Raw genomic sequence first — 59,052 nt, forward strand, 5'->3', positions numbered from 1 at the left:
AGCCTCCTGAGATTACATCTGGGCACAGGCACAGATTCTCGGGCTGAAATCTTCAATTTTGTTCTTCTAAATCAACTGTTCCTTTGAAGAAGCGGTTGTGTACATGTCAGGGTCTGTGACCTGACAATATGGAGAGGTTAAAATAATTCAATGTTCGGGGTGGATATTTGTAAGCTTAAAAGTGAATGAAATTTTTAAAAAAACAAACTTCTTTTGCCCATTTTTGAAACTTATCTCTGTTTTTACCTTGGTGTTTTGTCACAGAAGTTGCTGGGAAGTTTAACATTTATCCTGCTTCAGCTCACCGGCTACATAGAGTGTACAGCCCAGAAACAGGCCGTTTGGCCCAACTGGTCAAGGCCAGTCTTTATGCTCCACACGAGCCTCCTCCCATCCTACTTCATCTCACCCTATCAGCATATCCTTCTATTCTTTTCTCCTTCATGTGTTTATCTAGCTTCCCCTTAAATGCATCTATGCTATTTGCCTCAACCACTGCATGTGGTAACGAGTTCCATATTCTCACCACTCTCTAGGTAAAGAAGTTTCTCCTGAGTTTCCTATTGGATTTATTGGTGACTATCTTATATTTATGGCCCCCTAGATTTGGTCTCCCCCACAAATGGAAGCATCCTCTGTACCCTATCAAACCCTTTCATAATTTTAAAGACCTCTATCAGGTCACTCCTCAGCCTTCTCTTTTCTAGAGACAAGAACCCCAGCCTGTTCAATCTTGCTAGATGCAGTGCCACCACCGTGAGGGTCGAATTTAGCCTGACATGATTCTTAAACTCCTTTTCTGGCCTACCTGTGGCCGAGAGAGTAGGTGACCCTCTCCCAGGCCTGTGCCAGTGTTGCTCAGCTGTTAGCACTCTCGCCTCTGAGTCAGCTTCAAGCTCCACCCTTGGATTTGTGCACATAATCTAGGCTGGCACTCTAATGCAGTACTGAGGGTGTGCTGCATTATCAGGAGAGCTGTCCTTCTTATGAAATATCAAACCCAAGGTCCATGTCCTTCTTTAGATGGACATTAAGATCCATGCCACTGTTCGAAGAATAGCAAGGTGTTCTCCCAGTGTCCTGGCCAACATTCCTCCCTCACCCAACACCAGAATAAACAGATGACTTGTCACTTATCTCATTGATGTTTCTGTGCACAAAATAACTGCCTACTTGCCCCCTCCTATTTCTCGTCTACACGCTGCTCCTCGGCAACATCATCTGAAGACATGACGTCAGGTTCCACATGTACGCTGATGACATCCAGCTCTGCCTCACCACCACCTCTCTCTACCCCTCCACTGTGTCTGTGTTGTCAGACTGCTTGTCCGACATCCAGTCCTGGATGAGTTGCAATTTCCCCCTAATTAAACATTGGGAAGACTGAAGCCATTGCCTTTGGCTCCCACCACAAACTCCATTCCCTCACCACCGATTCCATCCCCCTCCCTGGCCACTGTCTCAGACTGTTGGCAACATCAGCCCCATTTGACCCTGAGCTGAGCTTCTGACCCCATTTCCGCTCCAATGCAAAGACCTACCTTCATAGCATCGCCCCTGCCTCAGCCCCATCTGCTGCTGAAACCCTCATCCATGTTTTTGTTACCTCCAGACTCGACTATTCCAATGCTCTCCTGGCCAGCCTTCCATATTCCACACTCCACTACGAAGCAATTTGCCAATGCAGCACAGCTGATATCACCGGTGCAGCAGGGCAGGAGTTAATGGGTGCAGGTCCCTGCCTCACCCACAGTGTGTTGGCATTCCAACATGTCAGCCACCCCGACACAAATCCTGCAATATTTTCAAACCCCCTTTACTACATTCTTCTGTAATCACTGTTACTGCCCCTTTCCCCAATCTTCAAATCTCAACAAATGGTCCATCAAGACTGGGCTTCAACAGTCCTTACGTGACAGGCACATGTACACACGCACTGAATCACAATCAGTGACCAAGGAATCCAGTGCCCATGATATGTAGTGACATTGTAACTGCATTTGTGACGGTTTTCTCTGTCCAGAGCTCCTAGCGAAATTGTTTAGAATTTTTCTGTAAGTCACAAACCTCAACATCCTTAGGGCTGCCTCCAGACTTCTCTCTTATGCTCAGTACCAGGGCCACACCTGTAAAACAGGGCTCAGTCTCTATAAATTGTAGTGTGAGCTGACACACAAGTATCTGGTCACGTAGTAATGCCCAGGGTTCTAACATTTTAGAGTCATTACCAGCAGATCTCTTGTGGGATTGTTCACAACAGGGGTCTGTTTTATAACAGGGGCGCTACCAACAAAGTGTTGGCAGGGAATGAGTTACAGGAAATAACTATAACAACAATAACTTGCATTTATACAGCACCTTTAACAAAGTAAAATGTCCCAAGACGCTTCACAGGAGCACAATCAAACAAAATTTGACACCGTGCCACATAAAGCAATATTATGACAGGTGACCAAAAGTTTGGTCAAAGAGGTAGGTTTTAAGGAGCGTCTTAAAGGAGGCAGAGAAGTTTAGGGAGGGAATTCCAGTACTTAGGACCGAGGCAGCTGAAGGCACGGCCGCCAATGGTGGGGCGATGGAAATCGGAGATGCGCAAGAAGCCAGCATCGGAGGAGTGTAGAAACTCGAGGAGCTGGAGAACGTTACAGAGATAGGGTGGGACGAGGCTATACAGGGATTTGAACAGAAGGATGAGAATTTTAAATTTAAGGCGTTGCCGGACCGGGAGCCAGTGTAGGTCAGTGAGCACAGGGGGTGATGGGTGAACGGGACTTGGTGCGAGTTAAGATACGGGCAGCAGAGTTTTGGATGAGCTGAAGTTTATGGAGGATGTGTGTACTGGGCACAAGATATTTAATATAGACACTGACTACACTTCATTGGCTGTAAAGTCCTTTGGGGTGTCCCGAGGTTGTGAAAGGTGCTATATGAATGCAAGTGTTTCTTCCTTTTAGATGGGCAACTGTATAATAAACTGTCTCCTTCCATTTATCATAGAATCTTACAAAAGGAGGCCATTTGGCCCATTGTGTGCCAGCTCTTGGAAAGTAGACCCTCTCCTGCTCTTTCCCCTTAAGCCCAAAAAATCCTTAGACTCTATACAGAAAATGACATTTATTAATTGCCCTGCCGTGAATTTCCCCACCGCCTTGAACTTATCTGAGTTGAACTTTCTCCAACTAATTTCCCAATGTTGTGGATGTATTTGAGAATTTAAAGCCCACCGCCTTTAAGAATATTTGTCGCCGTCGAAATTTTTGCCTTCGCCTTTAAGAGGCAGCGCTTCGCGGAGCGGGCTGGGCCGAGCGGGGAGGTCGCGGATGGCGGTGTCCGCCCGCCTGTTGGGCCGCGTCTGTGTGAGTCCCCGGCCCCAAATACTGAGACTCAACCGGGGCCGCGGGGCGGGAGATGCGGGCCGCCTGCGGTTTGGTCTCCCGGTCACTGGGGGGAAGGGACAGGGACTCTCATATTTGGAGAGGGAGAGGGACCCTCATATTGGCGGTGGGACAGGGGGCCTCATACTGGGGGGAGGGGACAGGGGGCCTCATACTGGGGGGAGGGGACAGGGGGCCTCATACTGGGGGGAGGGGACAGGGGGCCTCATACTGGGGGGAGGGGACAGGGGGCCTCATACTGGGGGGAGGGGACAGGGACCCCCATACTGGGGCAGGGGACAGGGACCCCCATAGTGAGGGGAGGGGACAGGGACCCTCATTCGGGGGAAGGGGACAGGGGCCCTTGCACTGGGGAGGGGGCAGGTTCAGGGGGTCTTGTACTGGGGGGAGGGGCAGGGACAGGGGCTCTTGTACTGGGGGGAGGGGCAGGGACAGGGGCTCTTGTACTGGGGGGAGGGGCAGGGACAGGGGCTCTTGTACTGGGGGGAGGGGCAGGGACAGGGGCTCTTGTACTGGGGGGAGGGGCAGGGACAGGGGCTCTTGTACTGGGGGGAGGGGCAGGGACAGGGGCTCTTGTACTGGGGGGAGGGGCAGGGACAGGGGCTCTTGTACTGGGGGGAGGGGCAGGGACAGGGGCTCTTGTACTGGGGGGAGGGGCAGGGACAGGGGCTCTTGTACTGGGGGGAGGGGCAGGGACAGGGGCTCTTGTACTGGGGGGAGGGGCAGGGACAGGGGCCCTTGTACTGGGGAAGAGGCAGGGACTGCGACCACATGTTCTGAGGGAAGCAGAGGTGACAATGACTCCCTTGAATGGGAGGAAGGAAATGGACCCCTTTACAGGAGCAGGGGAGCCAGAGACAGGGGCGAAGGGTCAGGGGCCACCTTTCACTAAGGGGTCAGGGACCAAGACCCTGGGAGAAGGGACAGGAACTCCTATACTAGGGAGAGGAACCCTCCCTGTACTGGGGTGGAATGGGTTGGCCAAGAACAGACCTCTGCTGAAGGCAGGGCACGAAAGCCCTCCCTCTGCAACGGGGCAGAGCCCCTCCCACAGCTTTGCACCAGGAAGTGGTATAGGAGCTTCCCACCCAAAACTCCCCACAGGAGCAGTAACTACTGTGCCCATTCCTAGTCTCAATCATAGCAATGGTACTGACCCACTGGTGAAACCGGAGCCTTGACTGACAACTAACCTTAGACAAGGATTGGCATCCAACACAACTTGCATTTATATAGTGCCTTTAACGTAGGATAATGTGACACACCAATATATCTCACACTGTGCTAATACAGCCCTGGGTCTCACAGTTTGTTAAAATACAAATGGGGCTCCTTTGCATTAGCTGCTCAAACAACCTTCGGAGGAATACTTTTCTGCTGTTGAGTTACTCTCTATAAACACTCCTTTCAGATCGATCTTATCAACCGAGAACAAGCACCATGAAAATCTGCCTGAGCAGGTGGCATTGGGAACCGAAAAATACATACCTGGGGCTATGACTTGAAATGGAGGTGTTTCTTTTAATATAGTGTTTTGGAGTGGGGATTGAAGCAGTTGAGAGTGTTCACACCCACCTCCCCTGAGGTGGGGGATGTTTGATTTTTCCTGTTTTGTCACTGTAAGCAGCTGTATGGACTTCTACTTCTTCTGGGTCCCGACTGAAACCATTGCAACTAGGATTGCTGCATTGTTAGCAGTTTGGCAGTGTGCTCCTCTGGCCATTAGGCACTCAACTGAGATTACTACATTTTATCGCACAGAGGTACATTAGTGCACCGTGAGACCCATTGGTGCATTAGTGCACCGTGAGACCCATTGGTGCATTAGTGCAGCGTGAGACCCATTGGTGCATTAGTGCAGCGTGAGACCCATTGGTGCATTAGTGCACTGTGAGACCCATTGGTTCACTGTGGGACCCATTGGTGCATTAGTGCAGCGTGAGACCCATTGGTGCATTAGTGCAGCGTGAGACCCATTGGTGCATTAGTGCAGCGTGAGACCCATTGGTGCATTAGTGCAGCGTGAGACCCATTGGTGCATTAGTGCAGCGTGAGACCCATTGGTGTATTGGTGCACCGTGAGACGTATTGGTGCACCGTGAGACCCATTGGTGTATTGGTGCACCGTGAGACCCATTGGTATATTGGTGCACCGTGAGACCCATTGGTGTATTGGTGCACCGTGAGACCCATTGGTGTATTGGTGCACCGTGAGACCCATTGGTATATTGGTGCACCGTGAGACCCATTGGTGCATTGGTGCACCGTGAGACCCATTGGTGCATTGGTGCACCGTGAGACCCATTGGTGCATTGGTGCACCGTGAGACCCATTGGTGCATTGGTGCACCGTGAGACCCATTGGTGCATTGGTGCACCGTGAGACCCATTGGTATATTGGTGCACCGTGAGACCCATTGGTGCATTAGTGCACCGTGAGACCCATTGGTGTATTGGTGCACTGTGAGACCCATTGGTGCATTGGTGCACCGTGAGACCCATTGGTGCATTAGTGCACCGTGAGACCCATTGGTATATTGGTGCACTGTGTGACCCATTGGTGTATTGGTGCACTGTGTGACCCATTGGTGTATTGGTGCACTGTGTGACCCATTGGTGCACAGCTGCACTGTGATACCCACTCGTGTATTAGTGCCGCAGAGTGGCTGGCGCAAGTTTGCAAGGTGAGATTTTGATCTCTATCATGCACAACAAGCTTGTGTCTGGCCATCTGAGCACCGATCAGGATCCTTCACTGTTCTGGATGCAAATGCCAGCTGTAAAGTTCAGTATCAGTCAAGCCTCCAGTCCCTCCTGCGGGTAAGCACTTGGCCTCCACCCATCTCCCCCCGCCCCAATGATCCTATGGCTCAGTCTGGGATCTTGTTGTGAGGGAAACTGCATCGTAAATCCAAGCACAAGCCCGTCCTGGTGTGTGAGGACCCCAGAGTGCTGCCCTACTTTGACTAGGAACCCTTTACATCGGAGTTGCATTGTCCCCTATTGCTGGATTCTGCCTGTTTGTTACTGCAGTGATCTGTCCTAATTATTCCTGTCATGTTTTCAGAGGCGATATTATTCAGCACACACCACTCCTCCCTCGCATTCCCTTAAAGGTGTAAAGAGTCCAGCAGCTTCCAGAAAACTTCAGCCTCAAAATGTTCAGGTACAGTGTGACACATTTGTATAGGGCTCGATGTGTAAAAGAAATACAGGACACTGTGCTCTACGGGCTGTTCCCCGGGACACACACCAAGACAGATATCAACTCCGGCTGGAAGACAATCAACTCGGTGAAGGAGGCCCTTTGGTCCGCCCGAAACCTGCTGGTCTTCCAGCTGACGGAGCTGTCCACAACCGTGTGTTGCCGACTGGCACACCCGTAGGTCCAGGAGTACGTGCTGCGGGACGCACTGAAGCGAGGTGCGGCCTATGCAAAGGCTCTATGGGGAAAGGCCACCCCACTTTGTATTGTACACCATGAATCATAAGAAATGTGCTGAGCTTGAATTGTAATATTGGGATCATATTGTGTATGATCTGTATTGTATTGGTTTGAACTGTATTGGTTTGGAATTGTGATGTTTACATTGAACTGTGTGTATCTTTAAATTCTATGAAATAAAGTATATTTTGAAATTTAAAAAAAGTAAAAGCAACACCTCTGAGCACTTAACAAGGCTACAAGGGAATACTGAGCAGGATAAAGGAGTATACGTAGGAGAAGGAGACTGAAGGCTGGGTCCAAGATCAGGGCTTTTGAAGTCAGGAGGGGAAGCAGTGAGGTTTTGGGAGAGCATTCCTGAGGGAGTATAGTGATTAAAAGAATGGCCTCAGATGGGGCGGAGGGAGGGGAGCAATGAGCAGTTATTGCAAGTCAGAGCGCGGAGATTTTGGGTAAGTGTCTGATTGGAGAGGGTAGCTCAGGTAGGGTGAGGTAAGACTACAGAGGGATTGGAAGACTTCCTGGTGTGTATGGATCTGCTCACTGAATAACCCCCTGAGCCATCAGAGGATTGTATGTGCAAGGATTTTAAAAACCCACCATGTGCATGAAACTAATTTGCCATAAAATACTGAATCATAGCGTCATACAGTGCAGAAGGAGGCCATTCGGCCCATCACGCCTGTGCTGGCTCTTTCAAAGAGCTATCCAATTAGTCCCACTCCCCTGCTCTTTTCCCCATAGCCCTGCACACTTTTCCTTTTCAAGTATATATCCAATTCCCTTTTGAAAGTCACTAGTGAATCTGCTTCCACCACTGCATCTCACAGGTAAGTGAAACATTATACCACTGTGAGGGGTATAATCATAGAAAGTTACGGCACAGAAGGAGGCCATTCGGCCCATCATGTCCATGCCGGCTGCAAAAGAGCTATCCAGCTTAATCCCGACTTCCAGCACTTGGTCTGTAGCCCTGTAGGTCACGGCACTTCAAGTGCACATCCAAGTACTTTTTAAATGAGTTGAGGGTTTCTGCCTCTACCACCCTTTCAGGCAGTGAGTTCCAGACCCCCACCACCCTCTGGGTGAAAAATTTTCTCCTCAGCTCCCCTCTAATCCTTCTACCAATTACTTTAAATGTTTCACTTACCTGTGTGTCTAAATACTCGTGACGCTTACGTTAGTACTGCTGGTCAGAGGTGCTTATGTATGTTTATTGTAAAGTAATTTTGTCCCTAGGTTCATGTTCCTTTTTCATTAAGTTGCAGTGTGAGGCCATAATTGCAAATCAGATGCTCAGGGTTCTGCCTGTGTGTTGTACCATTCCCATGGAGTCAGAGAGGAGCTGAGCTGAACAGAAACGGTGCAAGTGAGGTTAAACTGCCACCTTATTCTAACAATGCTGAGTGCTTTTTTCCCTTCCCAGACCAGTAAGCTTCGCAATGGACTGGTGATCGCCGCACTGGAGAATTACAGTCCAGTGTCCAAAGTGGGCATCTTTGTGAATGCCGGGAGTAGATATGAAGATGCTGGCAACCTGGGCATCACACATTGCCTCAGGGTGGCATCCAACCTGGTGAGTATCGTCTTTACAATAATAATAGGTGGGTGTGAGAAATTTCAGGCTACGTCCACTTGGACTGTAAAAAGCTCCCAGTACAGTTGGAGATGTTGCCTTTCCCAAGTTGAGATGTGGCAGGAATTAGCACCGCGTGCTTGTATAACAGCAGCGCCAAGTGCCAGTGCTGGGAGCGAATTGAGGTGATGAGTTAAGAGTATCACACACGTAAGCTCGTGTGGAGCAAAAACACCAGCATGAACCAGTTGGGCCGAATGGCCTGTTCCTGTGCTGTAGGTTCTATGTAGTGTTATTAGCACAACAAAGTGGCTTGTGTGACTTACTTTGCTGTAGTGTACTGGTACTGATGCTTTAAATAAGGCTGGTCACAGCCCCAGAGGTGAATGGGGCACCCTGCTATCCTGCAGGTTGTAACACTTTTTTTCCCTAATGGTACTCACAGAATAAAGCTGCCCTTCACTCCATAGTTTTGCCATTTCTTGACTGGTCCTGAGTGGGATATCTCGTGATTATTTATCATCATCCACCTCACCTCCTTAAAGCTGTCATTCTAGGGAGCAGGATGGCGCACTGAGCTAGCACACAACACCAAGTTGAAGGGTGTCGTTAATACAAAGGAAGAATGCGACAAAATACAAGAACACATTAATAAACTTGCAGAATGGGCATATAATTGGAAAATGAATTTCAATATAGGTAAGAGTGAGGTGGGTGCATTTTGGTAGGAAGAATAAGGAGGCCACGTACTGCTTGGGACAATAAGAGTCTAAATGGGATAGAGAAGCAAAAGGATCTGGGGGGACAGATACACAAATCACTAAAAGTAGCGACACAGGTTAATAAGGCTATAAAAAAAGCAAACCAAGCACTGGGGTTCATTTCTGGAGGAATAAAATTGAAAGGCAGAGAAGTTATGTTAAACTTGTACAGAACCTTGGTTAGACCACACTTGGAGTACTATGAACAGTTCTGGTCTCCACATTATAAAAAGGATATAGAGGCATTGGAGAAGGTGCAAAAAAGGTTCACAAGGATGATTCCAGAACTGTGAGAATACACTTAACAGGAAAGACTGAACAAACTGGTGCTCTTTTCTCTAGAAAAGAGAAAGCTGAGGGGTGACTTAATAGAGGCCTTTATGATAATGAAATGGTTTGATAGGTTGATGTAGAGAAAATGTTTCCACTTGCGGGGGAGTCCTAATCTAGAGGTCATAAATATAAAATATATAATAAATCCAATAGGGAATTCAGGAGAAATTATTTACCCAAAGAGTGGTAAGGATGTGGAACTCACTGCCACAAGGAGTAGTTGAGGCAAATAGCATAGATGCATTTAAGGGGAAGCTAGATAAACTCATGAGGGAGAAAGGAATTGCAGGATATGCTGATAGGATGAGATGAAGTGAAGTAGGAGGAGGCTGGTGTGGAGCATAAACACTGGCATATACCAGTTGGGCCGAATGGCCTGTTTCTGTGCTTTAGACTCAATGTAACTGCCCTTAAAGATGTCATTCTAGGGCACAGGATGGTGCACTGAGGAACACAAATTTTTTAAAAGGCAGTAAAAACCAACAGATGTTTTTTAGAAAAAAAGTCCATGTGTAAATAATCCAAGTTTACCGAGTCTTGTATCACACCTCAGTCCTGTCATCCCATCTACACCCTGGAGAATTATCACTGGGCTTCACTCCAAGGCCTGTACATCCTTCCTATGGTGGGGCGCCCAGAACTGAACACAATACTCCAAATGAGGTGCAATAGTACTTCTGTGACCTGTAGGGTGCATATGTAATCCGTGAACTTTAACCCCCCCAAGTACATCATCAGATACCAAGGCAACCGGATACAAACCTCACTGGGGGCGATCACTTTTCATGCTTGTTGTTAGACTGTGCCGTTGACTGAAGAATTATATCCTTTTACAGACCTCCAGGGGAGCCAGTTCATTCAAGTTGACTCGTGCTGTCGAAGCTGTTGGTGGAAACTTACGGTAATCATTTCTCTTTTCTAAGCTGTGCTTTGATGCATATTGAAATGAACCATTGGGCTCACCCCATAGCTCAGTTGGTAGATGCGCTGTGTGCTGTGTTGTTAAGCCATACAGACCAGAAAGTCTCTGGGTTGAGCCCTGGCCTGTGCTGATTTCGCTGATCTCGAGCGCGGGAGCTCCAGTGGAGGTGCTGCAATGACCTCAGTGTCCCTTGGCTCGGGCAGGGACGAGAAATCAACCAGGGTCCTTATTCCTAATTCCCACCCAGCGACGTCGGGCGAAGCCTCTCACTGCCAAATAGCCTGCCAACACTTACAGTCTACGTGAAGAATGGGCCACTTGTGCTACCAGAGGGCTGCTGCCTCCAGTGGATTCATGACCTAGAATTAGGAGAAAAAAGAAATGAGCAGTTAGTGACTGGTGCTATGAAAATCCAGGAGTTCCAAAGGCACGGTGATGGGGGAATGATTGAACAGGCTAATATTTGGGGCACTTTTCAGATTTTTTACACTAGCATAATTAGAGTCTCTGTTGTGTGTTTTTTCAGCGTGACTTCAACAAGGGACTGTATGATGTACAGCGTGGAATGCCTGCGTGATTATATGTGAGTACAGTTTCCTAGCCAGAAAAAAATACAAAAGAATTGTGCCGGAATGTTGCAGAGAGCAGGTAGCACACCGGCCTACGGTGACATGTTGCCACTTCCTCCGTCCCAGTAAAGGCCAGGGTTTAAATTCGGATCAGACAGAGGTGCAGGAGTGTCCCGTCTCCTGAAGAGGCGTCCGTTTGAGGTCTGTGGGTTGCAACATCATTCTTTCAGTCAGTGACCTGGTATTATTGGGCTGCTTGTAGACAACAACAACAACTTGCATTTATATAGCGCCTTTAACTTGGTAAAACGTCCCAAGGCGCCTCACAGGAGCGATTATCAAACAAAATTTGACACCAAGCCACGTAAAGAGATACCAGGACAGGTGAGGTCAAAGAGGTAGGTTTTAAGGAGCAACTTAAAGGAGGAGAGAGGGGGAGAGATTTAGGGGGGGAATTCCAGAGCTTAGGGCCTAGGCAGCTGAAGGCACGGCCGCCAATGGTGGATCGATTAAAATCGAGGATGCGGAAGAGGAGGAGCGCAGAGATCTTGGAGGGTTGTAGGACTGGAGGAGGTTACAGAGATAGGGAGTGGCCAGGCCATGGAAGGATTTGAACACAAGGATGAGAGGGACCACAGGGATGATGGGTGAACGGGACTTGGTGCGAGTTAGGACACGGGCAGCAGAGTTTTAGATGAGCACAAGCTTTAGAGGGTGGGAGGCCAGCCAGGAGAGGATTAGAATAGTCGAGTCTAGGGGCCAGTTTAGGATTTCAGGCCCCAGCTCTCCCGTATACAGCTGCAACACCCCAGCTCTGGCTTTCCGTAAAGAACCATCGCGGTCCGAGGGCATTTATCCTTGCAGCGCTCACACTACCTCTAAGCTGCAAACTTCAGAATCAGGGACATTTACTTTACTGTATGTAGTGTCATGAAATGAATTTCAATTTTTTGGACTTCATTTTTTTGTGCCTTTAATAAGTTTAATGCCTTGTAATGCAGTTCTATATAAAGTGTAGCTTATAAAAATAAGCAAGCCTTTATTTATCAATATAGGAACATTAGGTCACTTAGCCCCTCGAGCCTGTTGCATCATTCAATTAGGTCATGGCTGATCTGTACTTCAACTCCATTTGCCCACCATTAGCTCCATAATCCCTTGATACCCTTACCTAACAAAAATCTATCGATCTCAATCTTGAAAATTTCAATTGTCCCCCAGCATCCAGAGCCTTTTGGAGGAGAGAGTTCCAGATTTCCACTACCCTTTGTGTGACAAAGAGCTTCCTGATTCCACTCCTAAATGGCCCAGCTCTAATTTAAAATTATGCCCCCTTGTTCTGGATTCCCCCACCGGAGGAAATAGTTTCTCTCTCTCTACCCGGCCTAATTTACACCTCAATTAGATCACCTCACCTTTTTAAACTCAAAGAAATACAAGCCAAATTTATGCAAACTGTCCTCATAATTTAACCCTTTAAGCCATGGTATTATTCTGGTGAATCAGCGCTGTACCACTTACAAGGCCAGTATATCATTCCTGAGGTGCGGTGCCCAGAACTGAACCCGGTTCTCCAGATGGGGTCTGACCAAGGCTCTGGACAACTGAAGCATCACTTCCTCTCCTTTGTATTCCCACCCCCTTGAGATAAAGGCCAACATTCCATTAGCCTTTTTGATTACTTTTTGTACCTGTGCAGTAGCTTTTAATGATTTGTGTACGTAAACACCCAAATCCTTTTGGTCTAAAGTTCCTAGTCTCTCACCATTAAGGAAATATTCCAGTTTGTCTTTGTGTCTGTTAATCTTGATTTCCCCCTCACTGAGCATCTCTCTATTGCCCGTGTATCTCACAAGCTCTTAGTATTGCCTCTTTCAGTAGTTTCCCTCGCAGAACGTCTTAATTCCTCCTCACACTCTGGATCCCCCATTCCGTGTATATTTGTCATTCTTGGGCTATTCTTCACATGTGAGCCGAGACAATGAGTGTCGAAGGTATTTGGCTATGGAAGGCATCACAGCTAAGCCCCATCTCGTTCATACCCAATATCCACATACACCCGTGGCTCAGTGGGTAGCACTCTCTCCTCTGAATCAGAAGGTTTTGAGTTCAAGTCCCACTCCAGAGACTTGAGCACATAAACTAGACTAACAGTCCAGTGCAGTGTTGAGGGAGTGCTGCACTGTCAGAGGTGCCATCTTTTAAATGAGACGTATCAGGTAGATGTAGAAGATCCCATGGCACTATTCAAAGAAGAGCAGAGGAGTTCTCCCCGGTGTCCTGGCCAATTATCATCCCTCAACCAACATCACTAAAAACAGATTATCTGGTCATGATCACATGGCTGTTTGTGGGATCTTGCTGTGTGCAAATTGGCTGCCGCGTTTCCTACATTACAACAGTGACTACACTTCAAAAGTACTTCATTGGCTGTAAAACTCTTTGGAATGTCCTGATGTTGTGAACGGCATGCAGGTTCTTTCTTTACTAGCAATTTCCAGTAGAGGTCACTGGATAGCAATCAATAGTTGGAAATCTGGCTAATCCCTTCTTTATCCTGAGGTGCTACGGCCAATAGTAGCACATCTACAGGCACTGCACATAGACCTCTAGTCTGTGCGGCTTAGTGCTGCATTAGGCAGTGCCTTTATCCACTAGACCTTGGGGGATCGTGGCAGTGCTGTCTAGGGAACCATGCTGTGTTATTTTGTGAAGGCCAGAACTTGCATTGATTAAAAACCTCCAGCCTTCACAGCCCCGCAGAACTAATGTTGCGTTTCTACTTTCATCTTTCAGTGACGATATGCTGGAGTACCTCGCCAGTGTAGTGATAGCACCAGAGTTCAGGCCCTGGGAGATAGCCAGCACCAGCGATCGACTAAAAGTAGAGAAAGAAATAGCGTACCATCAACCACAGATAAGTGAGTCAAAGTGGTTGGGGAGGGAGCCGCACCATTTTTATTTGTAAAGATGTCGGTAGTGAAAATGGGTGGGGGGGAAAGTGGGTTAGACACCAACCTTTCACCTTTAGATGCTGGGCTCAAGGTTAGCGGTTGTGGGAAATAGAAAAATATCACAGTAATGTAGTACAGGGTGCTCTTGAGATTGGGAATGAGGCATGTTATTGGGGCAGAGTAGTGGAAGCTTTACTCTGCATCTAACCGCACTGCACTTGATCTTGGAGTGCTTGGTGCCGATGCCAGGTGCCTGAAATGGAAACCACTCCATTCCCCATCAGCAACATCCCTCACCTTGCTAAAGATTCACAGTGAACAGAAGTGGGTGCGTTCAGAGCTCACGGACTATCACGGTGAGGTGGACTATCATGACTGCAGTTTCTCACATACTGATCTCAGCTAGACTGCCTGGGCAGATTGCCTGAGCTGATCTCGACAGCTTCTCGTGCCGCTGGGACTGAGTGAGAGAAGGGCTGACCAACATCACACCACTCCTTGGCTCCACACTTCAAATGCTTTAAAGCCTTACACCGTACACCACCCTAATGCAGCAGATTTTACGTGTAAGTAGGATGTCTGTAATAGCTCACCCAAAGGGTACGTGGACTGCGTGGTGTGCTGCTGGACTGTACAGACAAGCAGGTCCCAGGTTTGTGGTGAGTCTCTGCATTCCTCCAATTCTGGCCTCTTGGGCTTCATCGCTCCACCATTGGCGGCCATGCCTTCAGCTGTCTAGGCCCTAAGGTCTGGAATTCCCTCCCTAAACCCCTCCGCCTCTCTCTCCTCCTTTAAGACGCTCCTTAAAACCTACCTCTTTGGCCAAGTTTTTGGTCACCTGTCCTAATATCTCCTTATGTGGCTCGGTGTCAAATTTTGTTTAATAATCGCTCCTTTGAAGCGCCTTGGGCGTTTTACTGTTAGAGGCGCTATATAAATGCAAGTTGTTGTTGAGACGGCTGATCTGAACCAGGGCAGCAGCTGGGACATTGCCATGGCCTCAGTGTCCCTTGGACTAGGGAGGAGGAAAACTGGGCCAGGATCCCCACTGCTGATTCCTATCTAGTGACACGTGCTGGAAGGCGTGCATGTGTAGACCTCGAGCTCGTCTGTGATACCCTCCCCAGTCGAATATCCTGCCAAAACTCACCTGTAGGTTCACAGAGAAAGAATGGCTACGTGAGCAAGACATGAGACCCTCGTGGAGCTGTACTGGCAGCAAGTCAGTGCCTTGAGGCAGAGGCGAAAATAAAAGCGGACACCTTAGATAGAATGATACAGCACAGATGGAGGCCATTCAGCCCATCGTGCCTGTACTGGCTCTTCGAAAGAGCTATGCAATTCGTCCCACTCCCCTGCTCTGTCCCCGTAGCCCTGCAATTTTTTTTCTCTTCAAGTATATTTCCAATTCCCTAGTTAGCTGTGGGTTTCTAGTGGGAGGAGTTGGGGGTTAGGCCCCGCTCTGTAAAGCTGATGTGAGCTTTGCTTGTTTGAGTTTGCCGATTGCGATGGTTTGTTTTTAAAAATCGTGTGAATTCTCTTGGCAGGAGTAATGGAAAACCTGCACGCGGTCGCTTATCGCAATACACTCTGCAACCGGCTCTACTGCCCCGACTTCATGCTGGGTCAGTTCACCTGTGAACAGGTGAGCCCAAGAAAGCAATCCTCTGCTGCAGCTCGAAGCTGGAACTCTCCACTCCCTCCAGCCTTTGTCAGTCCTTGAAATAACGTTACTTCATATTATGGGACGGTATGGATGGACCAGCTGGTGTTTTCCTGCCCGTCAATTTCGTATGTTCATCCCATGTGTTTCTCTCAGATTTTATTTATGGATTTCACAAGGAATTCAGTCATTGTTTTATGCCTGTTCTTTGTTGCCCAATTTTTGTCATATTGGAGTTTTAGTCTGAAAGGGAAATGTTAAATTTATCCCCATATTTTCATTCCTTTTCAGGAATTATTTTTTAAATTTATGGTTGAAAACATGTCATTGTTTCCTTTCTCATACACAAGAAAGGACAACAGAAATGTTGAGGAATGATAAACGGGCTTGAATTGCAGGAGAGGCTTTATTCCAGCGGTTTTATCCTCCGACCTTTGTTCCAGAAGTTACACCATTGACCATTGCTGTTTTGGTTTTAGAAATTATTAAAATTTTCCTCTTGTCTCTTTATATTTGTAGCGAAATTTAGTCCGAGCTGTAGTCATGATAATTTTCGTCAATTATTTCCCTCTTTGTTTGTACCCTCCTCCTACAATCTGTATGTGGACAAATGTAAGGAGTCGTACAACACCAGGTTATAGTCCAACAGCTTTATTTGAAATCACGAGCTTTCGGAGCTTTCCTCCTTCGTCAGGTGAGACTCACCTGACGAAGGAGCAAAGCTCCGAAAGCTTGTGATTTCAAATAAAGCTGTTGGACTATAACCTGGCGTTGTACGACTCCTTACATTTCTACAATCTGTAGGCTTCTGAAACACCTACTCACTATTTCCTGTTTTGTTTCCTCTCTCTTACTGTTTTCAACCCTGCACTGTGCAGCTACCGCGTCTCAGTATTTAACAAATGTCGATTGTATCCGTCTGTGTCCCGTGCTTTTGGAATCCCATCCTCCCCGCCGCTACCATCGGTACATTTCCGATGCTGGAGTGGGCAGCCTAAGCCTCCTGAATGGCAGGGTACAAGGGACGAGCGTTCCGACTTTGGGTCTGAATTCAGCTCGCCTGAAAGTGGCTTTTTAAGGATTCCTGGATTGGTTCCGCTCTCCAAAGTCAAAGTTCAGTCGATCAGAAAAATTGCACTTAAACTGCTGACTGATGGGGATTCAGTCTAACTACTCACCTGCCCAGTCTGACTGGTCTACAATTACACTGGGATTAATTGCTGCTGTTTGGTTAGATCTGTGACATTTATAAATGTGTGTGAATTTAATGTTTGTATATTTTACATCCTTTCTGTAGCTTCATGAATACGTCAAGAAGCGTTTCTGTGTCGGAGGGATGGCATTGGTAGGAATAGGTAAGAGTTAGTTTAGAAGAATGAGAGGTGATCTCATTGAAACATATAAGATTCTGAGGGGGCTTCACAGGGTAGACGCTAAGAGGTTGTTTCCCCTGGCTGGAGAATCTATAACTAGGGGGCTTAGTCTCAGGATAAGAGGCCGGCCATTTAAGACCGAGATGAGGAGAAAATTCTTCACTTAGAGTGTTGTGAATCTTTGGAATTCTCTACCCCAGAGCGCTGTGGATGCTCAGTCATTGAGTATATTCAAGGCTGAGATCGATAGATTTTTGGACTCTAAGGGAAAGTGGAGTTGAGGTCGAAGATCAGCCATGATCTTATTGAATGGTGGAGCAGGCTCGAGGGGCCGTATGGCCTACTCCTGCTCCTATTTCTTATGTTCTGAAGTAAGTGTACACAGCAAAAGCAAAATGGAGGGATTGCTTTTAGCATAGTGGTGTAGACGCAAGCCTTTCCACCATCTACAAGGCACAAGTCAGGAGTGTGATGGAATACTCTCCACTTGCCTGGATGAGTGCAGCTCCAACAACACTCAAGAAGCTCGACACCATCCAGGACAAAGCAGCCCGCTTGATTGACACCCCATCCACCACCCTAAACATTCACTCCCTTCACCACCGGCGCACCGTGGCTGCAGTGAGTACCATCCACAGGATGCACTGCAGCAACTCGCCAAAGCTTCTTCGACAGCACCTCCCAAACCCGCGGCCTCTACCACCTAGAAGGACAAGAGCAGCAGGCAAATGGGAACAACACCACCTGCACGTTCCCCTCCAAGTCACACACCATCCCGACTTGGAAATGTATCATCATTCCTTCATCATTGCTGGGTCAAAATCCTGGAACTCCTTTCCTAACAGCACTATGGGAGAACATTCACCACATGGACTGCAGCGGTTCCAGAAGGCGGCTCACCACCACCTTCTCAAGGGCAATTAGGGATGGGCAATAAATGCCGGCCTCGCCAGCGACGCCCACATCCCATGAATGAATAAAAAAAGAACATGGTGCTACTAGGTTACCGAGTGCTGCAGATATTTAGGGACTGAATTTCCAAGGGGATTCTCCAATTGTCCTGCGTAACTTTAGCGGAATGTCCATGGTAACCCTGGGTAACCACCAAAGTTACAGAGGACAATCAGGAGAATCCACATGGAAATTCAACCCCTTAGAGTTAATAGGTGTGAGGGACTCGGGAAGATTTAGCAAGAGAGCACTAGATTCCTAATCTGAAGAACCAGGCTTGCTGGCTGGTTTTACCTGGCGTTTAGACACGCTGACCCTATTAATGAGTTCCACTAGACAGACCACCTCATTGCCTAACAGGAGCGTTCCATCATAGAATGCTACAGCACAGAAGAAGGCGATTTGGCCCATCGTGCCTATGCCGGCTCTTTGAAAGAGCTATCCAATTAGTCCCACTCCCCTGCTCTTTCCCCAAAGCCCTGCAAATTTTTTCCTTTTTAAGTATTTATCCAATTCCCTTTTGAAAGTTATTATTGAATCTGCTTCCACCGCCCTTTCAGGCAGCGCATTCCAGATCATAGCAACTCGCTGCGTAAAAAAAATTCTCCTCATCTCCCCTCTGGTTCCTTTGCCAATTACTTAAATCTGTGTCCTCTGGTTACCGAACTTTCTGCCAGTGGAAACCGTTTCTCTTTATTTACTCTATCATGCTTGGGGAACGCCGCTATTAAATTTCCCCTTAACCTTCTCTGCTCTAAGGAGAACAACCCCAGCTTCTCCAGTCTCTCTGCGTAACTTTCATTGAAGGGGAATTAGCAGTGAGGTCTCTTCCACCCTAAAGGTGTTGAGTGATGGCCAGTGACACTGACCAAAGCACTTCCATCCCTCGCCTCGATGAGAACAAAACCATTTGTCAAAACAAAATCTATAAGCGTTCTACAGGAAGTACCACTTCAGCACAGCCTCTGTCCTTCAAAAGCAGTTCCTCCTGTGAAGTGCTGCGATGTGATACGGTGCTGTATAAATGCAAGTGCAGTAAAGCCCCGATCATCTGCCAGAATTTTCTTGGGAGTCAGCGGAAACTGGGGCCATCATTTTGCACAATCAAGCGACCGAGGGTTTTCATTGGTTTTTGCAGATTCTGGATCCTCCGGAGGTTTAATTGTTGCCTGACTATCCCAATCACTCGGTAGAATTGACTGCCCCCGCAGCCCAGATATTTAGCGTTGGGTTGGAGACCAACGGGAGTCGGGGAACCTGCTGATAAATACATTGGTTTTCAAATGGAGAAAGTGGGACTTAGTTGCATCTATCGGTGACCTAAATAGGCCAGTTTGAAGCGGTAAAACTCACCCTGTTCATCCATTGATGTGCCCGTTTCCATTATGCCATGAGAGGTCCATTTGTTACAGTGAACAATTGTGGTTCCACTAGTTGTTTTTTTTAAATCGCTGTTCACTGTGGTTTTTCAGGTGTGACTCTCGACCACCTGACGAAGGCAGCCCAGGAACTATTTGGCAGTAAGAGTGGGTACGGCCATGCAGGGGCCAAAGCCCAATACTGTGGAGGTAAGCAGGGTGGAACTGGCGGAGGAGAATTGGTTTATAGTTTGTTTGCTGGTCATCGGTCAGTGTGACTTGGAAAGATCCATGTCCATGAGCCCTGGCACCATCACCTGGTATTTGGGTCATCCCAGCGCAGGGGAGGGTGGGGGCTGTTGGGACCATGACCCCCTCGTGCTTTTAAAAGCCCCTTTCTTCGGATTTTCAGAGGGGCCGGGATCAGAAATGTGATGAGCAGACGTGCCCCTGCCTCAGCCCACCTGCTGCTCAAACCCTCCTCCATGCCTTTGTTAGCTGCAGACTCGACTATTCCGATGCTCTCCTGGCCGGCCTCCCACCTTGCACCCTCTGTAAACTTGAGCTCATCCAAAACTCTGCTGCTCGTATCCTAACCCGCGCCAAGTCCCGTTCACCCATCACCCCTGTGCTCGTTGACCCTCATTGGCTCCCGGTCTGGGAACACCTCGATTTTAAAATTCTCATCCTTGTTTTCAAATCCCTCCATGGCCTCGTCCCTCCTTATCTCTGTAACCTCCTCCAGCCCTACAACCCCCTGAGATCTCTGCGCTCCTCCAATTCTTGCCTCTTGCGCATCCCCGATTTTAATCGCTCCACCATTGACAGCCGTGCCTTCAGCTGCCTCGGCCCTAAGCTCTAAGCTCTGGAGTTCTCTCCTTAAACCTTCCACCTCTCTACCTCCCTCTCCTCCTTTAAAACGCTCATTGAAACCTACCTCTTTGACCTGCCCTAATATCTCCTTATGTGGCTCGGTGTCAAATTTTGTTTGATAATCGCTCCAGTGAAGCGCCTTGGGACGTTTTACTACATTAAAGGCGCTATATAAATGCAAGCTGTCGTTGATGGTTATATATATATGATCTGTGACTTGCACGTAGGCTGAAGGGACAGACATTCAGTTTAATAGTGTGAGGTTTTCAGCTTATGCAGATTGGGTTTTTAAGTTCAAAGGCTGACCCTTTGATTAGGGCCCATGCGGGTGCAACAAGTCGGGAGCTACACTGTGGAGCAGCGGGATGTGGCTGACAGCCTGTCATCTTCCACACTCTCCTATCTGAGGTGCTGGGGAGGGAGAAGGAACCTCACTGAGGGGAGGCCTGAGAAAGACGCATTCCGACCACTGCAGGCCGCCTCCTAACCGCTGACTTCGCCGTGTCGTTGGAGGAGACCTCGGAATAGGTTGCGTGCCCGAGCTGCCGGTCTGGAATTGTACAGGGCGCTGATGGAAAAAGGAACAACAAAAACTGGCTTAAACTAAATTAAAATCAGTGCTTTTCATTGTCCCCGCCCTACCTCCTGTCATAGTTACCGTCTACAGCCCCAGTATTAACAGTAGGTGGAATTAAAAAGAAAAATGCTTGATTTGAAACTTAGTAACTTTGACTTTAAAGTGATGTGGTTGGGGAGGAATCTGCCAGCGTTCCCTGGTGATCCGGATCCCTGCTGGTTTTGCAGTGGGTACTTTCCTACTGGTGTGGAGCTGAGCCACAAGGGCCAGAAGTTCACCAGTCTCTGCTAATCTTAGCCTTGGCAAGGGTTGGGGTGCTACAATCGAGCTCAGAACTCCTGAGCTAGGGTGCAAAAGCAAGTCAACCCTAGCCCCCACTCCGGATCACTATCCACTGACCCTGCTTGGCAGTGCTGAGTGTGGGCACTGGGGTCAGGATAGGATCTGACTCAACTGTGATGCTGCTGCAGTTGAATAGCCAGCCAATACTGGCTGTCTAGACTCACATGTGAATCAAGGTGCAGGAACCAAGCCTCCTGTAAACCCCCCCCACCACCACCACCACCGCCGCTACGTACAACTAAAACGCCAGTCGTCCAGCGTCAGCGGCCCGTTCACGCTGCGCAGGAAATTGTGCCGACCGTTCACTTTCATTTCTCTTAAAGGTGAACACCGTGATCCAAATGGCGAGAGTCTGGTTCACGCGGCTATCGTCTCCGAGGGCGCGGCCCTGGCCTCGCCGGAAGCGCTGGCGTTCGCCGTGTTGCAGCAGGTGCTGGGTACGGGACCGTACGTCAAGAGAGGAAAACACGTCACCAGCACGCTGACCCAGGCCATCAACAACTCAACAAACCAGCCCTTCTCTGTAAGTAAAATGAATGGCACTGGCACCATCGTTAGTGGCGCAGTGGGCCCTTCCTATAACGTGCTGTTTAGCATTCAGCAATGGACCCTGCCATAGCAAGGGAGACTGCATCATCATCCCTTTTGTCATTTAAACTTCCACCCTCTGTAAACGGGAGCTCATCCAAAACTCTGCTGCCCTTATCCTAACTCGCACCAAGTCCCGCTCACCCATCACCCCTGTGCTTGCTGACCTACATTGGCTCCCGGTCCGGGAACGCCTCAGTTTTTAAAATTCTCACCCTTATGTTCAAATCCCTCCATGGCCTCGCCCCTCCCTATCTCTGTAACCTCCTCCAGCCCTACAACCCTCCGAGATCTCTGCGCTCCTCCAATTCTGGCCTCTTGCGCATCCCCGATTTCAATCGCTCCGCCATTGGCGGTCGTGCCTTCAGCTGCCTAGGCCCTAAGCTCTGGAATTCCTTCTCTAAATCTCTCAGCCCCTCTCTATCCTCCTTTGAGACGCTCCTTAAAACCTACCTCTTTGACAAAGCTTTTGGTCACCTGTCCTAATATCTCCTTATGAGGCTCGGTGTCAAATTTTGTTTGATAATCGCTCCTGTGAAGTGCCTTGGGACGTTTTACTATGTTGAAGGCGCGATATAAATGCAAGTTGTTGCTGCTGTTATAATTAATCCTGCCTTCCACCCTCTTACAGACCTCTCCCTTTTTTTTCCTCCTGCCACCCCCCCCACCTTTTCCCCCCTGCTCTGCACTCGCTTAAAAAGCTGTTCATCTCTAACATCTTCCAGTCCTGATGGAAGGTCATTGACCTGAAACATTAACTCTTGTTTCTCTCCCTACAGGTGCTGCCTGACCTGCTGAGTGTTTCCAGCCTTTTCTGATTTTATTTTAGCTTTGAGAGTGTCTCAGCTTTCCCCAATAGCTTATTTGGTAAAACCACCCCCCCAGTGCTGAACTGAGCATGTAAGCCAGGTTCAACCCTGTTCTGTGCTGGCAACGAACCTCAGTGGAGGTGGGAATTGGGGCAAAAATATATATCACCCCTGTAAACAGCTATCCAAGTGAGCTGTGTTAAAATTGAATAGCTGTGTGGTGAACGATAGAATACCAGAGCCTGGTCTTTAGTTGTTTCCAAGCCTTTATTCATAGAGATTCCCCTTACACACACTCCACACCTTCGATAAGCTCTCCTATATAACGGATGCAAGAGAGTCCCCAATTGATACCCACCACCTGAATACAGTTAACATTCATTGATAGAAATCATACAATCAATTTTGCTGTAAGGTGGGTGTGTCGGGGTGTGGGTGGGCAGGCGGGTGGGTATCGGGTGAGACGGTATCGAGCTCCATTTTGTTAAATAACCAGCCACATTTTGCTTTTTGAGCCCATGATACAGAACTCCAGCCTGAGCGGAGGGAAGGAATTCGGGAAGAACAAAAATGTGTCTCTTCAATTTTAATAAGCCAGAGCTGCGTATTGTGGTTTGATAACCAAAATTATTGCTGCTTTCTCCCCATTTTAACCCGTGTATTTCTAACATAGTTAAAAGGACTGTTAATTCATTGGAACATTAATACCGCGGCCCTGTCTGCCTGCTCAGGTGGACGTAAAAGATCCCATGGCACTATTTCGAAGAAATGCAGGGGGGTTCTCCCCGGTGTCCTGGCCAACATTTCTCCCTCAACCAACATCACTGAAAAACAGATTGTCTGGTCGTGGTCACCTTGCTGTTTGTGGGATCTTGCTGTGCGCGAATTGGCTGCCTCATTTTCTACATTGCAACAGCAACCACACTTCAAAAGTACTTTGGGATGTCCTGAGGTCATGAAAGATGCTATTATAAATGCAAGTTCTTTCTTTTCTTTCTCTCTCTCCCTCTCTCTCTTTCTTTCTCTCTCTCCCTCTTTCTCTCTCTCTCTCTCTCTCTCTCTCTCTCAGTATTGAGTGGTAGGACATAAGCTTATGCTTCCTGTTACCCACATGGAATGGCTGGCTCCCTACTCTCAGGCTAAAGACAGGCTGATACTCTGTAGCAGTGTAGGACAATCGATGGGTAGACCAACCTGCAGTAATGTCATGCATGTCCTAAGAGTTGGGCACGGGGCAGCAAGTCAGAGGGAGGCCTGGGAGAGGATGGACAATCCACCGCCCCTGTCAGGGATTTGAACACAGAGCGAGAAGATCAAACAAAAACTCCTTGGAAAAGAGCAGATATTCCCCCAGTTTGCTTCTGAGTGGGGTACATTTCCATGGGCTCTGCTACTTTGCCCAAGTGGCCATTATTCATGGGTGAGGCTCGACAGTGTGTGGCAGCTGGATATTTGACAGTGATGGGCATCGCAGCCAAGCCCAGTCCAGTCCTCACCTGACATGCACACTTCAAGCAGGCTTCACATAACAGCGATCAGGGGCAGGAGTCCTGGCTGATTATATATTTCTTGCCACCCCTCCTAATCTAGAGGTGCTGAGGCCAGTTGTGATGCCTCTGTCACTGCCTGCTAAGATTAAGTAAGTCACTGTGAACTGGTGATGAAACCTGAGGTCTTCTTGGCGTTAGCTCTGGCTTAGTGGGTCGCACTCTTACTTCTGTGTCACAAGGTTGTGGGTTCAAGTCCCACTCCAAAATCTGAGCTCATAATGTAAACTGACACCTCAATGCCGTACTGAGGGAGCGTTACGCTGTCGGAGGTGCCGCCTTTCGGCTGAGATATTAAAACCTAGGCCCCCGACTATTCAAGTGGACATAAAAAATCTAATGGCATTATCAGAAGAGCAGGGAATTCTCCTGGTGTCCTGGCCAATATTCATTTCTCAGCCAACATGACCAAAAGCTCAATTGTTGTTTGTGGGACCTTGTTGTGCGCAAACTTAGCTGCCGCGTTCACCAGCAAAACAACAGTGACCGCACTTCAAAAATAATTCATTGGCTGTGAAGCACTTTGGTCGTGAAAGGCGCTAGATAAATGCAAGTGCCAGCGACACCCACATCCCATGAACAAACAAAAAAAAAGTTTGTTCTTTTTTCTTTGTTCCTAGCCTGGTGACAAGGGCTCAGCTGCTCACTGGCTCAACGCACTGAGGCATCAATCTCCAGATTCTTGCTTGGGCTCCCAAAAGGCGTGAGTTTGGAGCAGTGTTCTCTATACATTGAATTTGCGACTTTCACCTGTCGTTCCTCGGTCCTGTGGAAGGGGCTCCTGCGGACCGACTGCCAGTTCTGATGAAGGCTCTCTCTCAGCACGTTAATCGTTCTTTCTCGTTCAGACGCGGTTGTGCGCACAGTCTCAGCTGCCAAATCAAACCGCAGAGGAGAGAATTGCAGGGCTATGGGGAAAGGGCAGGGGGAGTGGGAATAATTGGATAGCTCTTTCAAAAAGCCCATGCAGGCATGATGGGCCGAATGGCCTCCTTCTGTGCTGTAAGATTCTAAGATTTGGGATTTTGTCACAATTTGTATATCTTTCCTCTTCAGGCCTCTGCCTTCAATGCCAGCTACCTGGACTCTGGACTGTTTGGGGTTTATACCATCTCTCAGGATAGGGCAGCGGCTGATGTAAGTACAGACTCCCATTTTTGTACCAATTAGGAAGGTTTTAAGATTTATGAAGTGAAATTGACAAATGTGATCCAGGCAAATTGCTCAGAATTGAAAAATGTTCAAGTACCAGTGGACGCATGTTAAAAAAAATCGAAAGTTAATACAGCCCTGCCCACTTTTGTCAACTGCTCCAATTTTGCCGACATAAGTGATTCCCGCTGAATTAACGTGAAACTGACCAGGACATATCCCGAATACAACTTATGTAGAACCTCAGTTAGACCACACTTGGAGTACTGTGCACAGTTCTGGTCTCCATATTACAAAAAGGACATAGAGGCACTGGAGAAGGTGCAAAAAAAAGATTTACAAGGATGATACCAGAACTGTGAGATTATAACTATCAGGAAAGACTGAACAGGCTGGGGCTCTTTTCTCTAGAAAAAAGGCTGAGAGGGGATCTGATAGAGGCTTTTAAAATTATGTAGGTGATTGACAGGGTAGACGTAGAGAAGATGTTTCCACTTGTGGGGGAGACCAGAACTAGGGGCCATAAATATAAGATAATCACCAATAAATCCAATAAGGAATTCAGGAGAAACTTCTTTACCCAGATAGTGGTTAGAATGTGGAACTCGCTACCACAAGGAGTAATTGAGGCAAATAACACAGATGCATTTAAGGGGAAGCTAGATAAACACATGAGGGAGAAAGGAATAGAAGGGTGTCCTGATAGTGTGAGATGAAGTAGGGTGGTGGGAGGAGGCTCGTGTGGAGCATAAACACCGGCATGGACCAGTTGGGCCGAATGGCCTGTTTCTGTGCTGTAAATATCATTCCATTAACTTCCCTATAATGTTTCTAGTTCAAACTATTTTTGTTATAAAGCGTATATATTGAATCTTCTGAGTTTATTCCTCATATTTATTAGCTTTTTTTTTTAAAACAATAGGCATTACAGGCTGTATTTTATTTGTATACAACACGACCTCTCTGAGAGAAACTTCAGGTAGACTCTACATCCTGGCTGAAGTCAAAATCAATATGAGGCTGTTGCCAAGTTAATTGTGTGATCATCCCATGCATAATGTCACATTTTGGGATTTTTGACTGTTTGGCCTAGGACGCATTTTGGATCAATTCTTATTGGGATGGTGTTGTTTAGTTAAATTCAGCTCACATGAGGTTAAATCCATAACAGACAGCTTCCAGAATGCGGATTAAGTTCAGATGAAGCATCTGTCCGGAATTGGTAGGAAAAATAGAAAAACAGAATATTTTTTAAATGGTGAGAAACTATTAAATGTTGGTGTTCAGAGAGATTTCCTTGTACATGATACACAGAAAGTTAACATGCAGTTTCAGCAAGCAATTAGGAAGGCCAATGATATGTTGGCCTTTATTGCAAGGGGGTTGGAGTACAAGAGTAAGGAAGTCTTGCTGCAGTTGTACAGGGCTTTGGTGAGACCTCACCTGGAGTACTGTGTACAGTTTTGGTCACCTTACCTAAGGAAGGGTATACTTGCCTTAGAGGCGGTGCAACAAAGGTTCATTAGATTGATTTCTGGGATGAGAGAGTCGTCCTATGCGGAAAGATTGAGTAGATTGGGCCTATGCTGTCTGGAGTTTAGAAGAATAAGAGGTGATCTCATTGAAAGATATAAGATTCTGAGGGGGCTTGACAAGATGCTGAGAGGATGTTTCCCCTGGCTGGTGAGTCTAGAACTAGGGGACATAATCACAAGGATATGGGGTCGGACATTTAGGACTGAGATGAGGAGGAACTTCTTCACTCAGAGGGTTGTGAATATTTGGAATTCTCTGCCCCAGAGGGCTGTGGATGCTCAGTCGTTGAGTATATTCAAGGCTGAGATCGATAGATTTTTGGACTCTAAGGGAATCAAGGGATATGGGGATCGGGCGGGAAAGTGGAGGTGAGGTCAACGATCTGATTAAACGGCGGAGCAGGCTCGAGGGGCCGTAAGGCCTACATCTGCTCCTATTTCTTATGTTCTTATGGTGCTTCCCGCAGAACATATCAGCTTGAGACAAGAGAGCTTTTTTAAGACATTCAAGTAAACATTCATACATGTTATGTTGGAATGGCTTCATTCACGTGAGCCCAGCGGAGTTAATTGCTAGGAGCCCACGTCTAGGAGGTTTAAATGGCAGCTCGACTGGCCAATCTCTGCGCATGGAGAGCTGGAAGGTGGGTCAGAGGCCCTGGCTTTGACTTCCTGTCCAGCAAAGGAAGTCAGTCGCTGAGAGTGAGAACTTCCTTGTTTACATTTAATGCCGACTAGTTTCAGAGAACTTGCTAGTCAGAGAAGTGTATTTAGCCCATTAACAGGGATAGTGTGGCATGCATTGTTGTTTACTGTATTGCAAGGACCATTACAAAGTAGATTAAAATTCTCTTAAATGATGTGTATGTTTACACATTGTATATAAAATAAATCTGTTTGCTGGTTTACAATTGGCCTCATCCCACTAGAGTGTCTGTTGGTCCACCCTCCAGGAGATAGAGTGGGGGCATGTGTGAGATTACAGCATCCAGTCCACACAAGGGGTTTCATTATTAAAGGCCCAGGTCACCCTGTCACATTACTAGATATTGGGCAGTGAAGATAAACTCCTGATCATAGAGGACGCATAGTCAAGAAAATCTAGTACAGACATGATGTCTGTAACACATATTAACGGATGGCACAGCACATGGGGGAAACTACATGAACTGGCACGATTCAGGTTGGAATCCTGTCTCATTAGAGTTTCCGATCTCAGCCAGGCAAATCGGAGAGCCAGAGGCAGCCACATCATTCCTGAAATAGAGAGGACGAAGATTAGCCGGGATTCCTGATCCTGATTACTACCTAGTGATCTTTGGTGTAAATTATCTTTGTGTTAATGCTAGTTGGAGGCAGGATAGGGCTCAGCATAACTTCAATCCAATGTGATTAAACACATCTGCTTGTAGGCTGAAGGAACCACATGTGCTACTGAATACTGCAAAATGTGGCTTTTGCTGTTCCAGGTTATCAGTGCAGCTGTGTCCCACATCAGGCAAGCAGCCCAAGGCAAGATCACAGAGAAAGACATAGAGAGAGGAAAGTAAGTACAGGGCAGTTTCATGCCCAGTGTCTGGTTCAGGCATGTAGAGAGTTGAAAACACTTTCTGTATTCCTCTTCTGAATCTGCACAGTTTGTTTTAAGTAAAATACAGAGTTGGCTACAGTGCTATCATATTGGTGTATCAGGGCAGGAGCCAGGTTCAATCTGCTTATAAAAGTGATCTCAGCTCAGGACCCTCTGTGTAAAGAAGTTTCTCCTTTCCTTTCTCCTCACTCTCTGTGACGGTTTTAAATTGATTTATACTGGTTTAGTATTGTGTCCTGGCCAATGTATGTCCCCTCAATCAACACCACCAAAAACAGACCATCTGGTCATTATCACATTGCTGTTTGTGGGAGCTTGCTGTGCGCAAATTGGCTGCCGCGTTTCCTACATTACAACAGTGACTACACTTCAAAAGTACTTCATTGACTGTAAAGCGCTTTGGGACGTCCTGAGGTCGTGAAAGACGCTATATAAATGCAAGTCTTTCTTTCTCTTTGCTTTGTACTCTATGCTCCTATTTATAAAACCTAGGATCCTATTTTTAATAGCATTATCAAATTGTCCCCCTCATTTTTAGATCCCTAAGTCTCTCTGCTGATTCTGTACTCTTGAAGTTTAACATTTAATGTATATTTCCTCTCCTTATTCTTCCTCTCAAAATGTATCACCCCTGAGCTCACTGACCTACACTGGCTCCCAGACCGGCAATGCCTTGTTTTTAAACTTCTCATCCTTGTTTTCAAATCCCTCCATGGCCTCGCCCCTCCCTATCTCTGTAACCTCCTCCAGCCCTACAACCCCCTCCGAGATCTCGGCGCTCCTCCAATTCTGGCCTCTTGCGCATCCCCGATTTTAATCGCTCCGCCATTGGCGGCCGTGCCTTCAGCTGCCTGGGCCCTAAGCTCTGGAATTCCCTCCTTAAACCTCTCCACCTCTCTAGCTCTCTTTCATCCTTTAAGATTCTCCTTAAAACCTACCTCTTTGATCCAGCTTTTGGTCACCTGTCCTAATATCTCCTTATGGGGCACGGTATCAAATTTTGTCTGATTACGCTCCCGTGAAGCGCCTTGGGATGTTTTAGTATGTTAAAGGCGCTATATAAATGCAAGTTGTTGTATCACCTCACACCTCTCCTCATCAAATTCCATCTGACATTGATCCGTCCATTCTACTAACCTGTCTATGTCCTCCTTAAGTCACTACAGTCCTCTTCACAGTTAACCACGCTCCCTGTTTTTTGTGTCATTAACGAGTAGCACTGGCCCCACTGATGGAAAAGAAACCGAACTAAAACAAAGCAGCTACTTCTCACTGAAGGCTGGCCCCTCTCCGTTCCCCGTGTGATTTTTGTTTTATTTTGTTCTGGTGCCTCATTGCGCAGGGACCAGTTGATTGTCCGGGACCTGATGGTGGTGGAGACCCTTGATGCGCTGCTGGAGGAGATGGGATCGCAGGCTCTTGCTACAGGGACGTACGTCTCACCTACGTCTGCAGTGGAGCAGATCAAAGAGATTACTAAAAAGGATGTAGTAAACGTGAGTACTTACTGTGATGGGAACATTAATGAGGGCCCTGTGAGCACTCTTGAGGGTATAAAAAGGGGATGGGGCAAGAGACGGGAAGAGATGCCATCCTAATGTAAAGCATTTCAGAAAAAAGCGAACTCAATATTTTATAGCTGGAGATTCCTAATTTAGTGAGTATTATTGGCACAACACTCACAGTGCTTGATTGGCACCCCATCCACCACCCTGAACATTCACTCCCTTCACCACCGGCGCACCGTGGCTGCAGTGTGTACCATCCACAGGATGTACTGCAGCAACTCGCCAAGGCTTCTTCGGCAGCACCTCCCAGACCCGCGACCTCTACCACCTAGAAGGACAAGAGCAGCAGGCACATGGGAACAACATCACCCGCACGTTCCCCTCCAAGTCACACACCATCCCGACTTGGAAATATATCACCGTTCCTTCATTGTCGCTGGGTCAAAATCCTGGAACTCGGCCAGTGTGAATTGCGGGCCACAGAGGGAAAAAATGGAAACTTTCAATTCATTGTTTTGTTTGCCTGTTTGTAAGAGGACCGCTGTAAATAGCGTGTCTGCGTTATACGAACATAGGAAATTGACAGGCAGGAAAAGACCAGTTGGTCCATCAAGCCTGTTCCTTACCATGATAGCCTGACCATCATGGCCAAACACTGCCCCCCCTCCCACCCCGACCCCACACAGCCATGTAATCTCCTGGGAGAGGGAAATAAATAGAGCAAAAAGTCCAGGGCCAATAAGGGAACAAATACTCTTGAAAATTCCTCCCGACCCCCCTCAGGCGATCGAAACCAGTTCAGGAGATCACATGGACCAAGTGTTAATCCATAAAGACACTTATCTTCTATATGATCCAATCCCTGCTCCAGTCAAGAACAGGTCCAGCTCACTTTTGAAAGCACGCAGAGAGTCAACACCCAATAATTAGTGATGCGCAGCTCTGACCGGCCCCACCTACTGTCACAATTGGCGACTTCTTTCCCCTCCTATGCTGAAGGTGCTGATTCATACTGAGGTACAGGCACCATCTAGCACCATCCAATCGAGCGGCTGTGTGAGAGTGGACTGGCAGGTTATTCAATTGTGTCTGTGTTTGGGACAAGGTTCGATAGATTTCATAGAACGATACAGCACAGAAAAAGGCCATTCGGCCCATTGTGCCTGTGCCGGCTCCTTGAAAGAGCTACCAATTAGTCCCACTCCCCCTGCTCTTTCCCCATAGCCCTGCAACCATTTCCTTTTCAAGTATTTATCCATTTCCCTTTTGAAAGCTACTATCGAATCTGCTTCCACCACCGTTTCAGGCAGTGCGTTCCAGATCACTTGCTGTGCAAGAAAAAAATTCTCCTCAACTCCCCTCTGATGATTTGGATAGATTGTGATCCATAACAATCCCTGGCAGCAGCCTGCAATCACTGGGACAGCAAGGAACAGGATAAGCCCCTGTGATCAGGCTTTGGCTCAGTGGGTAGCACTCTTGCCTCTTGAGTCAGAAGCTTGTGGGTTCAAGTCCCACTCCAGTACAAAATCTAGGCTGACACTCCAGTGCAGTACTGATGGAGTGCTGCACTGTCAGAGGTGCTGTCTTTCTGATGTAGATGTTAAACCATGGTCCCATCTGCCCTCTCTGGTGGAAGTAGAAAATCTCACAGCCACTATTTCAAAGAAGAGCAGGGGAGTGTGCCCTGGCCAACATCACTAAAACAGATTATCTCATTGTGTGAAAATTGGCTGTCGCATTTGATTGGCACCCCATCCACCACCCTAAACATTCACTCCCTTCACCACCGGCGCACAGTGGCTGCAGTGTGTACCATCCACAGGATGCACTGCAGCAACTTGCCAAGGCTTCTTCGACAGCACCTCCAAAACCCGTGACCTCTACCACCTAGAAGGACAAGAGCAGCAGACACATGGGAACAACACCACCTGCACGTTCCCCTCCAAATCACACACCATCCTGACTTGGAAATATATCGCTGTTCCTTCATCGTCACTGGGTCAAAATCCTGGAACTCCCTTCCTAACAGAACTGTGGGAGAACCTTCACCACACGGACTGCAGCGGTTCAAGAAGGCAGCTCACCACCACCTTCTTAAGGGCAATTTGGGATGGGCAATAAATGCCGGCCTCGCCAAGCGACGCCCAGCCCACGTCCCATGAACGAATAATAAAAAAAAATTCCCTTCAAATTGGCTATAAAGCACTTTGGGACGTCCTGAGGTTGTGAAAGGTGCTATATAAATGCAAGTCTTTAATCTGTGACTGGGGGGGGGCGGAATCTGATGCCGGGCTCTGCAAATCCGGACTGTAATTTTCTTTATTGGTGTTTACAGGCAGCGGAGAAGTTTGCTTCAGGCAGAAAGTCGATGGCAGTCAGCGGCAGGCTCGGTAACACACCTTTCCTGGATGAACTTGAATCAGATTAAAACCTCGCACCATTTCACAATCACTCACCATTCCAGTACTAATTTTTCAAGGTTCTCGATGGGGGGGGGTTTCCTATGCACATTGATGATTGAGGAGATTGTTTGATGTTGCTTGTTCCATGTTGGGTGTGCTGATTTTTTGAAAGTCTTTCTGGTTTTCATTTTCATCAACATGTTGTTAATTAAAATATTAAAAGAAAACTTTTTGCACGATTTATTCATCAAAGTGGGCACCAAGGAGAGAGGCAGAAGTGATTTTCTTTTCCCCCCACAATGCTGACTTGTGCTGGGGCGTTGCACCTGGGCACCTTGAGTATTCTTTCCATGTGAAGTTAGACAGGGAGTGACAGCAAGCTGCTCCACTGTGGAGCCATCACAGCTGATCCTGTCCTGTCCTCGACCTTTGCACTTTACATTTTCTCTCCCAATGTGGACGTCACAGGCTAGGCCACATTTATCGCCCATCACTAGTCGCCCTGAGAGGGTGGTGGGCTGCATTTAATTAAGGGTCAGTTGCATAGTGGGGACTAAGTCACGTGAAGGACATTCCATAGAATGTACAGCACCAAAACAGGCCATTCGGCCCAACTGGTCCATGCCGGTGTTTGTGCGCCACACGAGCCTCCTCCCACCCTACTTCATTCACTGTGCTTTGTTCTCACTTTGCTCTCACAACAATGACAGGCACCTTTTGTCCTCACCCTCTGTCCCAACAGTCTCCAAATTAGCCATTGATTTCCCACGATTTTTGCCACCTACAACATGATCCCACATCTTCCCCTCTCCACTTCCCAGAGGGACCATTTACCTCTGAGCTATCCATGTCCCACTAGCCCAATTTCTAGCTGCCCTTCCTCTGGCACTACCCAGTGCATCTATAGCAGATGTCCATTCACCACCTCCTACACCACTGGCCAGGGCCCCAAACACTCCTTCCAAGAGAGACAGCAGTTCACATGTAATTCAATCATTGAAACTAACACATGGTTACAGTAGCATAGTGGTTATGTTACTGGACTAGTAATCCAGAGGCCTGGACTAATAATCCAGAGTTATGAAGTCAAATCTTGCCATGGCAACTGGGGACCTTAAATTCAATTAAGTAAATAAAATCTGGAATTAAAAAACTAGTATTAGTAATAGTGGCCATGAAACTACCGGAGTGTTGTAAAAACCCATCTGGTTCACTAATGCCCTTTAGGAAAAGAAACCTGCTGATCTGGCCTATATGTGACTCCAGACCCACAGCAAAGTGGTTGATTCTAAATTGCCCACTGAAATGGCCTAGCAAGCCACTAAGTTGTTCAATCTCGCTTAAAAAAAGTCAGGCAACTAGGCACCGGACACGACAAAGGCAAACCAAGCCCAGTTGACCCCGCAAAGTCCTCCTCACTAACAGCTGGGGACTTGTGCCAAAAATTGGGAGAGCTGTCCCACAGACTAGTCAAGCAACAGCCTGACTTAGCCATACTCACAGAATCATACCTTATAGCCAATGTCCCAGACTCTTCCATTACCATCCCTGGCTATGCCCTGTCCCACCGGCAGGACAGACCCACCAGAGGTGGCGGTACAGTAATATACAGTCAGGAGGGGGTGGCCCTGGGAGTCCTCAACATTGGATCTCATGGCATCAGGCCAAACATGGGCAAGGAAACCTCCTGCTGATGACCACCTACTGACCTCCTTCAGCTGTTAAATCAGTCCCCTTCCATGTTGAGAAGCACTGAGGGTAGCAAGGGCACAGAATGTATTCTGGGTGGGGGACTTCAATGTCCATCACCAAGAGTGGCTCTGGTAACACCACTGCTGGCCAAGTCCTGAAGGACATAGCTGCCAGACTGGGCCTGCGGCAGGTGGTGAGCGAACCAACACAAGTGGAGAAACCTACTTGACCTCGTCCTCACCAATCTACCTGTCGCAGATGCATCTGTCCATGACAGTATTGGTAGGAGTGACCACCGCACAGTCCTCGTGGAGATGAAGTCCTGTCTTCGCACTGAGGACACCATCCAACGTGTTGTGTGGTACTATCACTGTGTTAAATGGGATAGATCTAGCAGCTCAAAACTGGGCCTCCATGAGGTGCTGTGGGCCATCAGCAGCAGCAGAATTTTATTCCAGCACAATCTGTAACCTCATGGCCCGGCATATTCCTCACTCTACCATTACCAACAAGCCAGGGGATCAACCCTGGTTCAATGAGGAGTGTAGAAGAGCATGCCAGGAGCAGCACCAGGCGCACCTAAAAATGAGGTGCCAACCTGGTGAAGCTACAACTCAGGACTACATGCATGCTAAACAGCGGAAGCAACATGCTATAGACAGAGCTAAGCGATTCCACAACCAACGGATCAGATCAAAGCTCTGCAGTCCTGCCAGATCCAGTCATGAATGGTGGTGGACAATTAAACAACTAACGGGAGGAGGAGGCTCTGTAAACATCCCCATCCTCAATGATGGCGGAGTCCAGCACGTGAGTGCAAAAGATCAAGGCTGAAGCGTTTGCAACCATCTTCAGCCAGAAGTGCCAAGTGGATGATCCATTTCAGCCTCCTCCCGATATCCCCACCATCACAGAAGCCAGTCTTCAGCCAATTCGATTCACTCCACGTGATATCAAGAAACGGCTGAGTGCACTGGATACAACAAAGGCTATGGGCCCCGACAACATCCCGGCTGTAGTGCTGAAGACTTGTGCTCCAGAACTAGCCGCGCCTCTAGCCAAACTGTTCCAGTACAGCTACAACACTGGCATCTACCAGACAATGTGGAAAATTGCCCAGGTATGTCCTGTCCACAAAAAGCAGGACAAATCCAATCCGGCCAATTGCAGCAAGACCTGGACAACATCCAGGCTTGGGCTGATAAGTGGCAAGTAACACTCGTGCCAGACAAGTGCCAGGCGATGACCATATCCAACAAGAGAGTCTAACCACCTCCCCTTGACATTCAACGGCATTACCATCGCCGAATCCCCCACCATCAACATCCTGGGGGTCACCATTGACCAGAAACTTAACTGGACCAGCCACATAAATATTGTGGCTACAAGAGCAGGTCAGAGGCTGGGTATTCTGCAGTGAGTGACTCACCTCCTGACTCCTCAAAGTAATTCCACCATCTACAAGGCACAAATCAGGAGTGTGATGGAATACTCTCCACTTGCCTGGATGAGTGCAGCTTCAACAACACTCAAGACCCTGGTGTTTGTGCTGCCCAGGACCCTGGTGTTTGTGGTGCCCAGGACCCTGGTGTTAGTGGTGCCCAGGACCCTTGTGTTAGTGGTGCCCAGGACCCTGGTGTTTGTGCTGCCCAGGACCCTGGTGTTTGTGGTGCCCAGGACCCTGGTGTTTGTGGTGCCCAGGACCCTGGTGTTAGTGGTGCCCAGGACCCTTGTGTTAGTGGTGCCCAGGACCCTTGTGTTAGTGGTGCCCAGGACCCTGGTGTTTGTGCTGCCCAGGACCCTGGTGTTTGTGGTGCCCAGGACCCTGTTGTTAGTGGTGCCCAGTACCCTTGTGTTAGTGGTGCCCAGGACCCTGTTGTTAGTGGTGCCCAGGACCCTTGTGTTAGTAGTGCCCAGGACCCTGGTGTTTGTGCTGCCCAGGACCCTGGTGTTTGTGGTGCCCAGGACCCTGGATTTAGTGGTGCCCAGGACCCTGGTATTTGTGGTGCCCAGGACCCTGGTGTTTGTGGTGCCCAGGACCCTGGTGTTTGTGGTGCCCAGGACCCTGGATTTAGTGGTGCCCAGGACCCTGGTATTTGTGGTGCCCAGGACCCTGGATTTAGTGGTGCCCAGGACCCTGGTGTTTGTGGTGCCCAGGACCCTGGATTTAGTGGTGCCCAGGACCCTGGTATTTGTGGTGCCCAGGACCCTGGTGTTTGTGGTGCCCAGGACCCTGGTGTTTGTGGTGCCCAGGACCCTGGATTTAGTGGTGCCCAGGACCCTGGATTTAGTGGTGCCCAGGACCCTGGTGTTAGTGGTGCCCAGGACCCTGGATTTAGTGGTGCCCAGGACCCTGGTGTTTGTGGTGCCCAGGACCCTGGTATTTGTGGTGCCCAGGACCCTGGTGTTTATGGTGCCCATGACCCTGGATTTACTGGTGCCCAGGACCCTGGTGTTTGTGGTACTCAGGACCCTGGTGTTTGTGGTGCCCAGGACCCTGGATTTAGTGGTGCCCAGGACCCTGGATTTAGTGGTGCCCAGGACCCTGGTATTTGTGGTGCCCAGGACCCTGGTGTTAGTGGTGCCCAGGACCCTGGTATTTGTGGTGCCCAGGACCCTGGTGTTAGTGGTGCCCAGGACCCTGGTGTTAGTGGTGTCCAGGACCCTGGTGTTTGTGCTGCCCAGGACCCTGGTGTTTGTGGTGCCCAGGACCCTGGATTTAGTGGTGCCCAGGACCCTGGATTTAGTGGTGCCCAGGACCCTGGTATTTGTGGTGCCCAGGACCCTTGTGTTAGTGGTGCCCAGGACCCTGGTGTTTGTGGTGCCCAGGACCCTGGATTTAGTGGTGCCCAGGACCCTGGTGTTAGTGGTGCCCAGGACCCTGGTATTTGTGGTGCCCAGGACCCTTGTGTTAGTGGTGCCCAGGACCCTTGTGTTAGTGGTGCCCAGGACCCTGGTGTTTGTGGTGCCCTGGACCTTGGTGTTTGTGGTGCCCAGGACCCTTGTGTTAGTGGTGCCCAGGACCCTGGTGTTTGTGGTGCCCTGGACCTTGGTGTTTGTGGTGCCCAGGACCCTGGTGTTAGTGGTGCCCAGGACCCTGGTATTACTGGTGCCCTGGACCCTGGTGTTTGTGGTGCCCAGGACCCTGGATTTAGTGGTGCCCAGGACCCTGGTATTTGTGGTGCCCAGGACCCTTGTGTTAGTGGTGCCCAGGACCCTGGTGTTTGTGGTGCCCAGGACCCTGGATTTAGTAGTGCCCAGGACCCTGGTGTTAGTGGTGCCCAGGACCCTGGTATTTGTGGTGCCCAGGACCCTTGTGTTAGTGGTGCCCAGGACCCTTGTGTTAGTGGTGCCCAGGACCCTGGTGTTTGTGGTGCCCTGGACCTTGGTGTTTGTGGTGCCCAGGACCCTTGTGTTAGTGGTGCCCAGGACCCTGGTGTTTGTGGTGCCCTGGACCTTGGTGTTTGTGGTGCCCAGGACCCTGGTGTTAGTGGTGCCCAGGACCCTGGTATTACTGGTGCCCTGGACCCTGGTGTTTGTGGTGCCCAGGACCCTGGTATTAGTGGTGCCCTGGACCCTGGTGTTAGTGGTGCCCAGGACCCTGGTATTAGTGGTGCCCAGGACCCTTGTGTTAGTGGTGCCCTGGACCCTGGTGTTTGTGGTGCCCAGGACCCTGGTATTAGTGGTGCCCTGGACCCTGGTGTTAGTGGTGCCCAGGACCCTGGTGCTAGTGGTGCCCAGGACCCTGGTGTTTTTGGTGCCCAGGACCCTTGTGTTAGTGGTGCCCTGGACCCTGGTGTTTGTGGTGCCCAGGACCCTGGTATTAGTGGTGCCCAGGACCCTGGTATTAGTGGTGCCCTGGACCCTGGTGTTAGTGGTGCCCAGGACCCTGGTGTTAGTGGTGCCCTGGACCCTGGTGTTAGTGGTGCCCAGGACCCTGGTGTTAGTGGTGCCCAGGACCCTGGTGTTAGTGGTGCCCAGGACCCTGGTGTTTGTGGTGCCCAGGACCCTGGTATTAGTGGTGCCCAGGACCCTGGTATTAGTGGTGCCCTGGACCCTGGTATTAGTGGTGCCCAGGACCCTGGTGTTAGTGGTGCCCTGGACCCTGGTATTTGTGGTGCCCAGGACCCTGGTATTAGTGGTGCCCAGGACCCTGGTGTTTGTGGTGCCCAGGACCCTGGTATTAGTGGTGCCCAGGACCCTGAATTTGGCAGCACCAAAATAAATCTCTCCATTCACCCCTTTTCAGACAACCAATCACATGCACCCGGAAGCAGACTAGGACCAATAGCTCTCTGCCAGAGGCGGGACTCTCGCCTCGCCCAATAGGGAGCGAGCGGGCGTGTAGCAATCTGAGGCCGCAGCCAATAGGAGGGCGCGGGATCTGACAGTAACCATTGATCGGCGACGCGTGGGGCGAATTGGTGCCATTTTCCGGGTGGAGCGGCTGCAACCTGAGTCCATGCCCGACCCGGGGCGCCTGATGCTGGGGGAGAAAATGAAAGGGAACTCGGGGCTGATGGTGGGCCATGTCTTTTCTTACGAGAGCCTGGTGCACGCTGTGGCCGGGGCTGCGGTAAGTCTGCTGGGGCCCCCCCCCCCAGTGAAGGGGAACCCCTCCCCTCCCCTCCCCTGTGCCCCCCACTAACCTGCTTCAGATTTCTTGCCTTGTACAAATGATTGGAATAATATTTTTCTCCAGTCTTTTCCAAAAGGCAGAGTGTAAGAGAGAGAAGAGGAGGACTTCTATTTGGCAAAAGGGAAACTTTATTAAATAAACAGATCAACATCAATTTAAGTTACAGAGGATCAGCCATCCCAGAATTTCCTGTATTCTGAGCTGGTTTATCCCCAGTGCCATTGCTGAATTAACCTCAGGAACTTCCCCCTTCACCCATCAGGGTTTATGGTTGCCAATAAACAAGGGAGACATTCAAACACCGATGGCAGTGGAGAGGAATAGTCAAGAGGCTACCCCCCCGCACCCCCCCACCCGGGGCAGGGTCCAGGGTCTGAGTTATGTGGAAAGATTGACGATACTCGCTAGTTAGCGGATAGCTAATATGATTCCTATATTTAGAGAGGGAGATAGAACCGGTCCAGGGAACTATAGACCGGTCAGCTTAATGTCGGTGGTAAGAAAGATAATGGAATCTTTACTCAAAGATGTAATAGAAAAACATCTAGAAACTGAAAATATAATAAAGGTTAGTCAGCACGCTTTTCAAAAGGGATGGTCATGTTTGTCCAGCCTTATTGAATTCTTTGAAGAGGTAACAGAATGGATAGCTAAGAGTATTGCAGTAGATGTAATATATTTGGATTTTCAAAAGGCCTTCAATAAGGTACCGCATTGTAAACTCATGATTAAGGTCAGAGATGTGGAGTCAGGGGACAGGTAGCAGAATGGATAGTAAGCTGGCTACAAAAGAGAAAACGGAGAGTAGGGGTTAAAGGTAGTTACTCAGACTGGCAAAAGGTGGGAAGTGGTGTTCCACAGGGATTGGTGTTGGGACCACTGTTACTCACCATTTACATGAACGATTTGGACTCGGAAATCGGAAGTACAATTTCAAAATTTGCAGTGACACCAAATTGGGGGGTATAATTAATACCGAGGAGGGCTATGACAAAATACAGGCAGACATTAATAAACTTGCAGAATGGGTGTGTAATTGTCAAATTAATTTCAATATAGATAAATGAGGTATTACATTTTGGTAGGAAGAATAAGGAGGCCACATACTGCTGGGGTAGAGGAGCAGAGGGATCTGGGGGCACAGATACACAAATTGTTAATAAGGCCATAAAGAAAGCAATCAAAGCACTTCATTTCTGGAGAGATAGAATTGAAAAGTAGAGAAGTTATGTTAAACTGGTGTAGAACCTTGGTTAGACCTCACTTGCAGTACTGTGAACAGTTCTGGTCTCCACACTATAAAAAGCATATAGAGGCACTGGAGAAGGTGCAAAAAAGATTTACAAGGATGATACCAGAACTGAGAGATTATAACTATCAGGAGAGACTGAACAGGCTGGGGCTCTTTTCTCTAGAAACGAGAAGACTGAGAGGTGACCTGATAGAGGCCTTTAATATAATGAAAGGGTTTGATAGGGTAGACGTAGAGAAGATGTTTCCACTTGTGGGGGAGACCAGAACTAGGGGCCATAAATATAAGATAGTCACAATAAATCCAATAGGGAATTCAGGAGAAACTTCTTTACCCAGAGAGTGGTGAGAATGTGGAACTCATTACCACGTGGAGTAGCTGAGGCGAATAGCATAGATGCATTTAAGGGGAACCTAGAAAAGTATATGAAGAAGAAAAGAATAAAAAGATATACTGATAGGGTTTGATGAAGTAAGGAGGGAGGATGCTCTTGAGGAGCATGAACACTAGCATGGACCTGTTGGGCCGAATGGCCTATTTCTGTGCTGTACGTTCTATGTAATTTAAGCTAGTTACGGTAATGGAACAGGTAAATCCAGAATATTACTTTAAATTAAATAGGGTGGAACAAGGGGATGCAAGTTTAAACCAGTAAAAGATAAATTGAGGACTAATATCAGGAAGGTCATCACAAAGAATGATCAAAACTTGGAATGGATTCTCAGCGTAAGGAAAACCTTGCATTTATAACGTGCCTTTCATGGCCTCAGGATTGTGGCCATGTTTCCCTACCGTACAACAATGTAATGTACAAAAAAATGTCGTCACTATTGTAGAGTAATGCGGCCAGCCAAATTTCGAACAGCAAGGTCCCACAAACAGCGATGCCAGTTAACCCGTTAAGAGAAGCAAGGGAGGAAGTAGCAAAGGCTCTGACCATCATTTTCCAATCCTGTCTGGCTACAGCATGGTGCTGGAGGACTGCTAACGTTGTACCGTTGTTCAAAAAGGCAGAATGGGATTGACCGTGTAATTATAGGCCAGTCAGCCTAACCTCAGTGGTGGGCAAATTATATTGGAAACAGTTCTGAACGACAGTATTAATCGTCATTTAGAAAGGCACGGATTAATCAAGGACAGTCAGCGTGGATTTGTTACAGGTTGGTCGTGTCTGACTAACTTGATTGAATGTTTTGAGCAGGTAACAAGGAGGGTCAATGAGGGTAATGCGTTTGATGTAATGTACATGGATTTTAGCAAGGCTTTTGACAAGGTCCCACGTGGCAGACTGGTCAAAAAAGTACAAGCCCATGGGATCCAAGGGAAAGTGGCAAGTTGGATCCAAAATTGGCTCAGTGGCAGGAAGCAAAGGGTAATGGTCGACGGGTGTTTTTGTGACTGGAAGGCTGTTTCCAGTGGGGTTCTGCAGGGCTCAGTACTGGGCCCCTTGCTTTTTGTAGTATATATCAATGATTTAGACTTGAACGTAGGGGGCATGATTAAGAAGTTTGCAGATGATACAAAAATTGGCCGTGTGGTTGATAGTGAGGAGGAAAGCTGTAGACTGCAGGAAGATATCAATGGACTGGTCAGGTGGGCAGAAAAGTGGAATTCAATCCAGAGAAGTGTGAGGTAATGCATTTGGGGAGGGCAAACAAGGCAAGGGAATACACAATAAATGGGAGGATACTGAGAGGTGTAGAGGAACAGAGGGACCTTGGAGTGCATGTCCACAGATCCCTGAAGGTAGCAGGACAGGTAGATAAGGTGGTTAAAAAGGCATACAGGATACTTTCCTTTATTAGCTGAGGCATAGAATATAAGAGCAGGGAGGTTATGCTGGAACTGTATAAAACACTGGTTAGGCCACAGCTTGAGTACTGCACACAGTTCTGGTCACCACATTACAGGAAAGATGTAATTGCACTAGAGAGGCTACAGAGGAGATTTACGAGGATGTTGTCAGGACTGGAGAATTTTAGCTATGAGGAAAGATTGAATTGGCTGGTGTTGTTCTTTTTGGAACAGAGGAGGCTGAGGGGAGATTTAATTGAGGTGTATAAAATTATGAGGGGCCCAGATAGAGTGGATAGGGAGGATCTATTTCCCTTAGCAGAGGGGTCAGTGACCAGGGGGCATAGATTTAAAGTGATTGGTGGAAGGATTAGAGGGGAGCTGAGGAAAAATGTTTTCACCCAGAGGGTGGGGTGGGGGGGGTCTGGAACTCACTGCCTGAAAGGGTGGTAGAGGCAGAAACCCTCAACTCATTTAAAAGTTGCTTGGATGTGCACTTGAAGTGCTGTAACCTACAGGGCTACGGACCAAGATCAGGAAAGTGGGATTAGACTGGATGGCCCTTTTTCGGCTGGCACAGACACGATGGGCCGAATGACCTCCTTCTGTGCTGTAAATTTCTATGATTCTATGATCTGATTTTAGTGGTGTTAGTTGAAAGGTAAATATTGGCCAGGACACTGGGAGAACTCGCTGTTCCTCTTCAAATATTGCCACAAGACAGACCTAGAACACCCACCTCAACAGGTTTTAACTCTGTTTAACGTCTCATCCGAAAGACGGCGCCTCTGACAGTGCAACCCTCCCCCGGTACTGCACAGAGGTGTCAGCCTGGATTGTGTGCTGAAGTCCTGGCGTGGGAGTTTGACTCTGAGCCAAGCTGACACTTAGTAATAGAAGGGAAAAACCCTGCAATCATTTCAGAAAGAATTAGATGCAGCTGGGGATGGGGGGAGCTGCAAGGTCCTTCTGGATGGATTAATTAAGATGGGCCGAATGGCCTTCCCTGCCTGTAATTATCTTGTGATCATGTGATAAGTCCTCCAGGAACAGGGTTGCAGGGCCAGTTCAGCTCGAAACAAGCCCGTCATCCACTCTCCAACGAAAGAAAGACTTTCATTTATATAGCGCCTTTCACGACCTCTGTACGTCCCAAAGCGCTTTACAGCCAATGAACTACTTTTTTGAAGGGTCTTCACTGTTGTAATGTAGGAAACGCGGCAGCCAATTTGCGCACAGCAAGCTCCCACAAACAGCAATGTGATAATGACCAGGTAATCTGTTTTTAGTTGTTGGATAAATGTTGGCCAGGACACCGGGGAGAACTCCCCTGCTCTTCTTTGAAATAGTGCCGTTGGATCTTTTACACTCACCTGAGAGGTTTATGCCTCATCTGAGCGACGGCAGCTCCGACGGTGCAGAGCTCCCTCACTACTGCACTGGGAGTGTCAGCCTAGATTCTGTGCTTAGGTTCCTGGACTGGGGCTTGAACCCACAACCTTCTGACTCCAAGGCGAGAGTGCTACCCACTGAGCCACGGCCTACACCTAAGGTACAGCTACAACACTGGCATCTACCCGATAATGTGGAAAATTGCCCAGGTATGTCCTATCCACAAAAAGCAGGACAAATACAATCCGGCCAATTACTGCCCCATCAGTCTACTCTCAATCATCAGCAAAGTGATGGAAGGTGTCGTCGACAGTGCTATCAAGCGGCACTTACTCACCAATAACCTGCTCACCGATGCTCAGTTTGGGTTCCGCCAGGACCACTCGGCTCCAGACCTCATTACAGCCTTGGTCCAAACATGGACAAAAGAGCTGAATTCCAGAGGTGAGGTGAGAGTGACTGCCCTTGACATCAAGGCAGCATTTGACCGAGTGTGGCACCAAGGAGCCCGAGTAAAATTGAAGTCAATGGGAATCAGGGGGAAAACTCTCCAGTGGCTGGAGTCATACCTAGCACAAAGGAAGATGGTAGTGGTTGTTGGAGGCCAATCATCTCAGCCCCAGGACATTGCTGCAGGAGTTCCTCAAGGCAGTGTCCTAGGCCCAACCATCTTCAGCTGCTTCATCAATGACCTTCCCTCCATCATAAGGTCAGAAATGGGGATGTTCGCTGATGATTGCACAGTGTTCAGTTCCATTCGCAACCCCTCAGATAATGAAGCAGTCCGTGCTTGCATGCAGCAAGACCTGGACAACATCCAGGCTTGGGCTCATAAGTGGCAAGTAACATTCGCACCAGACAAGTGCCAGGCAATGACCATCTCCAACAAGAGAGAGTCTAACCACCTCCCCTTGACATTCAACAGCATTACCATCGCTGAATCCCCCACCATCAACATCCTGGGGGTCACCATTGACCAGAAACTTAACTGGACCAGCCATATAAATACTGTGGCTACGAGAGCAGGTCAGAGGCTGGGTATTCTGCGGCGAGTGACTCACCTCCTGACTCCCCAAAGCCTTTCCACCATCTACAAGGCACAAGTCAGGAGTGTGATGTAATACTCTCCACTTGCCTGGATGAGTGCAGCTCCAACAATACTCAAGAAGCTCAACACCATCCAGGACAAAGCAGCCCGCTTGATTGGCACCCCATCCACCACCCTAAACATTCACTCCCTTCACCACCGGCGCACTGTGGCTGCAGTGTGCACCATCCACAGGATGCACTGCAGCAACTCGCCAAGGCTTCTTCGACAGCACCTCCCAAACCCGCGACCTCTACCACCTAGAAGGACAAGAGCAGCAGGCACATGGGAACAACACCACCTGCACGTTCCCCTCCAAATCACACACCATCCCGACTTGGAAATATATCGCCGTTCCTTCATCGTCGCTGGGTCAAAATCCTGGAACTCCCTTCCTAACAGCACTGTGGGAGAACCTTCACCACACGGACTGCAGCGGCTCAAGGAGGCGTCTCACCACCACCTTCTCAAGGGCAATTAGGGATGGGCAATAAATGACGACCTCGCCAGCGACGCCCACATCCCATGAACGAATTTTTTTAAAAACCATGTTCCTAAGGTAAACGGACAGTTTTATGCCCCCATTTCCCCCCCTCCCCCCAACACATAATCCGCACAGCTCGGTTAAAAGGCAAGAGGTTTCCTACAATCTGGAACAGCCACTCGGTGTGGGTCTGAGTCATTCCTACATACCAATTAAGAGTAGGAGTAGGCCATTCGGCCCCTCGAGCCTGCTCTGCCATTTGGTAAGATCGTGGCTGATCTGATTGTGACCTCAACCCTACTTTCCCATCTACCTACTATAACCTTTGACTCCCTTGTTAATCAGGAATCTATCTAACTCAGTCTTCCCGTGAGAAGGTCATTGTACACTGTACTGAACTTGGGGACTAGTTGCTCCTGGTTTTCCCCCAAAGTAAGCATCTTAAGTTTAAGTGTTTAGACACTGTTGAGTCTGCACCTCCATACCCAGTCACTGTTCCTCTTTTTCTCTCCAGGGAAGTGTGACAGCAATGACCATTTTTTACCCATTGGATACGGCCCGCTTGAGACTGCAAGGTAAGATTCCGTTGAGGATTGGAGCTGTAAAAGGCCCCCCCCCCCCGGCCTCCTCCCTCCGTGGGGCTTAGTCATCCTGAGATCTACTGAGCAGGGATGGCCCCGGGTTCGATCCCCAGCCTGTGCCGGGTCGTTTGCCTTCAACCGGGGCGCTACAGTTAAAGAACGAACCTGCATCTGATGCCCTCCGCCTCCCTGGGCTAGGCAGAGGGACGATCAGCCAGGCTTCCTGCGACTGATTGCTATCCGCCGAGCCCTGGCGGGAAGTGGAGGTGTGTAAACAAGGGGCGAGGACAGTAATCGGGCTCGACTGTGATGCCCCACATGGTCGAGGAGCGCCAACCTTCTAGGCTCACCGGTGAAGAATAGAATTCAAAAGCAGGGAAGTTATGTTGAACCATGTGGAACTTCGGTTAGACCACACTTGGAGTACTGAGTTCTGGTCTCCATATTACAAAAAGGATATAGAGGCACTGGAGACAGTGCAACAAAGATTTACAAGGATGATACCAGCACCCATCCCCAGGAGTCAGCCTTTCCGGGGTGGGAGTCGGGTTGCCAACATCCTGCCTCCAACTGCCCCACCCCCACACTCTCGCCATTGGTCACCCGACACGTCCATCACTGCTGTGTCCCGCCTTCCTGTGCCAATGGGAACAGACTCTTAATTACCTGATTGGACGGTTCTTGACGCTCAGCCTTGTCGTCCCGCCTCCAATATTTTCATAGCCAATGAACGTTCAAAGGAAATGAAAAAAAAAAACCGCAAGTAATTTTTTTTTTAAATGTCGCTGAGATTTTTCTCGCAGCAGTGGCTAGGAGATTAATCCTCAATTCCTGGAGACTCCAGGTCAATCCTGGAGGGTTGGCAACCCTATGGCGGGAGGATTAGGGGAAGAAAGAGAATTACTGTGATTGGGCTTTTCCATAGCTGATGTGCTCTTTCTCCTTGTCGCAGTGGATGAGAAGATGAAGGCACAATCTACCCCTAAAATCCTGGCCAAGATCATCAAAGAGGAGGGACTGTGAGTACAAACGTGGCCACGACTGGCCTGCGTCAGCACAACAAAATGGTCTCCTTTCTGCTCAGAAGATTGAAGTGATTGAAATCAAACGCTCAGCATCTCTTGTCCACTCCGCGATGGTTCAGTTGGTAAATGCACTGCCAGTGCGTCTGTCACTGAACCAGACAGACCAGGAGGGGGGGGGGGGGGGCCCAGGCTTACGTTGAGTTTGCTGATCTCGTTACGATTGCGCTCTCGGTGCCCCTGAGTTACGGAGTGCGGGGGGAAGGCGGGTGTATGATCAGCCAGGGTCCCTGCTCCTGGCGTCTGTCTGGTGATCCCTGCTAGGAAGCGTGGGTTACAGAAAGACAGACCTGTGTTTCTGCAGCGTCTTTCACAACCTCAGGACGTCCCAAAGCGCTTTCCAGCCAATTAAGTGCTTTTTGAAATGTAGTCACTGTTGTAATGTAGGGAATGCGGCAGTCAGTTTGTACACAGCAAGATCCCACAAACAGCAATGTGATAAATGACCCAATGATCTGTTTTTTAGTGATGTTGGTCGAGGGATAAATATTGGGCCAGGACAGCGGGGAGAACTCCCCTGCTCTTCAAAATAGCACCGGGATCTTTTACCTCAAACTGAGGCCCGTCTGCCCTCTCGGGTGAGCATCTCATCCGAAAGACGGCACCTCCGGCAGTGCAGCGCTCCCTCAGTACTGCGCTGGGAGTGTCAGCCTGGGTTATGTGCTCACGTCTCTGGAGTGGGACTTGAACCCACCGCCTTCTGACGCGGAGGCGAGAGTGCTGCCCACGGAGCCACGGCTGGTATTAGGGGAAGGCGGGACTGGACTCCGGCTGTGATCTGCGCCACAGTCGAATAGCCCGCTGGCGCTGCCTAGGCTCGCGTGTTTTTTAAAAGAAATGGCCACTCGGGCGAGATGCCAGTTCCGTGGAGTCGGACCCCAGCAAGTGGGGGTTGGTGGGGTGGCTGGGGGGAAGCTGGGGATGTGGGAGAGCTGGTTTCCTCGATCATGGCTTAAACCATCAAGCCGTGTAAATAACCGGATCGGGTGTGTGAACTCAGCCTCTTCCCTTGTTGCAGGGCAGCGGTGTATCGCAGTTGGTTCTCCGTCATCTCCAGCCTCTGCTGCTCGAACTTCGTCTATTTTTACACCTTCAACACCCTGAAGGCCGTCTGGGTCAAAGGTCAAGCCTCCACCAACGGCAAGGACCTCGTGATGGGCTTTATCTCTGGTAGGTACGTGGCTATATTGGTGCCTGCAGTTAATCACAGCAGTTTTCCCTGCCCTGTGAACCCAGAGGAGCTCCAACTAGAGTTGAGGTCGAAGATCAGCCATGATCTTACTGAATGGCAGGGCAGGTTCGAGGGGCCGAATGGCCTACTCCTGCTCCTGTTTCATTTGTTCTAGGCCCAGGCTCAAGTGTAGGACGTGAAATTCATTGTCCATTTACAATATGGACAGGGGTGAGGAATAAGGGGGCCACTTACACCTTGGAAAATGGGGTAGGAGAGCATGGGGATCTAGGGGTACAGATTCACAAATCAATAAAAGTAGCGACGCAGGTTAATTAAACCATTAAAAAGTGCTTCAAAAGCAGAGAAGTTATGTTAAACTTGTATAGAACCTTGGTTAGACTACACTTAGCGTACTGTGAACAGTTCTGTTCTCCATTTTATGGAAGGATATAGAGGCACTGGAGAAGGTGCAAAGAAGATTTACTAGGATGATACCAGAACTGAGAGGGTACAGCTATCAGGAGGGATGGATGAGGCTGGGCTCTTTTCTCTAATGGGTCACTAATGTCCTTCAGCAAAGGGAACCTCCCTCTCCCCTGCCCCAAACCTGGTCTGGCCTAATATGTCTCCAGTCTCTCACTATGTGGTTGACACTTGGTGCCCACGGGGGACCTGGAGCTGGGCAGTGCTTTGCCAAAAACGAATTAATAGAATCAAATAGCACAGGAGGAGGCCATTCAGCCCATCGTGCCTGTGCCGGCTCTTTGAGAGAGCTATCCAATTAGTCTCACTCCCCTGCTCTTTCCCCATAGGCCTGAAAATTTTTCTTTTGAAGTATTTATCCAATTCCCTTTTGAAAGTTATTATTGAATCTGCTTCCACCTCCCTTTCAGGCAGCGCATTCCAGATCAGAACAACTCACTGCGTTAAAAAAAAACATTTCTCCTCATCTCCCCGCCCACCCCCTGGCTTTTTTGCCAATTATCTTAAATATTTAGTGGTGATGTTATCCCTCCTCTCCCTCTTTAACCATTTCTCCAAGCATGGATTCATCCTCTGGCTTTACCAAACCGGCATCCCCAGCCCGACGAGGGACCACGAGGGAATTCTGGAGGGAGGGAGAAGGGGTCTGTGAGGCTGTCCTGTTTATTTATTGACTCACTAGCACATTAAGTGTGTTGCTGCACATGAATAAAACACCTTTCACGCAATGATGGCGTTCTTTTCTTTGGGAAGTGGGGTGCGTGACATATATTGGAAGTTCAGACAGAGGGTGTGCCTGTACTTACAGGGGGTCCTGGGGAATGCGTCTGTGTTTTCGGGGATCCCCCTGATCTATTTTACCTAGGCCTGTTTCCTCAGTGAATCCTCACACTCCCTGCAGCTGTTTTAACGGGCGTTGTGTTGTGTTTGCAGGTGTTGTAAATGTCCTTGTTACCACTCCGCTGTGGGTGGTGAACACCAGACTCAAACTGCAGGGGTCAAACCTCCGAAATGACGACATTCGTCAAACCGACTACAAAGGCATTCTGGGTGAGCACTTAAAATACGTTTGCCATTTGGAAAAATATTTTGGCGGGAAGAATGAGAAGGCCACATACTTCCCTGGAAAATAAGAGTCTAAACAGGGTGGAGGAGCAGAGGGATCTGGGGGTACAGATACACAAATCATTAAAAGTAGCATCGCAGGTTAATAAGGCCATAAAATATGCAAACAAAGCACTGGGGTTCATTTCTAGAGGGATAGAATTGAAAAGCAGAGAAGTTATGTTGAACTTGGTTAGACCACACTTGGAGTACTGTGAACAGTTCTGGTCTCTATATTATAAAAAGGATATAGAGGCACTGGAGAAGATGCAAAAAAGATTTACAAGGATGATAGCAGAACTGTGAGATTATAACTATCAGGAAAGACTGAACAGGCTGGGGCTCTTTTTTTTCTAGAAAAGAGGAGGCTGAGAGGTGACCTGATAGAGGTCTTTAAAATTATGAAAGGTTTTGCTAGGGTAGACGTAGAGAAGGTGTTTCCACTTGAGGGCCATAAATATAAGATAGTCACTAATAAATCCAATAGGGAATTCAGGAGAAACTTCTTTACCCAGAGAGTGGTGAGAATGTGGAACTCACTGCCACAAGGAGTAGTTGAGACGAATAACAAAGATGCATTTAAGGGGAAGCTAGATAAACACATGAGGGAGAAAGGAATAGAAGGATATTTTGATAGGGTTGGATGAAGAGGGGTGGGAGGAGGCTGGTGTGGAGCATAAACACCGGCACAGACCAGTTGGGCCGAATGGCCTATTTCTGTGCTTTAAAATTTGCTGTAATTCTATGTGACTCTTTGGAATTCTCCACCCCAGAGGGCTGTGGGAGCTGAGTCGTTGAGTATATTCAAGGTTGAGATCGATAGATCTTTGGACCCTAAGGGAATCGAGGGATAGGGCAGGAAAGTGAAAATGGAAGATCAGCCATGATCATATTGAATGGCAGAGCCGGCTCGAGGGGCCGTATGGCCGACTCCTGCTCCTGTTTCTCCACCGCATTCCCGGGCCACGGGAACCTTCCCCTCTTTGCTGTATTTTCCCTCCTTCCCTTCCCCCCACTCTGCTATTCTGCCGTAACCACTTACACACCCTCTGGACCCATCTTTTGTTTTGATACTTGTCTCGTTATCACCTCATTTTGCCTGGCCGTTTAATCACTCCTGCCCCCCACACTATCACAGGCTATCTGTTCTTTCACTGACCCCCTTCCCCCCCCCCCCACCGGCTCTGTATTTGCTTAAAAAGCTGTTCGTCTCCCAGTTCTGATGAAAGGTCATCGACCTGAAACGTTAACTCTGTTCCTCTCTCCACAGATGCTGCCCGACCTGCTGAGTGTTTCCAGCATTTTCTGTTTTTATTTCACTGCTGTGTGTCTGTCTGCGGGCTGGCCTCTTGTCATTGACCTGTTCTGTTGGACGATCCCAGCTGACCTATGAATCTCTCTCTCTCTCTCTCTCTCTCTGACAGGCCTGCTGTAACGTGTCCTTCTATGTCTGACCTCCGGCTCCTTCTTTTCCTAAACCTGTTCCCCCTCGCTTTGTTCCAGATGCTGTCACTCAGATTGTGCGGAACGAGGGAGCCCCGGCCCTGTGGAGCAGCACTTTCCCCTCGCTGCTCCTCGTCTTCAATCCAGCCATTCAGTTCATGTTCTACGAAGGGTTAAAGCGACAGCTCATGAGGGGGCGGACTGAGGTAAGGGCACTGGGGGTGGGCGGGCGGCTGTGCGTCTGCCTCACGTTCATCCCAAATCCAGCACTGGTCATGGCAGAGGGGGAGGATCAGAATGTGGAGGGAGGGGGTTCAGGGCGGGAGCTGCGAGGCCTGGGGCTGGAGTTGGGGTTGGGCCTGGAGCACGGTGCGAGGCCTGGGGCTGGAATTGGGTTTGGGCCTGGAGCACGGTGCGAGGCCTGGGGCTGGGGTTGGGGTTGGGGTTGGGCCTGGAGCACGGTGCGAGGCCTGGGGCTGGAGTTGGGGTTGGGCCTGGAGCACGGTGCGAGGCCTGGGGCTGGAATTGGGTTTGGGCCTGGAGCACGGTGCGAGGCCTGGGGCTGGGGTTGGGGTTGGGGTTGGGCCTGGAGCACGGTGCGAGGCCTGGGGCTGGAGTTGGGGTTGGGCCTGGAGCACGGTGCGAGGCCTGGGGCTGGAGTTGGGGTTGGGCCTGGAGCACGGTGCGAGGCCTGGGGCTGGAGTTGGGGTTGGGCCTGGAGCACGGTGCGAGGCCTGGGGCTGGAGTTGGGGTTGGGCCTGGAGCACGGTGCGAGGCCTGGGGCTGGAGTTAGGGTTGGGCCTTGGGCACCATGCCAGGCCTGGGCTGGAGTTGGAATTGGGCGTGGAGCACAGTGCGAGGCCTGGGGCTGGAGTTGGGGTTGGGCCTGGAGCAAGGTGCGGGGTTGACCGTATTTCAGAATGATTTTCTTCCCATCTGTTTCAGCAGCTTTTCTCACTCGAGGTCTTCATTATTGGAGCCATTGCCAAGGCCATCGCCACCACGGTAACCTACCCCCTACAGACAGTGCAGTCCTTACTGCGGGTAAGTTGGAGAAAATGCCCCAATTTCCAATGCCTGATTACCGTAGCCCTTTTCTTTCTCCTGTTGCTGTTTAATCCCTAACTCTGAGAGTGTTAAATAAGCAGCAGAGATCAATGGCGCCCACCTCCAGTAAGACCATTGACGCCAGGATCCCGATCACCTGATCTGCCCCTCGCTGCAAGTTCAAGCGTCTTCAGTCCAGCCCCACAAATCGAGCCGGAACATTCTGTGGTTTCTAGTGACTGGGCCTCAGTACCCCTGGGACAAGTTGTGCTGGAAAAATAAAGGGATTAGCCAGTAATGATGATGATGATGATGAGGCCTGAGAAAGGGCCCAAGGAAGGTGGCTCATTGGGTAACGCTCTGGCCTCGGAGTCAGAAGGTCGTGGGTTCAAGTCCCAATCCAGAGACTTGAGCACGTAATCCAGGCTGACTCTCCCAGTGCAGTACTGAGGGAGTGCTGCACTGTCGGAGGTGCCGTCTTTCGGATGAGACGTTAAACCGAGGCCCCGTCTGCCCCCCTCGGGTGGATGTACAAAGTCCCCTGTTGCTATTTCCCAGAAGAGCACGAGAGCTCTCCCGGTGTCCTGGTCATTATTTAGCCCTCGATCGACCGACCGCACCAAAAACAAATGAGCTGGTCATTTATCTTTGTTGTTTGTGGGATCTTGCTGTGCTCAAGTTGGCTGTTTCCCTGCATTACAACAGTGAAGCTCCCATGTTTGATCCCCAGCAGGAGCAGGAGGTTCTACAAATGAGCTCCTAACCCAATTATACAGTGCTGCTCCGTGGATGTCGGGCGAGAACAGGTTTTCGTTCAGCCGCGATGCCCCCTGCAGTTGAATAGTCCACTGAGACTTGCCGTCAAGACTCACGTCTGAAAAGCGACCACGTATCTGAGGGCAGTCGGCACCTGTGGAACCGTACCCCAGCAAGAGTCGGGGCCTTTGGGAAATGGGGGGGGGGGAGGGGGCTGGAGAAACCCTCGCTGTAACACTCTGGCAAATTGGTTTGTTCTCTTTCCCCAGTTTGGCCAACAGAGAATGGGCCCAGAGAACCGGATGCTGGGAAGCCTCCGAAGTGTCATCTACCTCTTGAGTCAGAGAGTGAAGTGAGTTGCGACTTTCCTGAGCTGTCAGTTGTACTGTGGATGTGTGTCGTTGAGTGACTGAGCAGGCGAGGCAGGGCCCAGGCTCAATTCCTGCTCCCACTGGCCTCCACGTCCCTGGGTTGTTGGCCAGGCGAGCACTGGCCCGGGGTTCCTGCTCCTCATCACCTAAAAGTGCATGCGAGGACGGAGGGGTGCGAGCAGGACTCTGCTGGGCCGCGATGCTCCCCGTGGCCGAACGGCCGCTGACTCTCGCTACCTAGTGCGGAATGGCAATGGCCACGTGCGCAAGGCCCTGAAGAGGTGGGACCAGCACGAGTCAGCGGCTTCAGAAGAGATTAGAGGAGGTGGGGGTTAAATATGGAGCGAGCAGCGAACGTGGGGAGACTTTGAATCGTACAGCATCGAAGGAGGCTGTTCGGCCCATCGTGCCTGTGCCAGCCCCTTTGAAAGAGCTATTCAATTAATCCCACTCCCCCTGCTCCTTCCCCATAGCCCTGCACATTTTTTCCCCTTTAAGTATTTATCCAATTCCCTTTTGAAAGTTACTATTGAATCTGCTTCCACCGCCCTTTCAGGCAGTGAATTCCAGATCATAACAACTCTCTGCATTAAAAAAAAATTCTCCTTATCTCCCCTCTGGTTCTTTTCCCAATATTTTAAATCTGTGTCCTCTGGTTACCGACCCTCCTGCTAGTGAAAACAGTTTCTCCTTATTTACTCAAACCCCCATATATTTTGAACACCTCTATTAAATCTTCCCTTAACCTTCTCTGTTCTAAGGAGAACAACCCCAGTTTCTCCAGTCTCCACACAACTGAAGTCCCTCATCCCTGGTACCATTCTAGTAAATCTCCTCTGCACCCTCTCCATCCTTCCTAAAGTCTGGTGCCCAGAATTGAACGCAATACTCCAGCTGAGGCCTAACCAGTGTTTTATAAAGGTTTAGCATAACTTCCTTGCTTTTGTACTCTATGCCTCTATTTATAAAGCCCTGGATCTCATATGCTTTTTTAACAGCCTTCTCAACTTGTCCTGCCACCTTCAAAGATTTGTGTACATACACCCCCAGGACTCTCTGTTCCTGGGCCCCCTTTAAAATTGTACCATTTCGTTTATATTGCCTCTCCTCATTCTTCCTACCAAAATGTATCACTTCACACTTCTCTGCATTAAATTTCATCTGCCACGTGTCTGCCCATCTCACCAGCCTGTCTATGTCCTCCTGAAGTCTATCACTATCCTCCTCACTGTTTACTACATTTCCAAGTTTTGTGTCATCTGCAAACTTTGAAATTATGCTCTGTACACCAAAGTGCAGGTCATTATAATAAACGTACAAGTAACGTATATATAGATAGAGATACCTTTTGACCCAGGTGGGACAGTCTCCTGTGGGAGGGGGGAGTGTCAGTAGAATGGAAAGTTACGGGGAGGGCTGGACGATGGATCTGAGGATGGGACCCTGGACCGTGCACTGTTGGAAGAAAGTTCACTTTGTACCACACCAAAACTTGGGCCGAGAAGCTGAATTCATTCCAAACATTCCCATCGACTGTCGAAACTGGGAAATGCACAGTGGGCGAGTCAGTGAGACAGACAAAGGGCAGTTTAACACTGTGGGTGTGAAGGATGAAAAATCCCCAGCCCACAATGCAAACCTATCTTTCTCTTTCAGAAGCTGACCCACTCCCCTCTCTGTGTTTCCGGCACACTTTTTTTTAGTTTGGATTTCTAATATTTGCAGTTTTTCTGTTCGCTGGACTGTGGTGACATTGTCCTTTTTTTGTTGTTGTTACAAACAGGAGGCAGGGTTTCATGGGCCTGTACAAGGGGTTGGAAGCCAAGCTTCTCCAGACGGTGCTCACTTCTGCCCTGATGTTCCTGATCTATGAGAAGATCACAGGCTTCATTTTTCGAATCATGGGCGTGATGCCTCGCCTGGGAGACTAACAAAAGAAGGAACTACCTCGAGGACATTGTCAGCTTCACTCTCCCTCGAGCCCTGGGCGTCTCCCCCCTCCCCCTTGGAGCGGCAATCCAGAAAACGGGCAGCGTTGCACTTTAGGGGACACGGAAGTGGCTGTAAAGATTGTGTTCTCATTGAGCTGAACTGACAACCCACTCGGACTAGAAGTAGCCCCGGGTGGGATTAAAACATGTCGACAATTATTAAAATGAACATTGCCAATGGTGTGTCTTCTTCACTGAGTGAGGTTATGTGTGAGTTCCTTTCACAATTAATACAATGTACAGCACGGAAACAGGCCATTCAACCCAACTGCTCTGTGCTGGTGTTTATGCTCCACAGTGGGAGCTTCCTCATCGAATCCTATCAGCATATCCTTCTATTCCTTTCTCCCTCATCTGCTTATCTAACTTCCCGCTAAATGTGTCACGACATCCTCCTTCACATGGAAAATGGCTCCCGGCCTTTCCGCACAAATCTGTACGGTTGTAAAAATCTTATTTCTGCATCCCCTTCCTCTCTGCAAAACCTTACTTCCTTTGTCACACTTCTGTCAGCTTTTTTTTTCCCCTGGATTTATAATGGTAACCACCTATGTAAACTTGTCACGCTGCAGTTACACCTTCCTGCCAACAGTGGCGCCGTAGCACCTCAGTTTTGCATCTCCTAGCTCGTCAGTCGACAGAGCAGCGATGCCTGCACTGTTCCAACCTGCTCTGCTTCCCAAATGTTTTGCTATTTATAAATTATTTAAAAAGTGAAGTATATAAAATAAGGACAGAATGCATGAGTTTAAAATGGGGACTGCGTTACATTTGCTCGTCCCGGTCCAACTATTCCCCCATTTCCTAACCTCACTTCACCTGACGACCCCACTTGGTCTCGATTTTCCCAAGTGCAAAACCAAAGGCGATGGTTTAGTAAAAGTGATTGGCAGAATCTGTACCAGAATTTATGGTGTTATCTTGTCTGTCATCTTGGCCTATTCTTTGTCTACACCACTAGTTAATTTGTCCAAGCAGTGCGATAACACTCATTGTCTGTTAGGCATTCTTCCACAAGGAATCCGCACTCAAAAGTGGTCAAAGGTAGGACTGCAACATGTCGTACCAATTAGGTGTCAGCTGTGGCTCTGTGGGTAGCACTCCCGCCTGAGTCTGAAGGTTGTGGGCTCGAGTCCCACTCCAGATACTCGAGCACAAAATCTAGGCTCACACTCCAGTGCAGTACTGAGGGAGTGCTGCACGACTGGAAATGCCGTCTTTCAGATGAGACTTTAAACCGATTGTCCTCTTGGGGTGGATGTAAAAGAAGTTGTGTTATTTGAAGAAGAGCAGGAGAGTTCTCCCCGGTGTCCTGGCCGATATTTATCCTTCAACCAACATAACTAAAACAAATTATCTGGTCATCATCTCAATGCTGTTTGTGGGATCTTGCTGTGCGCAAATCGTCTGCTGCATTTTCCTACATTACAACAGTGACTACACTTCAAAAAGTACTCCATTGGCTGTTATGCACTTTGTGAAAGGCACTATATAAATGCAAGTTCTTGATTTCCCCCTGGGGTGACAGTCTTGCAGCTGGATGACAGAATTTGTTCTTGAAGCATTCAAATATTCCTAAGCCTCACACACAGCTGTTGACTGTGTCGTCTTCTCCGTATCAGGGAAAAGGCAGAGTTTCTGCTCTGACCTTACTGCAAGTCCCAGGGCATCAATACACACCCAGCAGTAGCAAGAAATACTTCCAATTGTAGTTGATTTTCGGTGGGAGAATTCAGAGGCAGCTCTGCTCCAGAGCCCAGTAGCAAGAGAAACTATTCGGAGTTTGGTCCCACATTCCAGAGGCAATGGAACACAAGGTATCGATTGTCTGGCATTGTGAAGAGATTACTAACCCTGCTCACAGTTAGCATCTTTACTGTAGGAGAGAAAGAGTTTCTGTCCATAAACAAAATGAGTATTGACAACACCGCCAATGAGTTCAAGGTGAGGCGGGACTTACAGCAAACAGTATTTAAGCAACACACTACAGCAATTAAAGTCTATTTAAAAAGAGTCTACAAGCTACAGCAAGCAGAACTCGTGACCAAAACTACAGCAAAGTCTCCCGATAAAAGCAGGATTATTTCTCCAGCAAAATGCCGTGAGTGGAGGATAGTTACAGAATACAAATTATGTGCACAAAATCAATCCCAGTCACTCACAGCAGTACAAGCTCCAGGCATGATTGACAAGGGGAATTACCCACAAGGAGTAGTTGAGGCGAATAGCATAGATGCATTTAAGGGGAAGCTAGATAAACACATGAGGCAGAAAGGAATAGCAGGATATGTTGATAGGGTTAGATGGAGAAGGGTGAATGGAGCATAAACACCAGCATGGACCAGTTGGGCTGAATGGCCTGTTTCTGTGCTGTACGTTCTGTGTAATCTCCATTCCGGGCGGGGCTAGTGGTGTCACTATATGCAGACTTTTTTTTAGTGATAGTATTACAGAACAAAGAAATGCTAAGCTAAAATCTGCAGGAGATGCTACAGAGTGTTCTGCCCAATGTATCCTGACAATGTGTGTAGCTGCTGGAATTGGTGACTGCAATAATCTGCTTGGATGTCTCCCTGACTAAACTGAAGGATCTTGCAAAGTTAAATATTTATAAGTCTGCGAGTTTCTACCACATTAAGGACCAGGCTGACACTGAAATAATAAAAAGGCTAAAAGTACACTCATTTAATGTTATGGACGTATATTATATTTTCCTAAGGGCCCCATTTTGCCCAGGGTAAAGACCAAAATCTTACAGAATGTGTCGAGCCTTCTCACAAAAAACATAAGAAATAGGAGCAGGAGTAGGCCACATGGCCCCTCGAGCCTGCTCTGCCATTCAATAAGATCATGGCTGATCTTCGAACTCAACCTTTCCCGCCCGATCCCCACATCCCTTGATTCCCTTCGTGTCCAAATATCCATTGATCTCAGTCTTGAACAGACTCAATGACTGAGCATCCACAGCCCTCTGGGGTAGAGAATTCCAAAGGTTCACAACCCTCTGAGTGAAGAAATTCCTCCTCATCTCGGTTCTCAATAGAAAGATTTTTGGAATCAAGGCTGAGGTGAAGGACGTAACACAGGTGAAGTTTGGGAAAGACGCTGATAGTTAGCCAGAGCTACCCAACCCAACAACACCAACAACTTGCATTTATATAGCGCCTTTAACTCAGTAAAATTTCCCAAGGCGCTTCACAGGAGCATCATCAAACAAAATCTACACCAAACCAAAGGAGGAGACATTAGGATAGGTGACTAAAAGCTTGGTCAAAGAGGCGGGTTTTAAGGAGCATCTTAAAGAAGGAGAGACCTAAAGGTTCAGGGAGGGAATTCCAGAATTTACAGCCTAGACGGCTGAAGGCATAGCCGCCAATGGTGGGGCGAAGGGAGTGGGAGATGCACAAGAGGCCAGAGTTGGAGGAGCGCAGAGATCTCGGAGGGTTGTAGGGGCTGGAGGAGGTTACAGAGATAGGGAGGGGGTGGAGGGATTTGAACACAAAGATGAGAATTTTAAAATCGAGGCGTTGGTGGACCAGGAGCTGATGTAGGCCAGCGAGCACCGGGCTGAACAGCCCACCTACAGTTTCACCAGAAAGGCTGAATTGCAGGAGTTCATCAGGGCTGAGCCAACAATGACGACTTCTGTTCAAAAAGATGCCTCGGATCCCTGGGCTTCTCTCGTGAAACTGGAGCCTTCATTAAATGATAGCGTTAAAATCTGCCCGAATAATGTTTTCAGCTTGTCACAGTTGGAGACCCGAACTGTCACTAGAAACACAAACCTGGAGATGGCAGAGAGACAGATGCTTGACAATAGGACAATGTCCAAACCACAAGATCTTCTGAAGCAATCTTGGATTCGTCAGCTGATGGGCTTCAGTCTGCGTTTAAGAACATGGCGATTTGGATACAATGCACAAGGACAATGAATGAGATAAAACAATGGAGACTATTTAACCACTGCTGCATCACCCGACGTCAACGGTAAGGTTCCATCCCATAACTTGGCAGCTGTGATTGGATACGTGATGTTTAGGTGAGCAGATACGAACAGGAAAAGTCCCTCTGGTCCATCAAGCCTGTCCTTCACAATTGCGATGCCTTGTGCATCACAATATACACACTGCCCACCCCACCCGAAACCACGTGATCTTCTGGGAGAGGCGACAAAAGACAAAACCCTAGGCCAACCTGGGAAAAAGAAAAATCTGGGAATTTCATCTCCGACCCCTTAGGCCGGATCGAAACTAGATCGCAGGAGATCACTAGAAACAGGAGATCACTCTGGCCCTGATAATTCTAGCATTACGCTACCGACCTTTGGTTTGAGGTGACCTCCGCCCCAGCCAGAAACAGGTCCATCTCTCGCTTGAAGGAATTCAGTGAATTGGCGTTCACCGCACAAGCTGGCAGCCTGTTCAAGAGGCCCACTGTTCTCTGGGAAAAGAACC

General features: G+C 48.7%; 2 protein-coding genes across 4 annotated transcripts; both read left to right on the forward strand.

The window, feature by feature from the left end:
* Positions 1-2,742: 2,742 nt before the first annotated feature.
* On the forward strand, positions 2,743-32,453 carry LOC137305703 (cytochrome b-c1 complex subunit 2, mitochondrial-like). 2 transcript variants are annotated; one of them, XM_067974618.1, is made up of 14 exons: positions 3,255-3,356; positions 6,462-6,560; positions 8,266-8,415; positions 10,346-10,410; positions 10,958-11,014; positions 13,797-13,921; positions 15,502-15,599; positions 16,915-16,972; positions 19,414-19,509; positions 21,415-21,614; positions 25,092-25,172; positions 28,192-28,268; positions 29,656-29,809; positions 32,160-32,453. In XM_067974618.1, exons 1-14 carry the CDS (start codon positions 3,321-3,323, stop codon positions 32,250-32,252), a joined length of 1,389 nt encoding a protein of 462 aa, XP_067830719.1. In that variant the 5' UTR covers positions 3,255-3,320; the 3' UTR covers positions 32,253-32,453. The 2 variants fall into 2 exon arrangements, with proteins under 2 accessions (XP_067830720.1, XP_067830719.1); XM_067974619.1 differs by lacking the exons at positions 28,192-28,268; positions 32,160-32,453 and having other exon boundaries at positions 2,743-3,356; positions 29,656-29,785.
* Positions 32,454-38,305: 5,852 nt separating this feature from the next.
* On the forward strand, positions 38,306-54,776 carry slc25a17 (solute carrier family 25 member 17). Of its 2 annotated transcripts, none has more exons than XM_067974620.1 (9): positions 38,306-38,494; positions 45,081-45,141; positions 46,100-46,166; positions 47,248-47,399; positions 48,820-48,936; positions 50,494-50,639; positions 51,379-51,477; positions 52,506-52,588; positions 54,391-54,776. In XM_067974620.1, exons 1-9 carry the CDS (start codon positions 38,381-38,383, stop codon positions 54,536-54,538), a joined length of 987 nt encoding a protein of 328 aa, XP_067830721.1. In that variant the 5' UTR covers positions 38,306-38,380; the 3' UTR covers positions 54,539-54,776. The 2 variants fall into 2 exon arrangements, with proteins under 2 accessions (XP_067830721.1, XP_067830722.1); XM_067974621.1 differs by having other exon boundaries at positions 38,307-38,494; positions 51,382-51,477.
* Positions 54,777-59,052: the final 4,276 nt, after the last annotated feature.

Source organism: Heptranchias perlo, chromosome 40 (assembly GCF_035084215.1).
Source record: "Heptranchias perlo isolate sHepPer1 chromosome 40, sHepPer1.hap1, whole genome shotgun sequence".
Taxonomy (NCBI): domain Eukaryota; kingdom Metazoa; phylum Chordata; class Chondrichthyes; order Hexanchiformes; family Hexanchidae; genus Heptranchias; species Heptranchias perlo.

Coding starts and splice junctions, on each gene's coding strand:
- LOC137305703 (XM_067974618.1), top strand. CDS start 3,321: ATGGCGGTGTCCGCCCGCCTGTTGGGCCGCGTCTGT. Junction 16,973..19,413: donor GATGGCATTGGTAGGAATAG/GTAAGAGTTAGT, acceptor GTGGTTTTTCAG/GTGTGACTCTCGACCACCTG. Junction 21,615..25,091: donor CAACAAACCAGCCCTTCTCT/GTAAGTAAAATG, acceptor TTTCCTCTTCAG/GCCTCTGCCTTCAATGCCAG.
- slc25a17 (XM_067974620.1), top strand. CDS start 38,381: ATGCCCGACCCGGGGCGCCTGATGCTGGGGGAGAAAATGAAAGGGAAC. Junction 48,937..50,493: donor CGACTACAAAGGCATTCTGG/GTGAGCACTTAA, acceptor GCTTTGTTCCAG/ATGCTGTCACTCAGATTGTG. Junction 51,478..52,505: donor CAGTGCAGTCCTTACTGCGG/GTAAGTTGGAGA, acceptor CTCTTTCCCCAG/TTTGGCCAACAGAGAATGGG.